Consider the following 71,940-nt stretch of genomic DNA (forward strand, 5'->3'; position numbering starts at 1 on the left):
TTTATGAACTCACTAATTGCACGCCCTTACTTCCTTTGGCTATTTAGTAGCCTTCTAAAACCAAAAACATTTTGAGGCAGCCTTCCTCATCCAAGTTAATGGAAGTAACTAGTCATTCGGCTTAGAAATCTGAAGTCACCTGTAGATCTCTCAGACCTCCTCTCTAATCCAGCAGCATGCAGTGTCTCCACCTCTCTGTATCTAAGGTGATGGAACAGTGGTTGACAGCCAAGGTCTCATTATTGCACCGTCTTTCAAACCATCGATGGCTCCCTGATCCCAGCATTAAGAGCCAGAGTCCTCTCAAGCACTAGGAGCACTAGGTGCCATCACAGGTTGCTTTTCTAAAGGGTAGATGAGGAGGGTGTGTCTAGTTCTCTGGGTCTCCTCAACTTTCTTAGCAGTCTCTTCAGCTGGATGCTTGCTCACTGCTTAGTAGGGCAGTGTACTTTATGCTGTAACGATGTTCCTTCCCTTGGTTCATTCTTGAGAGAAGTGTAGCTCTTACCGGTATACTTCTCATTCTCCACAGTCTGTTCACATCCTCATTGTAAATGTTTCTCAACCCTTGCAAACATGAAGTTTTCTGAAAAGATTCTCTGGACTCTACTTCAGTGCAATGTGGGATGGACCCCTAAATTTCTCCGTCCATGAGCATCTAACTGGGCTAAGCATTCCTTGGTCTCTGATTCTCTTGTTGCCTGCCTCGCTAGACATGAATAGAGACATAGCCTCCACTCCTTACCTCCTACATGAATAGTAAGTACATCATATCCCAAGGAAGATGAAAACTCCAGAGAAAATCCCTTGCAGTAGGATAGACATAGTTAGTAGCCTGGGGGCATCTGGTCTGGTCCTCACTTCAGGGCATGGAAGTCTTTATCCATGGTTCTTGAGTCTGAGCTTTGATGTAACTCTAACAAACCCAATCTTTATTTTGAGGCTCAGTTCCTCAGTAGTCAAATTTTCTTTCCTTTAGATCATATAACCTGGGGTTGGTGGAGGGAGTGGCGTTTAGATTTGTAACACCTTCTATGAGGTACATCTTAAACTGAGTCATAAAATCTGCCTCGCTTGCATCCATTAAATAATTAATGTAAGTAACCGTGTAGCTTCAGGACTTTGGGGTTCTCAGTTATAAGCTTGCTTGTTTATTTATTTATTAATTCTAGGTGGTTCATTAGGTATAGCTCAGCTGCTCTTGAATTCTGGATCCTCTTGGCTCAGCCTCCTAAGTGCTAAGGCATGTGCTTCCACACTTAGATTGCAAACATAAATAAAGTAGGAGGTAGGTTTAAAAGCAGTTCAGTGTTTGTCTTAGTCAGGGTTTCTATTCCTGCACAAACATCATGACCAAGAAGCAAGTTGGGGAGAAAGGGTTTATTCAGCTTACACTTCCATATCATTATTCATCACCAAAGGAAGTCAGGACTGGAACTCAAGCAGGTCAGGAAGCAGGAGCTGATGCAGAGACCAAGGAGGGATGTCACTTACTGGTTTGCTTCCCCTGGCTTGCTCGACTTGCTTTCTTATTGAACCCAGGTCTACCAGCCCAGGGATGGCTCCACCCACAATAGGCTGGGTCCTCCCCCTTGATCAGTAGTTGAGAAAATGCCTTACAGCTGGATCTCATGGAGGCATTTCCTCAAATGAGGCTCTTTTCTCTGTGATAACTCCAGCTTGTGTCAAGCTGACACAAAACCAGCCAGTACAGTGTTCTTCTCAGCTCTATAATGAGTTCAAGGCTAGCCTTGGCTACATGAGGCTTTGCGTCAAAGAAACACATTTTTTTTTCAAAGCCAGCAACATGGCTTAGTGGGTAACAGTGCTTGCTGCCACACTGGCCAACCTGAGTTCAGTTCACAAGACCCACATGGTAGAAGGTTGGAACAAGTCTTGCAGGTGTCCTCTACTCTTCACATACACTGGCACACATAGAAAGTGTTTCAAAACAGTAACAAAAAGAAATCAATGCCCTTCCCTGATAGAATTTTAGGACAGTTTTTGTATGATAAACCTGGATGTTTAAAAGGTAATGGCAAAATCCATAAAGAGTCAACATAAGATCTTCCTGGAATATATTGAAAATATACATAGCAAGCTGCTAATAGACATATATGACAGACTGTTAATGAAACAGAGCTGTTAAGGGGTTAAACATCATAGTGAGAAAGTCATCAAAGGACACAAACATAGTTAACAAAAGTCAAAAGTAAAATTGCCAGCACACAGGAAAATGTTTAACCTAATATCAAATATGCAAATGAAATCAAGAGCATTACATAATCTTATCCTACCTGGATTTTTTTTTTTAAACTAACCATATGGTTAGCTGACAGTGGTGTGGAAAACGGTTCGCCCTGTGTGTTCTAATGTCGGCTCTACTGTTAGCACCAGTAGATGTCACTGATGTCTGCAGATGCTTACACAACTTTGTACTGATAGTCATAGCTTTTAGCCTGTTTTTAAGGGAAAGTTATACCTTGCTGTGGTTGCTTAGTAGAAAAAGAAAGAATATTTTCATATATATAATTACATATGTTTATGTGTTAGAAAACGCTGAACTGCTAGTCTTAATTATTTCTAATATTAGTGAACTTAAGGCTTATCTTTATATCTTTGTAGATTTAATTTTTGTAGTAGTCTAGTTTTTTCAATAGGAAAATGTACATACCACCCAATACTCAAACTACAAAAGGTTATAAAGTGAAAGGGAGCTGAGATAGGCAACCTACAGCCTGGGCCATAGACCCTGTCATCGCCATTAATAAAAATATGAAAGAAAAGTATAGAAGTAGAACAACCAAAACAAAATACATCATTATTTTATATTGAATGCATCTAAACAAATAAAATCTATGTACAAAAAGGCAAAGGGTATGGACAGACAAGAACAAAACCCTAAACAGCAATAAGTAAAGGATCAAAGGTTTAAAGTCATCCTAATTTTTAGTACTAAATTTGAGCTATCTAAATTTGAGTCATTTAAATTTGAGCCTCTCTATGCCTGTGAAATTGAACAAATTTAAAACCATAGAAGACAATTTTGTAGGCTGTTACTGACTTTAAGTCATAGCTATTTCAAACCTAGTTAGATACATACTAAGATTTTCTATGATGCTATTGCAACAAGTAAACTGAAGTCAGACATAACAGTTGCCAACAGAATATACATGCTTGTGACAGATTTATAACAGATATGGAGGACGAGACAAGAGCGCACTGAGAAGGAAATAGTTTTAAATTATGTCTTGATCGAAAGGTTTGTAACGAAGCAGATTTATATTTTCAGTTAAGTTAGGAAACTTTGTTACATATATATTAAATAAAAATTATGAATAATTTGTAAAACTAAAATTTATTCTAAATAGTTTTACTCAGAAATTCTTAGTATATTTATTACCCTAAAGAAGTTTAGGCTAAGAGTAAAGTCTTCATTCAAATTCTTATAACCAAAAAGTGACAACAGGGTTTTAGGTTTTATTTCTAGTAGATTAACTGTAGGTCATCAAAACTTCCTCAGTAATAATGAGAAGCTATTTTTATAGGTAAACACATGCTTAATGCGTACTTTATCTTTTCTTTCAGAATTACCATGAGATTATGACTCGTCATCCTGAGAATTATCAGTGGGAGAATTGGAGTCTAGAAAATATTGCTACCATTTTAGCCCACCGATTTCCCAATAGTTATATTTGGGTAATAAAGTGTTCCCGAATGCATTTGCACAAATTCAGCTGCTATGACAATTTTGTGAAAAGCAACATGTTTGGTGCACCAGAACACACTCCGGACTTCGGAGCTTTTAAGCACTTGTATATGTTATTAGTAAATGCTTTCAACCTAACTCAAAACGGTTTGCTGTCCAAGAACAGGAGTGTTTGGAATAAGGATTGTAAAGCATCTAACTGTGAGTCTAATTCTGCTACTAGTAATGGTGGCCAGGAGGAAAACGAGAGGACCTGTGAGCGTGTTGATGAGCCACCCACGAGTTTTGCTCCACTGTCATTGGATGGTGCGTCGTTTACTTTGATTGGATTCAGTAAAGGCTGTGTTGTTTTGAATCAGTTGCTGTTTGAGTTGAAGGAAGCCAAGAAAGACAAGAACATAGATGCATTCATCAAAAGCATAAGAACAATGTACTGGCTGGATGGTGGGCATTCTGGAGGAAGCAATACGTGGATCACATACCCAGAAGTCTTGAAAGAATTTGCTCAAACAGGGATTACTGTTCATACTCATGTAACACCTTACCAAGTGCATGATCCAATGAGATCCTGGATTGGAAAGGAGCACAAGAAATTTGTTCAGATCCTTGGGGATTTGGGTATGCAAGTGACCAGCCAAATTCATTTTGCAAAGGAAACTCCTTCCATAGAGAATCATTTCAGAGTTCATGAAGTATTCTGAGACCATTAATATGCTTGCTTAATGAGAGAATAAATATTTTGAGTGTTATAAATGCAGATAATGAGATGCAAGATTAATGATGCATTATCAGTTTGTGAGCTAAAAAGATACACATTCCAAAAATATGAGTGTCAAATACAGTAGGACTTTTTTTTTTTTTTTTTTTTTTTTTGCTTATAAATGTGGGCTGTTTTAAATTCTGATCAGATTAGAATTAGTTTGAAATCTAAATGGGTAGTTGTGTTAATTCTATGACCATTAACATGAAGGCAACCATGTTAGTTTTTCAAAAAGGTAACAAAACTGGTGTTGGAAATAGCTGACTTTTCTGAGACCTGTTTCAGTGTTACTTTGGTAGTGAGGACGTGCAGCTGCTGACTAGAGACATTTCACTTTCGCTGTCCAACACTCTCTGGGGACAGCTACACTCTGCATCCGGACTCCTGGGGTTTCCGAACCCTGGACTTATTCTCAGTGTTTCACTCAGTGTCTGTTTCTTTTTAAAGTCAAAATATATTTATTCCCATAGCAAAGATCGTGAAATTGTACACTTGGTCTTTGAAACATATTACGATGAGCACTGTAACTTAATTGTCGGTTTTTAATTATTTGTTAGTGTGCTCTCAAAACAAGACAGATTTCACAGACCTAAATCAGCATTTCTTCAGAAGCATAGTTTTGTCTGCCAAGAGAAAATAGCTTTCTTTGGCCAAATGTAAAATTAAATTGATGAGATAAGAAAGGTTACAAAGGAAGGTTTGAAGACACAAATAATTTAAATGTTGGCCCAGAAACTGAATTTGCTTAACACTGCTACATAATTTGGACACATCTTTCTTTACTAGAAAAATTCATTTTGAGAAAACTAGATCTAACAAATTTCAAATAATATTGGAACATAGCTGTGTAGTTTGAGAAAGTGGTCAGACACTTTTTTTGTCAGTAATGCTGTGTAGGTCATGAAATAACAGGAAATTAAAACCTGCTGTTTTGGGATTGGCAAGAAACTGTAGTAAAAAGTGGCACCTCCCAGGCCCAGAGAACTAGTCTGTTTATCAAACAATATGGAAAGTGTTAAGTCTTTGGTTTCTTCCAAAATTACATCTTAATCTATAAGTATATTCCAAATATTCACTCACGATAAAGGATTCCTTTACACATGGTCTTTCCATGTGTGTTCACAAAGTGAATGTGATTCCATCAACTGCAGTTGAGTATCTGTACATTTTCATAAGTAAAGTAATTTTATATTGTTCTACTTTGAATATCCATTCTTTTGAGATCAACACTTCCCACTGTAGAAACAACTAACCTGTTTTCTAACTTACCATGTATTTCCTTAACATTGAACACTGATTGAATGGCTATCTTCAATTTGTTTAATAATCAAATGTGTCATTTAATGGAAACTGCTGAACTACTAAATGGCCATACAGAGGGGAGAGGCCTTAGTTTTACAGGATTAGCTGAAGCAGAAAGGTAGGTTTTTCTTTAAGAACTCATTGAGTTAGTCACTTCTCCATTCGTATGAATGTTCAGTTGTTACATGTTAAAGTGGGTGTTAGTCAGATGGACCCAAGAACAGTCATCAGCCTCTGGAGACAGTGTTAAGTACAGATGCTTAGGGGTGGAAATGATTGAGCTGACCCTTACACGGGGATTTCTGTTCAATGCTTCAAACCGGTCCTTTTCTTTATCTGTTTAAAATTGTATATGTTAATTTTTATGGTGAACATGCATCCTACTTGAGTGCCTTTGTAAAGAGTCACTGAGAGAAGTGGTTCTAAAATGTGAACATTGTTACCACTACAGCATGAATGTATAGTTATATTAAAATAACAGTCCACAGCAATGTTATTTGAATGTGTCTATCTGTTGACCCATCATTTGAAAGGAAAGGCTCCACCTTGCCATTTTGGGTGTCTTTTTACTTTTTTCCAGTGAACGACTCTCCTGTTCACTTGGTCTACCTCCTGTTAATCATTCCATAACCAACTGCACTATTCCCGTTTCTTCTGTTGGGTTCCTAGAGGAAATTCTTCAAAACCTCCCTTTTCTTTGTTGGTCATCTTAGCTGTCTATACTCCTTTATTCCTAAAAAAGACCTTAGGAATATAGTGTGATATTCTCATTTCACTCATGCAGTGTCCAAGTACCCACATAGTAGAAGGTGAATCTAAGCCACAAGGATTTAACATCAGGTCCCAGTATGTTAGTGGGGAAATAGAACAGCCCGGCACTTCGGAAGGAATGTCAGTATTGTCACCTATTCAGGGGCGTTCAGTGAAGCACAAATGAAGGAGTGGTCTGTCTCCTCTGCAATTCACACACTCAAACTGCGGGCCTACCCATTCTGAGTCATCACCTGAGTGATGGAAACTTGCTCAGAAGTCATTTTAGTGCCTCCTGCTACGTTTAAGACACCCATTGTCAAGCAAGGTTAACAACCCAGAGTGCCAGCCTTTGCTTTGCCTGACCCATCTGTTTCCCAACACCAGAGGAAGGAGTCGCATTGGCACAGTCCCAAATTCTGTCATAACCTGGCTTTCACCTTGAACTGCCTCTCCTACCCCCATAACTCCATAGATTTAACTTTTCACAGGCATGAGATATGCCTTATGCAAATGTTCATATAGCTGCTAAAAGAGAATGAAAATTTTAGCTTTGTTGACTGTCCCTTGGTATTTCATACATTTTGAAACTATGAATAAATAATGTATTCATATGCTTAGAGAAGTATCACAGAAAGCTAATGTTTTGGGACACAGAATGTACAAAGCTACAGATGTCTCCTGTGACTACTCAGCCTCATCTGGCAGTTGCTGTCACTGGGTTGATTGTGTACCTAGCAGAGCTTTCTATGTAAGCATTACACAGAGCATTGTAGAAATGGCAGCAGAGTTTTATGTAATTGGACAAATCCTATGCCAACTCCTAACTGCCTGACACCTTGACTTCATATTTTGTATCATATCTTGCCATGGTCTTCCCATTGACTAATTTGCATCTATGTCTATATAGTAAGCAGCACACTGTTTTGCTGGGAGAACTTTGTTAAGCCCTGAATCAGCTGAAAGATTAGGGTATAATTACTAATAGTCACTACCACTGTAACCTCAGTTTCTGAAGCAGAACTGAATACTGTTCTTGCTTAACCAGAACCATCTGTGTAACCCAGGGTGATTAGATCATTCCTAAAGTTCATTCAGTAAGAAATTGGGTCCAGTAAGTTACGTCAATGTATATTCTATTCATCTGGCCTTAAACTAAGGTTAAGAATTAGCTGCAGTACTGCAGTCCACTACGAGAGGAGTTAAGTGTGAGGAGTACAAACCACACCACCATTCGTGCTTTTGTAGTGTTGTACCACTTATATTTTCTAGATTTGGTTCAGGTTATAGCTTTTCTGCATGACCCTCGGTTTTGGTACTGGGGTCTGAACCCAGTTACCCATGCTAGGTAAGTGTTCTACCACTGTGCTCCCAGCCCTCTAAGTGACTGGATTTATCCAAAGCTAACTAGCTACTGTATGAACTAAGGACTTGCAACTTTTTTCTGAGAGAAAAATCATTAACCTTTGGTTATCTCAATAATTACAATTTGTCTTCCAAAGATGCCTAGGAAAAGTCAACTTTCTAATATACTTTTCCTTTCTTGTCTATTATCATTTCTTTTGAATTAGTTCAAGCCTACACAAGGTATGCGCGAATGATTTACTACTACCTTCAAGCGTGAATAAAATGTATTAAATTGATGACCTTACTTTTGATGGACACATGTTCAGTAAGGTCAGTTTTTCTTCAATGGCACTGAGTAAATTGGGTACAGGGAACACATACACATGGGATAAATCCCAGAACTCATGATCTATCGCACTATCAAACCTACTTATTCTTGGTCCTGATAATTCAAGCACCCTGTAAGTTTTCTTAAATATCTAAACTTAACCATTCTGTTCTCTTAATACACTTCCTGTACCTCAAGGAAGAGCAGCCCACTCCTGTGTGTAATTTCATAGCATGTGATAACAACAGACTCATTGATAGATGGGGGAAGACATTTCAGAGCATTAGGGCTATGGGAATTCTGGAAAGCTGCTTCATGTAAGACAGTGCCTGTGGATTCCAGCCAGACTCCTCCGCTGCATACAAATGAAGACACACAAGGCCCCAGCTGCTACTGGCAATCATCCCATGACCACGAGGGTAGCTAGACCTAGGATGATGCCAATCCTGTAGTTCAAAGACAGTAGGGTGGGGGTGGGGTGAACAAGGTTTTGGTATCACAAAAATCACTGGAAAAAAACAGAGAAGGCCACTCCATCAGTAGACTTTATGTAGTGTGATTCAATTTTTATTTATATCTTAGAGCTAAAGAATGGTCCAGCTAAAGCATTTTCAGTCTATACCAAGTAGAAATCAGATATGCATCTCCTTCTGTAAGTCTCAGACTTATCTTTCCTATCTTAAAACGCATCTTTAGTTATAGTTTTCAAATACTTGAGCTTTTTTTTTTTTTAATTTTACATTTAGTTCATGTTCTTGCTGTAGGCTTTGTCTTGAATACGTAAGACCATTTGGCGTGCATAGAAGTCCCTGTATTCCTCTGGTAATTCAGCCAGTGTTTTCAAAGCTCTGTCCAAGATCTGCACAGCTCTGGATGCTGCTACAGGATCTTTGTTGCCATAGGTATCTGTTGTGTCATAGCATTCTGATGGAAGGTGCTTCCAGAAGATGTTCACCCCCACTCCAAACTCTTCAGAAACTACATTATGGAACCATAAAGCTGCAGAAAGTTAAAAAAAACAACAAATGTCAGTGAACTATCACAAGTTGCATAAAGCCAGCTCCTGCGCCCGCATGCTCCTGCGATCCAGTCACTCATCTGCAGCTAGCTCAGTGTCAGCAGCACAGCCCTGCTCAGTTCCTATCAAATTTAAATGACATAGTAAAGTTGTATTTGCTTTGAGAGTCTCTGATTCGGGACGGGTTTTTGTGTTACATGTTTGCACTTCCTGATTAACACAGCCACATCAGAACATGGAGCATTTTGTTCACAGAACACTTTAATTATTAAGACTATGCCTGGTCCTTTGTGACTCGATACAGTACTCGACCTCAAACACTTCCTCTCCAGTGGCAATCTGGTTCCTAACTTGGGCAGCATGCACTGTTGCTTCAGCTTTTACATTTCTAAGGGACTTAGATCCATCTTCTATTTTTTTCATCCTTTACCATAATTATGAAAAACTATAGCAACTCCTTGGCTGGCAGTGGTGATAAAGAAGAAACTTGATCACATTATTGAGCTACTTTTTCATTTTCACTAGAAAGTTTACTGTTTTCAACTAACATTTTCAAAATGAAGTGCTGGAAGAGTAAAGAACACCTCAGGGTAACAGATGGAATGTTGATCATGCCAGGAAACGTTGGAGTCTTGGGAAAGGAGGGTAAATTGTACAGACATACGTTCTAGGAGTGCTCATGGAAAAATAATACTTTATTTATAAATGTAATCTTAAACAGTTCTGATCTTAATTCTAAGGTCTTTCAGAATCTTTCACATGTTAATAGAACAGAGCAAGCTAACATTCTGATAATTAAATCTAAAGATGGGAATCTTGGTTTTATATTAAAACAAATACAAATATTTAACCTACAAAAACCAAATACAGAATAAGAGAAAACTACATAGCTCTAATCACGTTCTAAAAATATGAAAACCAAACCTTTAACTTACAAAATGGCAACAGCTGTTAGATATGGGCAGCGCTGCTGCAGAGCACAGTCAGTGCCCCTCGGCTGAGAGTCAGCTGTACACAGCGCTGCTCTCTGGGGTTATAACACTTACTGAGAACATGGCTCTATGCTCAAAGAATTCACAACCTAACTGAGGATGTCACCTGATTTTTACTGTTTATGGATGTTTCAAAAGTTAATTCTACCACTGAATAAGGATATCAATAGTTTAGGACTACAAATGTATTAATTACAGCATATAGAATTACACAAGGAAAATTGGCCAATAAACCCCACTACTTTTGGTCTTTATAATCTTCAAGTATTCACTTAAGTATTAATTACAAATATTAACCATATTATCATAGTTACTAACAACATGGAAATTTTATGTGCATTTAAACTAATGTGTACTTATTGAACACAGAAACTACAGAAAAAAATTTCAGATGCTGTTATTATAATATTTAATAAAACCCATAATCTTTTAGAAATGGTCTATATACTTTAGGAATAAAATAAATTTTACAAAACCAGATACAATCTTTTCAGATATGATGATATTCGTGTCTTTAGTAAAGTAACTCACAATACTATTTTAACAAGTTATGGATTACTTTATAGCAGAATGCATTTGTGAAAACATCATGTCTGTGTGACTGACAGATGTGAATGCTACATCATGTCTGTGTGACTAACAGGTGTGACTGCTACATCCCCTCACTAAGGCTACAGGGCTATCACTAAGAGGGCATACCGTGTGTGAGTTTACTGTTCTGTGATACAATGTGCCTGCATATCTAGACACAAATAATAGTAATAAAAACATATTAATGTGGTTTAGAAACCTTACCAGGAATGAACAGGACATCACCAGCTTCAAGGGAACATTCATACCTCCTTGCCTTAGGAAAGAGTGGGTATTTATCCAGGTCTGGGCTGTCGATATCCAGCACCTCTGATTTAGAACCTGAAAGTCCACAACAGAGATCGCATAGGTTCAACCAAGTCCACATATAGAAAGCAATCACAAATATAAACTTGAACTTAATCTGTGCAATGCTATAAGATAATCTGAAAACTGTGTGTGTGTGTGTGTGTGTGTGTATTTGTTTGGCTTTTTTGTTTTTGAGACACCTCACATATCCCAGGCTGACCTTGAAATATATGCAGCTCAGCAAGAACTGGCCTTAAACTTCTGATCCTCTATTTTGTTTTGTTCTGACGTAGGGACTCTCTGTAGCTGAGGCTATCCTGGAATTCACTCTGTAGCCCAGGCTCCTCGGTGCTGGCATTTAGGGAGTGGGCCACTGACCTGGCCTTAAAAACTCCTTTATACTGCCCACCAATCACCACACACCGTGGAAATATAGTACATTTAGGAAGAAGTGTCCCACAGTATGTTCTTCCTATATTATTTAAAAATAACTGAATAAACTCTATGAACATAAATTAAATCATACCTGATAAATATAAATACTGTGCATCCCGAGGACTGAACAGTGTAATTCGCTTCTTTCCTGTCACTTGTATTAAAAAGTTATCCATTACCTAAAGATCATTAAGGAGATGTATAAGCAGCATCCAAAAACCAATTCAATGACATTCTAAATAGTTAACTTCAAACCCTATCTTTCTTTTTTTTTGGGGGGGGGGGGAAAGGGGGTATTGCACAGGATCTCACAGGTCGCCCACACTGACCTTCTGACACTCAGGCCTCAGTTTGTAAGCAGCTGGGATCAGACCTGAGTCACGTAGTTACTTAAACCCTATTCCTTTTGTGAGATCTGACTTACACAAAACTCTTACAGTCATAATTCAAACCAAACAAAACATTTCTATTCCATATACAAGTATCTTTATTGAAGTCATCCCTTCCCATGTTAAGAAACATGGGAAGGACCAGCGAATTAGGAAACTATGAAATGGAAATACAGTGTAAGGATACTTGAGGTTGCCTTTGGTTAATGTTTTTATCTTACTAAGCTGTTGAAGAACACCTTAGGCCAAACAGAAATCACTAACACAGCTACTGTTAAACACTGTACAGACATCACCACAGCATGATCGTGAGAACTGTGACTAGGAGACTATCTGCAAAGGACTCCACAAGCAGGCACACTTCATAGTGTGCTTTCCCTGGGGGATAAACGGTGCCTGCTCTGGTGCAGGCTGTGCAAATGGTAAAAAATGAAGACACACACCGAGTGAGCAGTCATTCAGAGATCATCACTACTGACATAATCATCTTTCAGCACCGACCCTTCACTAGCAAACATTAGCTCTGTAATTATAACCTCTGTTCCTCTGACTTCTTTTTAAGAAAAGCATTATATTCTATTGTAATTAAATGTCAAAGGAAATACTTAAAACTTAAAGCATAATCTACAAAGCTAAAAATGTATGAAGCACATCATTTTCTCACCAATCATTCCAATACAACTTTAAAAATATGCTAAGCTTTCATGTCTGTCTCATCTAATTATAGTTACTATGTTGAAATCCCTGGAAGTTTTAGGATGTACAACAAGATCCATATACATGGTGTCACAGCTTGGCCTGTTGTCACACACCTAGATTCATTCCAGTTGGGAGGCAGAGAAAGAAAGGTCTAGGGTCAAGTTTAGTCAGCAGTTCAAAACAAGAGTCCCACTTCAAAACACCAAAACCCTCTGGAAAATACTGCTTACTGCATTAGCTTCTTGTTTCTCTGGCTGCCAACACCAAACTGTACAGAACACCATTTAAAATTTGCTTATTACGTTTACATGTATATTTTAAAGACTGCACATCCTGCTCATATACAAATCAGCAAACATCCGATATTCTCAAAGGATATATCCTAAGATCTCCAGATACGCAAACTCTTATTCTTGCAAATCCTTTCCCATAAGCTCTCCCTTTCCCCTAAGAATCTGACTTGAAGAGCCAGTCAATTGCTTCATAAGACACCTTCTATCCTGCTGCTTTGCTTTTTTACATTTCCCCTACTCGCCCCTGTGATCTCTTTTCACAGGCCAAAACCATAGCTCCCTTTTATCTATGACTTATGTTTTCGATGATGTAACCTTTGGACTGAGAGTGGGGTCCCCAATGGAGGAGTTAGAAAAAGGACTAAAGGATCCGAAGGGGTTTTCAACAACATTATCAACCAACAAGAACCATGAGAGCTCCCAGAGACTAAACCACCTACCAAAGAGTACACCAGGAGAGACCCATGGCTCCAGCTGCATATGTAGCAGAGGATGGCCTTATCAGACATCAAGGAGAGGAGAGGCCCTCGGCTCTGTGAAGGCTCAATACCCCAGTGTAGGGGAATGTCAGGGCAGGGAGGTGGGAGTGAGTAGGTGGGTGGGTGAACACTCTCATAGAGGCAGGGGGAGGTGGGATGGGAGAGGAGTATTCCAGAGGGGAATCCGGAAAAAGGAATAAATTTGAAATGTAAATTAAAGAAGCTGTTTTGCTCTCAGCTGACTCCACATCACTACTGCCCCTTATTCTCACAGCTCCACTTTTCAGCCAAAGACACTGCACAGATCTACAAACCAGCCGCTAAAGCTCAAACCATGAACATGAGACCCGGAAGAGCAATAGACTTCTGAACCTTTACATTTCTTATTTTGTAACGTACATCATAGTGAGTCCAGAGCTGCAATCCAGGTGAACTGATTCGAAAAACACTGGAAAAGAACTGCTCCTCTCTGAAGAACATTGGAAACGTAATATCTTCTCCTAAAGATGGAAACTGCTGTCTGATGTCTGCAACATCCTGAATCGACAGACACAGAAAAGTACTTAAGTATCTGCAAAGACGTTCATACGTAATAAACACAGCACAGGCATATGATCTCTGTGAGGCACCCACACGTCGAGTCTAGGGACGAAGGAAGAGGCAGTGTTCATTCTTGCTTTAAAGCCCGACGATGGGAAAAGCCCAGCAGCAACACCCAACCTTCCCATTGAAGTTCTTCCTACTTTCAGCAAGACTCATGGATGTTTTTCTTAATAATCTGGCTCTGAATACACATAAAGGCTCATTTACTAAATGTGCAGCACTGTTAGGTAAGAGTGTCACTAACTGTAAGATACTTAGCAGGAAGGATTGTTACTGTGTGTAATAGGATGACTCGAAGATTCTCGAGTCTGAGTTACTAAGTAATCAACTTTTAAAGATTTCTTATTCAGGGGCACAGATCAGACAACAACGCAATGGGCTATGTGTAAACAGTGACAATGTGAAAATGCTCACTGGCGTCTTGAGTGACTGCTTCAAATCCATACTTCTTACCTTCCTTGGGTCTTCTCCAAGTGACCGTAAGTAGTATTTCTCGTCCTTAAACACCCCAAAGAAAAATACCATCAGCATTTATTTAAAAAAATAAGAAGAAATATAAGAAGGGAGTAAATCTTAAAATATGATTTAGTTAAATCATATAAAAAGTTCAATTACCTTACTTTTTCTACTGATGCTCCCTAATGGCCTCATAAAGAAATGTCTTTATGTGTTGCTCAAAACTGGATCAACAAAACAGTAAATAAGCACTCGGAGCAAGGCACACATGAGCTCACAGGGTTTAACATTTGCTAAGTGAGTACAACAATTACCTGGATACAATGTAGAATGAGGCCTTCAGCAGGTTAAAAACAGGAGACTGACTGCACTGTGTCAGACTATGTCTATCCCCAATAACCTGCATTCTCACAGCAAGACCTAAGAGTCAGCCCATGCATGACTCAGAAATGCTTCACTTTATAAGAACAAAATTACCCAAGTAGTTTCAAAGGTTGTCACTCCTCTGCTGACTACCTGAGTAGCTCAATAAGAGAACTGATTATAAAACAGTCACTGGGGGGCTAGAGTCTGACTCTGTCCCCAGCATCCACTGCACCCTGGATTCTATTACTAGCACCATCAACAACAAAACCCCTGCTGTGTACATTTCCTAGGCGAACAGAGAACTGAGATCAAGCAGTTCAAGTACAGGTATAATCCAGTGGAGAAATTCTGTCTGCCAGAGACCAATACAGACTGCTGTAACATAAACTTCAAGGTATAGCTCACTAAATTTTATAAATCTACAATCATAAATTAACAATTTGACTGTTTTCATATTTTTAGTGCCACAATAAAATCATCCTTTAAATAAGCTTCAAAGAATGTTCCTCGAAATTTGAATTGTCATTTAGCAAAAGCAGACTGCTTATTTCTCCAGCAAGGGCTCTTGCTTATTTGAAAAGAATACATTTAGCTTGGGGCTGTCAGCTGCCAATTTCTTCATGTTCAACTCAGAATCTGACCCAACATCACACCATTCATACAGGGTAGACCCAAGCAGTAATCAAAGAAGATGATAAGAGGTCTCGATGGAGTCCTTGCTCAGGGTTTCACAGGGCATGGTGGAATGCCAACTGTGTACGTTGTGTCTGATGGCTTCCCACACCCCAAGTGCTCTCAGCTTCCTCTCCCTTCCTCCCACAGGCACGACTCCCTGATGTTCTGAGTCCATCGCAGTGTCGACTTTCCTTATGACTCAACGAGAACCCACGTCAATCTGTTTATGTGCACTCCGTAATTTTTACCGTAACCTTTTTGTTTGTCTCTGATTCTTTTATGATACATTTCATGGCTATTTAAACCTATGCCATTCATTAACCTTGATGGGAAAACAAATCCTTAAAAGCCACGAATTTCACGTGCAGAGAGTGGCTCCAGTACTGAGGAACAACTAGTGAAGGCTGGTTTTAACAGACATTCTAATCACGGTCAGGCTGGAAGTCCACCCTCTGTGTTTCTTCTCAAGATGGCTGTTTACCTTGTTTTCTGAGACAGCTCACCATGCTGTGCTATGCTGGTGGGTCAGTGATTTAGTCTCCAGCACTAAATTATGAGTATATGCCAGAATGCCCAGGATTTTACATACGTGCTGGGAATCAAACTTACATCCTCATACTCACTGTACAAATACTTTACCAACCATGGCATCACTCCAACTCTAACGTAAGTCAGAACTGTTCTTATGTGTGCAATAATTAATGTCCTAATTAATATATTTAAACATATAATTACTCAGAACTACTCTATAATGTAAAATCCTGCTTTAGTCTTAAACAAATGTTACACAAATAAAAGAAACTACTGGTAACAATAAACTGGAAATTTTAATGTAAGATATGAATAAAAGTTTTCTATTAACATTTGAATTTTTTCAGAGGAAGTAGGGTTGATTAATAGTTGATGGGTAGTTTCTGTGTCAGGTACAGAATCTGCTAAGTATAGACTATTTTATCCACTTAGTCCTTACAAAATTTTATGAAGTAAATAGTTTTACTCTTCATGTAGAATACCTCTAAGCTTGAGGCTAGCCTGGTCTACAGAGTGAGTTCCAGGATATTCAGGGAATATCCATAAAGAATGGCTATCAGGGATCTGAGCTCTGAGACACCATCATTTCTGATCTTGTGGAAAACAACTACTGGTCCTTTACATAGAAGTCCACTGAGGGACGCCTGGATGGATAAAGTCCTTGTGTGTAAACACAAGGCTGCATTCCACACCCAGCACAACATAGCACAGCTGGATGTGGCAGCATGGACTTAGAATTCCTGGGGACAAAGGCAGGAGACTCCCTGGAACCTACCCATTGGCTAGCCTGCCAGGTTCCAAAAGGCCTTTCCTATAAAAAATAAGGTAGAGAGTGATGAGGACGACACCTGCCAACCTCTGGCTTCCACACACATGCACACACTTGTAAAACCCATTTCTATATAGCTTTGATGATTTCTGGAAAAAAAATAATACCTCTGAAATGAAGAATTCTTTATGTGTTTCTTCGGCTGCTCTCTGGACCAACTTGTTAAAAGGTAAAGTTCTGAAATAAACATAATAGACTCGTTAGATGTAAAAATAGCACACCAACTAGTAATTCATTCACTATCCATTCAGGCTTGGTATAGTTGAGAGTTACATGCTTTGAAAAACATGATTTTTATATAATCCACATGGATGGAATACTGAATATTCAAACTCATTTAGCAGTATATAAATTTGACCTGTTACCTAAATTTTTAGATTTTAAATATACAGCACAGATGGACCTGCAAAGGTCTTCTGTCTTTCTGTTCAAGTTGCTGAGAGATGCTTCTACAGCGTCAGGTTACTTTGAAACTACACCACCGAGGGCTGGAGAGAGGGCTCCGTGTTAAAGAGCACTCTTTCAGTTAGTTCCCAACTCCCACATGCCTGGCTCACAACCATCAGTAACTCCCATTTCAGAGGATCTGATGCCCTTCTCTGGCCTCCTTGGGCACCAGACACACATTCAGTGCACTTACTACAGCGTATATACATGCAAGCAACTCAACCGTGTAGAACCTAAGTTTAAAATCAAAATACCCAGACTTTGGGGCTCTGACTGGCCCCTGTCTTCAAGTGTCATGGGCAAACAAATCTTGAAAATGGGACAAGCTACTAGTCTCCCAGGAGGAACTGGATTACTAGGGAAGACGCTCGCAGTCCTCACTCCTGCCTCTTGGCACCAGCTCAGCACAGACGGCAAAGACGCTGCCCTCACTCTGCCGCTCCACCTGCCATGCTAGGGCTTCTAGAGAAAAGAGTTAGACATCTAAGAAACAATGCCTGTTCCCAGTACACCTTACTCTTCACATTAGAGAGTTCTTTTAGTTCCAGTCGTCCTAGCACCTTCCAGAACTAAAAGCACTTCCTAGATGTAGTTTTGCAGCAGAGGGCTTCCTAGCTAGCACCAGATTCTGGCTTCCAACCCTATTACCAATTAATTAATTAACTTTTTAAAAACTGCAAAACCATCTCCCAATCATGAAGATAGCACTACTATATCAATAGCAAGACCAAGAAGTCCTCAAAAGTTTGTCCTCCAAACCCCAGCTGGAACTCTCAGTCTCATTACCAAGTTTATGCAGTGGGAACAGGAGAAGGAAGAGCTATTGTAGTGCTTGTATCCGCCTGGCCCAGGGAGTGGCACTATTAGGAGATGAGGCCTTGTTGGAGGAACTGTCACTGTGGAGTAGGCTTAGAGACCCTCCTCCTAGCTACACGGGAGCCAGTTTTCTGTTTGCCTTCTGAACAAGATGTAGAACCTTTATCTCCTCCAGCGCCACCCCTGCCTTGATGATAATGAGCTGGATGTATAAGCCAGCCCCAATTAAATGTTCTTTATAGAACTTGTCCTGGTCATAGTATCTCTTTACAGTAATAGAAACCCTAAGACAGCTATAAACTATATCATCTCTGAGATGACAACTTGGGCTAGCTTACCTTTTCCTAGTATTGCTGTCTTCCTAGAAATATACTAGAAAAAGATGACGGTTTGATGTCAGCTATGATACCAGACAATGCTGTTTACAAGAATGTGGTTTTCTTGCATACAGTATATGAAAATGCTCCTAAAGGAAGCCTATGAGCTAATGTGGCCTATTTCAAGCCACTGGCTTTGGGGAACCTGGGGCAGGTTTCAGTGCCACATCCACAGTCTTGTTCTATTAGCACTAAGTCATCACTGCTTGGCCAAAGCTGACTTGGATCTACAGGATTCACTGATGGTGTTCTGCTAATATGCTACTTCCAGCCTCTTGTTCTTCTGAAAACCTAAGTGACTTTTCTGTCCCATTGTGGAGTGTGGGTCCTAGAAGTGTGAATATTAATCCACATTGAAGCTACTACTGGGAGTGGTGTAGATAGAAAGAAAGGGCTCTGGTATTTCCTGAGGCCAATGCAGGGCCATCTCTACTACAAAGCAAACTTCCTTGGCGCTCTCCGATTCAATGCTTCCTACTGAAAGCCTCACTATATACACACACACTTACTGCTCTCCAAAGCCTCTTTTAAGGTCAGGGGAGGTTAATCTGGCCCATAGCTACCTGTTAACTAGGGTAATTGCTTACCCATAGTAAGCACTCCCTTACTAGGGAGAACAAAGGAATGCTTGTAGCTTTTCTACAAAAGCTAGACTGACAAGTTACCCAGAATCCAGAGAAGTAGAACCTTTGTCTGTTCTCAGCTTATCCCTACAGCTGCTGAGAAGTTCCCCAGCCTTAGGCTCTCCGTGTTCCATAATGCTCTAAGCAGAAGACCTATTACAATGTTTTTCCCCCCCTTAGGACCAGCACACATATCAGTAAGTGACATTATCAAACAAGGGTTCCCATGGTCTCTATGACATACAAATTTGAATATATACCCTGGGTTTTATCATTTTAAACTAACTGATCTTAGACAAATCATTTAAATTTAAATTAAAAAATTAAATTAAAAAATTATTACATATATTTATTTGTACGTAAGGAAAAGAATGTGGAAGGTGCATTCACACCATGGCGTGTATGTGTGTGTAGAAGTCACAGGACAACGTGGAGGAGGTAGTTCTTCTACCATGTGTCCAGGACATCAAACTTGGGTCATTAAAGCTGCAACATGCACTTTATCCTCTGAGCCCCAAATTACTTCTTTTAAACATTCATTTTTCTCATCTATAAAGTCATCATAAGCAATACATGTATTTACCATCTTATATTTTAAATGGGAAAAAACAACACATCTACTTTTTTCCTTGCACAAAAATAATTGTTCATGTTTTTAGTATAGTGAAAGACTTTGAGGAAGGTGGAATAGAAACTCTTATGTATGTGTTTGAAAAGCAAGTTTTGAGAAGTTTAAAACATAAGAAAACATCAAACCCATTCAGGATGAAGTCCTACGCCCACTGTTGCAGCACTAGACCATGGAGATCAGTAAGATCGACCGCAGGCTCAAGGATACTCATCACATCGCTTTCTCCCACTGTTCTGACTCAATTAAAAGAACTAAGTCCTTCCCCTTGGAAACACTTATGGCAATGAAATTCACCTGTGGCCTGTGACGTGTCCCAGAGCTGCAATGGTGACGACTCACTCAGAAACTGCAAAGTGCTGTGGCAGCCGCCACACAGGCTCGGAAAGTACTGGTGAGAGGTGAACAGCCAGGCAGAAACCAGTTAACTATCTCTAACCTAACATCCTCTGTGAATAACAGGGTCTTTTCAACAGATTTGATTTACTGGGAACTGCCCATGCTCTGAATGTGAAAACTGGTTTTTAACCTAATATTTTTATGCCTGGGAATAAATGGCACATGAAACCTACAAGGTGGCCTTAAGGCTCTCAAGCTTAGACATTCGGCACCTCACTTACCCGTCATAGACGACAGAGTATCAAACAAGCATATGAAAGATGTTACTGGCATCTTTATACGGTCACTTCATCAGGAGAAGACTCAGCATGGGTTTTAAATGTTACTAAACCAAAGAAGGTGCACACTAAATACAGGCTGCCCTCTGCTTTCTGAGAGGCAGAAAGCAATAACAGGCTTCAAGGAAGCTTCCTGTGTAGGGTGATGGCAGCAGAAATGGGTCAGTAAAGACTGAGCGAACACAGCACACAGCTTCAGAGGCAACCTAACTTCAAGAATAGAAATTCTCTGCTGCATGACTCCACAGAACACAGGGTACACCCTATACTTAAATAAATGAATAAATAAATAAATAAACCTGTGGAAAATGCCTCTGTACAATTATGCAAACTCAGAATTCTTGTCGTTTAAGCCACTCGTTAGAAAGGAGTAAGCTGTTCCATGGTTACATAAACTAGACTAAAGATGAAATGCAGTATGGCCTTTATGTAACGATGTAAAACTATTTTTAAAGATTTGAGAGGTTATTTGTGTCCGCAGAGTAACCTCAGAAGAAAATACCTATAGACAAAGTTCTTACTAATGAAGTCCATCTGTGCAACCGCAGCAACGTGGATCTTCACTTCTTTCGTCCCTCCAACTTGACTCAGGTAATCCACTGTCCATTTGCTTGTACAAGATCCTAAGTCCAGTCCTTCCAACACAAGAGGCTTTCTCTGTAATGAAGGTGAAAAACGCAGCAACTGTGAAGTGTGCTTTCATCTCGGCCTAAGATGTCCAACTTAAGCATCTACTAGTTTGTGCTATTACTAAAGTATGTAGATAACCTACATCAGACTTAAGAACAGGAGAACAAAACAACCTCATCAACAGATAAATTCAAATACTAAAGTATTTTCACATTATTTATGGCAAAAAATAGTTAAAATTTATCTTATTTTTGTAACTTTTAATCTTGGTATCATTTTAACTTTCTAAGAAATGCAAGAACCTGAGTATTACCATGGCCTCTCGACCTGACTCATCAGCTTTCCAATGTGCACTCCATCTGTGTAAGCACTTGCTCACAGACTCAGTGTACAGACGTTATTAAACCTCAGTTTTCTGGACCATTTCAAAGTTGTTACCGTCATGTCCTCTCATCGCCAAAACATAAGGATATCTTCTGAAAACAAAATTATTCTCTTACAGGGCAATTATCAAAGTTGTATTTCACACTGACATATTATGTAGCCTACCATGTGCAGCTGAATTTCACTAATGATCCCAATAATTTCCTTTAGAGTTCTTTTCCTGACCCAGAATTTAGGCTGAGATGCCACATCAGATTCAGTGAGTACAGCTCTTCCATCTGGAATGGCTCATCAGCTTTCTTTGTCTTCCATGACCTTAATATATTTGAGCACACAGGCCAATTCTTTTGTTGAGTGCACTTGGATTTGGATTTATCGAGTTTCTTCATGATTAGATTTTGGGTTATGCAATTTGAGTAAGGAATGTTCCACAGAAGGAATGGTGTAGAACTCCCAGGGCATATCCGGTGGCACATGATGTTCTATCCTAACATCTACTCAATCTCTCTGCCTTCAGCCTTTCTGATATAATTTTAATGCTCAAATTATTGCAGATTTCATCAGAAGGCTGAGATTTTTTTGACTTTTAAAATTAAACATTTCCTTACTTTAGAGCAAAATAAGATGACCCAGTTATCTTTTTACTTTCCCTATCCAGCCTTGCAATCCATTCTTTAAGAAAACTGGTTTCCTTTCCCTGGGAACTTCCCTTTAGACATTTTAATGTATGTGTATAATTTATTTTTATTATATTCATCTATGCTACAGGAGCTGTTTTGGTGCTATATTATAACTTCTGCCTTCTCAATACTCAAAGCAAAAGACATGTAAGGGAATATGCAAAATGTAGATATTCGATTTATCTCTAACCAAGTATGTACTCTATATACATATACACAGATGGAATGCATTACGAATAATACATATGCCAAGGTTAAATCTAGCCTTTATTGTTTGTAGCTTTGCAATTCTTTGTTCAACAATAAAAAAAATGTTTCCCACCATTAAATATTTAAATTCTAGAATTTCCAGAAAACACTCTCAGAACTGCTAGATCACTGGGGTATAAAACACAAGTCTTCTAACTAGAATAGTTTTCAGTCCTTTTCACCTTTAGACTGAGGATACATAATTACAGTATTGTTTTAAAAGTAGCTAAGGTTGCTTTTCCACTCTCCACAACTCCAATAGGTTTGTTTGTTTTTGTTTTGTTGTTGGTTTTTTTTTTAAACTTTAGGGTTGTTTTAAATCATTTCTCACTTCTGTAGAATTCTGTTTGAGACAGTCTCACTATGAAGCCCTGACTAGTGGAGAACTATGTAGACCAAGTTGGCCACAAAAATCACAGAAATCCAACTGCCTCTTCCCAACCCCTCTTTGCTTTTCTTATATTACTTTAGATTGTAAAGCATTAATCTGATTTTCCCCAAAGCCAGATATCCCATCACATTCTTTCAGCTTATGCTCACTCATCCTTTGGAGACAGCCAAATAATTTCTTAAGTACTATTCCTATATTTCTTTTATTCAAAGTGCTCAAACACACGTTTGCTTTTTTCTTCTTAAAAACCAAAAAAAATTTTTTCTTTTTACAAGTTTAAAACATATACTTTGAAATTTATTGCTCAGTTCCCACATTATTTTTATAGCTTCTATATCAAAGAATGAAAAAGATTTTATCTAATTAATTCCCACGTATAGTTTACTTTGATGACCACTAGTATAACAGACTCCTGTAGTTACTGTCATATATTTAGAGAAATATCTGCAAATATGAAAAATCTTAAATATGAAATTTCTATAAACCCAGCTGGGGACACAACACACACACACACACACACACGTGCACACATGCACACGTGCACACATGCACACGTGCACGCACGGAGGAGAGAGGTTTGTTAACAAGGGCTGTCACAGGAGAGGGCAGGAATGAGAGTGAGTAATGGGAGTGAAAATGAGCAAAATTCACTATTTCATGTAAACGGTCAATGAACTAAGAACCATTCTGTTGTAAAGTAAACGTGTAGTTTGTGAGCTGTACCAAGAGTTAAATCACTTGGTATAAACCGGTTGGCTGCTATTTCAATACACCCTCACCAAGGGTGAATTATCCAACTGCTGAACCTTGGGCCACATATGAGATTTATTAGTGCCTCAGTATAGGAGTGAGTGATGTGACTAATAATGAAACACTGCTGTTTTCTATTGATTTGTTTTGTTCTATTTTCAATAGACTTGCTACAACTAAGGTGAGACAGAAAAATGGAAAACCAAGGACATGGGATAGAAAAGTCCTCACCCTGCCGTCTGAAGTCTCTCACCAGTTGAGAGGTGAGAATTCAGCACAACTAGTCAGAAGTGTTGGCATATGCCTTTAATCTCAGCACTCAGGAGGCAGAGGAGGTGGATCTCTGTGAGTTTGAGACCAGCTTGATCTACAGATTGAGTACCAGGACAAGTAGAGCTACACAGAGAAACTGTCTCAAATAATAATAATAATAATAATAATAATAATAATAATAATAATAATAATAATTCTAGCACAATTTAAAAATTTATTGGGAGGCTGCCTACATGGAGATATTTCTTTTTATAAATAAGAATACTTTAATAGCAGTAAATCACGTCTAAGGCCAAAGCATGTATGACCGGGTATGGCTTATTCTCGTTCCTGTAAGCCAGTTATTTTCCAGGATTCTCATGAACAAGACCTAAAGCTCCACTAGCATTAAATACTCGTCTTTTCATATTTTAAGTTTCTGTTTTATTTTTTTTGTTGTTTGTTTTTGAGACAAGATTTCTCCTGTAGCCCTGGCTGTCCTGGGGCTTATTCTACAGACCAAGTTGGCCTGGAACTCAGATCTGCCTGCCTCTGCCTCCAGAATGTTGGCATTAAAAGAATGTGCCACGACCACCCTGAAAAAAGACAGGTCTTAACCTCCTTTTGCAATGTTAGTGGACCATGATTTTACCTGATCAAACTACAATATCAGCCCAAAGCATTTCTCTATTGAAGCATAAACTTAAAACCTCTTAATAAACTTAAATTCCATTTTATACTGACTCGATTAGAAATTCTAAGGTCGTCAGGAATAACACTTAAGGCTGCTCATGCAGCTCAGTGTAGCTATATCTACAGATGCCACCCTCCTACCACTAACATGCTTAGAGGTGTTTGCCCCTTCAAATATTCTCCAGAAACCTTACTTTATTATTCTGAAGCTTAGACTTTCTTGAAAAGTCCTGGGGGCAAACTGGTTTTCTCTTTTTAAATCTACTTTCTGCTACATTTCTCTTTTAAAAAGCTAAAGGGCTCGTTAGGCCTTAATTATGATCCAGGTTTAAATCAAAGAATGACCTGTACCAGAGGAAACGTACGGGAAGGTTCCTATTGGTTTCCCTGTTGCAATCCTCCTTTAGACTGAAATACTGAGCTTCAAAAATCTAGTATCTCGAAAAAGTCAGGGGCTGTTAGGACCAAGAGAAGGGCGAGGGGTCCTAAATTAACTTTAGGAAATTCCACAGAAAAGCAAGCGAAGCCAGAAAGGCCACACGTGTCTTAATAAGACTCCCGCCTGGTCTGACCTCTCAATAAGCTTTGGTAAAATGCTTCATGTCACCCAGCTTTCTCGAGTCATCCTGCTACCCAGAAATGTGGGGCCGTTTTCTCCAGGGCCTTTAATTCCCGAGCCGGACAGGTCCCTTTCGCTCTCTCCCTGGCAGCAAGCCGCCGTCTCTTCCCCCCGAAAATCTCTGGGTTGCAGGAGAACAGATGGGCCGCCAGAAGGTTCCAGGGTGTCTCCCCTGTCTTCCCGCGGCCAGCCTCCTCACCTGCGGGTAAAGATGCTCCATGAACTGCTCCCGCGAGACGCCCCGAAGCCGGGGTACCGGAAGACGCTGGTCGACCATGGTGGCTCAGGCTAGTTTTCCCAGGCTTGGGAATTTGGACGAGTTCGTCCTCTCGAGATTTCCCCCCCGTAAACACGAACCCCGGATGAAAAGGTCCGCGAAGGTGACTGGTCCCAGAAGGCGGCTGATTCGAAGCGCGAGTCTGGGAGCCAGACTGAGGACCTCGGCCTGGGCGGAGTGCTTCACAGCCGAGATGGGAGGACTCACCAGAGGTGGCAGCAGCTAGGTGGCCTTGGATCCACTTCTCCCAACAGCGGAGAGCTGGTTTCCCTCCGGCCTGCTTTCGGTATTGCACAGGCATGCAGAGGTGAAAGGTCACAAACATGGCGCTGGCCGCCCGTCTCCTACCTCTGCCCCTGCTTCCCCGGCCGCTGCTCGGCCGGGCTACCCGACTCAGGATTCTCGGTACCACCGAGGCAAGGATGACGGTGACTGAATTTTGCTGCCTGTGCCGCCGTCGCCTGGGCTCAAGCGCGGCTCCGATCCCTCGCTGCTCTTGGGCCTGGGCAAGCCCGGCGTTGGGTTCCTGGGGCCCCCGAAGGCCCCTTCTCGGCCGGGCAGAGCATCCTCCAGCCTTCGCTTCTTTATCCGCCAGTCTCAGCCGCAGCTACAGCACCGAGGAGCAGCCCCAGCAACGCCAGAGAACGAGAATGATCATTCTGGGATTTTCCAATCCCATCAACTGGGTCCGGACTCGAATCTATGCCTTCCTTATCTGGGCCTATTTCGACAAAGAATTCAGTATCGCTGAGTTCTCTGAAGGGGCGAAGCAGGTTTGTTCGCTTCCCTAACTGATCTCTCCGCCTCGTGCATTCAGCGCGTACGTGCTCCAGTGATTAGCCATGAAGTTTCTTCATTGTGACTAATGTTATCCAACGATGGTAGTGACCCAGACACTGAATCTTTCAGTTACTTCTTGACTTTAATATGCTTCTAAGTGTGTTTGCATGGTCGTCAAGGAGGAGGGGTTCGTTTAAGAAACTAGGGTGAAGGCTTAAGTTCAAAGCCTGTTTTGTTCCTGCCACTAGTTAATCCTTTTTCTGGGTATGATTTTTCCAGAATTAGAAAATTAGAGAAGACAGTGCCTGGCACACTGAGTTGGCATTTCATAAGTATTTGTTAAATAAATTGAACGGATGAAGTTATGGTAAGGAAAAGATAGCATTGCCAAAGTAATAAGATACCATTTCAGGTACAAAGGCAGAAAGAACTTCCTACCAACTGTTTGCCAGAGCTGTATTGCCTTCCTCATTCTCTCCCCATATATTCCACCAATGATAACAGTTTGTTGAGGCTGCTGGTCTGCTAAGTGTCCACGTCTAGCACACTGGTGATTCCTAGCTCTGACTTTGCCCATCGTGACCTTTCTGAAAGGCAGGTGATGTTGACTTCCAATGCTCACTTTGAATCCCGAGATCATTTACAGAGTTTGGGTGTACATGAGTTTCTTTCTAGGATGAAAGGCTATTTCAATTTTCCCTTAAGTTTTCTTAGTTTGTCAGTCCCTGGCTTTTCAGGACTGTTGATTAATACAAAGATGGAAGTCATAGTTTTCCCCCCAGTTCATACTGCCATAGACTATCAGTATAATAATTTAACAGTATTGACTATATGCTGGTATCTATCATTTTACTCCTGACTTATTCAGATTTTCCCCAGTTCCTAGCCATTCGTACCCAACTCGTGTAGTTGTGAGTTTTCAACTCCATGAAATCAGGGTCAGTATCAACTCCTGTTTCCTTGCATCACTCTTGGCTATTATATGTGTTTGCACAAAAATAAACATGAGCAAGCTGGAGTGATAATGCCTACCTCAGTATCACGATGAAAGGGTGGATTTGCTAGTCTGTGTTCTCTGTGTCAGAGGTAAATTGGTGTGATCCTACTACTTCCTCTGCAGTGCCCACGAGGGTCTTCATCATATACATGACTACACTAGTTCAGGAATGGGGATCATAGCATCAGATTGGAAGGGCTTCTTTCCAGTCCTTGTTGAGACACAACGAACCCAAGTTCTAAAAAGGTTAAACTTCGTGTGCTAATAACCACACCATCCAGCAGGAGTCTTGGTGCTGAAGAGATGGCTCAGTGATGAAACACCATCTTTCAGAGACCCTAAGTTTGATTTCCAGCACCTACAAGGACCCTCATAACTAGCTCTAATTTGAGAGGATCTTACCAGGGTCGCCAAATCATGATTCATTATGACATTTTAGGGCAATTTGCCCAGGTATGATCTTGACCACATAAACTATAGATGAGGTTCCCGCATAATGGTTATAGTTCCTATTGTTCAGATGATCACTCATGCAGCATGTGAGAATTTACCAAAAATATAAGACCCTGAGTGTCTGTAGTGTTCAGGGAGACCTTGAATCCATTTGGATATGTTCATGTTCTCAAAAGTCATCTGTATTGAAATGTAGTTGTTTGCTAGGGCTATTATAGAGGGCGCCTCAGACTGAACAGCTTAAACTGAAGTATTCAAGTATCTAGATATGAAAAGCTTTGCTTTCTCCTAAGGCCACTGCATTTGTTTCTGTCTGGCATCTCTACACATTTTCTCCTGTCATAGAAGTACCGATGATACACTAACCACCTCATTTTTTAAAATCACTAATTTAAAGGTATTGTCTCCAAATGGCATCACATCCCAAGATCTTATAGTTTAGGCTTCAACATGAGCATGGCAGAGAGACAGTTCAACTAGTAAGAGTTTGCAGAGTTCTCTGCCTCAAGTGCTCTGTTTTCTCCAGCCAGTATCCAGGTTTCAGCTACTTTAGGGAGCCATCTGTGGGCCTTCAGGATTAGAGTAGATGGTTCTCTGCATTCTTCTTGTTGGCTCACTTGTCTTCTCTCGGCCAGCTTAAAGCTCCTGAAATAAAGGTGGCATCTGAGTGCTTTTCTCTCATTGCTGAATGTGGAGAAGTGTGCGTTCTCTTCCCTCTTTCAAATAAGACCTCATACCTCAGGTCTAGATTCCCTGTCTTAGATGATAGTTCAGTCCTCTTCTAAACCTAGTATATATCCTAGAGAGGTTCTGTCTGTAATCCAGCCCTCCAGACTTCAAGTACAGTCTAAACTCTAAAGTGTCTTACTTTCTAATTGCTGTCTGTAAATGATTAAGAGGTATATCATAGTTGTTTGTCTCATCATTTAAAAATAAAATACAAGGAAATTTTTTGTTGAGGTATCTAGTGTATATGCCACATACTGTCATTTCCCAAGACCTAGAATGGAGTCATAATTTGTAGTCAGCTCATTTGCATCTGAGAAAAGTCAATCAACTTAAAAGCAGTCATGTCCGACATTATTGTAATGGTTTTTGATGCCACATTTACCATAAAGCAGTTTTGCTACACTACCATTTAACTATGAATGTTGTATGCTATTTTGTGTGATATTTTGAAATAACTGTCATCTTTACGCTCCTGTTTTTTTTCAAGGCTTTTGCTTATGTATCCAAGTTGCTGTCACAGTGTAAATTTGATCTATTGGAAGAACTTGTAGCCAAAGAGGTAAAGTGTTCTTTTAATTTAAAAAGTCTATGATTGCAATAGAATGACACGTGCATGGTTTCACTTCTGCTTCAAACAGTGCATGTGCCAGCAAAGAGTGTCTGTCCTCAATGGCACTTTGGGTCATAAAAGTTGCAGTGACTCTTGCCACTTAATGGCATAGATATGCAAATGTTGTGCTTTCTAGTTGTTCTTATGTGTAATTTTCTATTAGGAGTTACCTAGTAGGATAACTAGGTGTCTTTCAGTTTTATTTCCGAGAATGAGTAGATAAAAAAAGACTTATTTAAAAGTAAGTCTTGAAAAATTCCATAATATACATCACTTTTTAAAATACTTTAAAAACTGAACAAGTAAACTGCTTCTTTTCCCAACTCAGGTGCTACAGGTCTTAAAAGAAAAGGTTACTTCATTGTCTGATAACCATAAGAATGCACTTGCTGCAGAGATAGATGATATTGTCTACACATCAACAGGAGACATCTCCATTTACTATGATGAGAAAGGTAACGGTGGCTGAGGCAACTTTACATGACCAGTACTTGTTCAAATAAACCAAAGCTGTTAGTACCACAGGACAGAGGACTGCAAAGGTCTGTAGCCTTTCAAAGCCTGCATCACTTAGCTAATTTGCAAAACCAACTCAGTACACATAATAAATAAAAAATATGAGTATGAAAAGGAAGAAAAATTACCATGTTTTATTTGCTGATTAAAGACCTAACTGAAAGAGTTGATGCCTAGTAGTAGATTCTAGCTAGATCTCTACCTGGTTACTATTCGCTATACAGCAGGGAAGTCCAGGGTCAGGCCTTTAATCCCAACAGAAGCAGGAGGATCTTTGAGTTCAGGACCATCTAGGATTACATAGAGAGACCTTATCTCGAAAAAAGAAGAAAAAGATTCTTGCATATGTTGATGAAAATGGGTTGTTTAGGACAGACTCCTCCTATGTCTTAAATAAAAATATTAATGTTTCAGATTTCCTAAAGTGTCAGAGACATGAGCTTTTTATATTTTTTGCTGTATGTTAAATGGAAGGAACAAAATATAAGAGAGAGCCAAGCAGGTGTCAGAGAAAGACACATAGAATACAGATTCTAAAACTCCAGGTGGAATTAGGTAGTAATGGTAAAGTTGGAAGGAACTTTGGTGGTTGTTCTTTTCCTTTTACAGTACATAAATCTTGCAGTAGCACACCTGAAAGTTATGCCATCTATAGATTTTTGTGCACATTACAAGGCAGGCACATAGGAGAAATAGCTTCTGCTTATATCCTTAAGGCAGTGACAGTAGAGGGCCTGTAATAGATAATTTCACATACAAGTTAATTTGAAATATTTGGAAAGGTGCCTTGGATGATAATTTCTTTTTTGCTAACATTTCAAATTTCATCTTAGCACCATGGTTATTAACTGAGTTACACATGCATTATGAGATTTAAGGTACAGCAGAGTAAGTTAGGGGAGAAGAACAAAGGCCTTCCTTTGGGACAGTTAAAGTCGGGGCAAAAATGTGGCTGTGGCTTCTCTTTTCACCGGGTGTCTTAATCAGGGTTTCTATTCCTGCACAAATATCATGACCAAGAAGCAAGTTGGGGAGGAAAGGGTTTTTATTCAACTTACACTTCCATATCGCTGTTCATCACCAGAGGAAGTCAGGACTGGAACTCAAGCAGGTCAGGAAGCAGGAGCTGATGCAGAGGCCATGAAGGGATGTTACTTACTGGCTTTTTTCCCCTGGCTTGCTCAGCCTGCTTTCTTATAGAATCCAGGACTACCAGCCCGGGGATGGCACCATGGGCTGGGCCCCGCTCCCCTTGATCACTAGTTGAGAAAATGCCTTACAGCTGGATCTCATGGAGGCATTTCCTCAACTGAGGCTCTTTTCTCTGTGATAACTCCAACTGGCGTCAAGTTGACACAAAACCAGCCAGTACACCAGTTATTTGCCTTAAGGTTGTTTTAATTTTAGGAAATGGTATAAGCCCAGAATAACTGTGAGGAACACTAAGTAAAGAATATGTTCAGCACAGTAGTAGATGGGCTACTGAGTTGCAAAGTGGGCAGAAGGCCTAAGAGAGTTTTCAGTGAAGAAAACGTTACTTGATATGTTGTAAGTTGCACTGCAGTGTGCAGAATGCAGCAACTTACTGCCTGTTTCTAATTTCATTTTGGACGTATGGCTGATAGATTGTTCTGATTTTGTGTGTGTGTGTCTGTGATTTCTCTCTCTAAGGAAGGAAGTTCGTTAACATCCTGATGTGCTTTTGGTATCTGACTAGTGCCAACATCCCCAGTGAGTCTTTAAGTGGAGCCAATGTATTCCAGGTGAAGCTGGGGGATCAGAGTGTGGAAACTAAGCATCTGCTCAGTGCAAGTTATGAGTAAGTGTGGCTGTGTATTTTGTTTCCTTTATCCAGCAAATAGAAGGTGGTGTCAAAGAGGGGAAGCTTGTAGCAGAAAATACTAAACATGTGGCGGAAGTTCCAGGCAGCATGCCAGGCTACCCCTGCTACTCTGTCCCTGGCAGTGGGTGACAGCGGCAGCCCTTTTGGCTAGTCTCTGCTCCCCGCAGTCTCTCCGCTGTGGACCCTGCTCACATGCCCAGTAACCCGGTAAAATCAAAACTCCTGAGGCTTATAATTTATCAATCAGATTTTAAATCAGTAAAAACACTCCACAAAACATTCACAATAAACTTGGAGCCAACCAATATTGATATTAGCTGCCCACCTAGATAGGACAGATTGTCCTGTAATCATCCATTCTTGTAAGATATCCTTGGCTACCTGTGGCTAATTAAAGCCACACGGGTCCAGTTCATCCTCCTCATTCTCCAACCTGGAAGTCCCACCTACTCCTTGCCCAGTGATTGGTCTCCTGAAATCTCTTTGACTGCCAATCACAGACCTTGCCTTACCTTGTGCTTGTCCTCACCTGCATATAGACCTCAGCCACAGAAGCTACAGAGGGCTTTAGGAAGAACAGAATTGAAATCTGACAAGCTATTTATGAAGAAAAAAGTCATAAAGAGACACTGAGTAAGAAATAGGATTGTTAAAATTTAAAGTGGTAGTACTTCTGCTAGGTGCAGTGATGACTCAGACTTCTCATCCTAACCCTCAGGAGGGAAAAACTGTCAGACCTCTGTGATTCCAAAGCTAGTCTGGTCTACACAGTGAGTTCTAGGCCAGCCAGAATAAAACAAAAAGAAAAAGAAAAAACCCACAGTCAGCAGCTTTAAACAGCTGTTGCTTTTGCCTGTTGTTCACTGCTTTGTGAGTTATGGAAGTTTTAGCTCCGTGCCTTCCTCTGTCTCCTGGCATCAGTGAGGGTCTCAGGAACAGGAGGATTCATCCCCACAGTGGCTTCATCTGTCATATGTGGCATCTATGTCTCTATAACTTTTGCAGCTTGGCTCGTAGCCTTAGTTTAACTTGTGACACATCCTGGTTCTGGATGCCAAGAACTTAGAAACTGATGGGCGTGTAAAGAGAACTAAAGCAATGTTATTTTAACAAAGTGCTACCGTTTGCTGTCAGAATACTCACAGGATTTATACAATTTAAAGGGCATCTAGAGATACCTTAGTCTCTACTTTGAAGAACAATCAATAGCACTAAACAGCAATAAAGGTCACATTGCAGCGATGTGTACAAGATGAAACATAAGGTGCCTCCATCTTTGGAATTTCCAACCTACCATAGTTGTCAAAAGTCTTATTCATTCACAAGACATTTATCTATAACCTTTCATATGCTAAACACTCCAGTCATGTAGAATTGAAGGGGCAGTGCATGCTCTTAAGATTTTTAAAAAGAGATTGTTTTTGTAACTTTTGGAAAGGTGAGCAGCTAAATAAAGCAAGTCAGTAGAGACACTCTTTAAGAGAACACTATTGTTATTTTGACAGCCTTATACAAATTTGCTTCAAAGTAACCAAATAAATGCTGAATATGTCTCCAAGGAAAAAGGGTCTTCTGTTTAACTGAGTTAGAGTTTCTGAGTTAATTGTTTTCACTTGTCTAAAGGTCTCTTATTTGTGTGCTGGGATTTTCTGTTATTTTGTTTTGAGACAGGCTCTCCCTGTATTCCTGACTAGTCCAGACCTTACTTTGTAAACCAGGCTCATCTACAACTAACAAAGGTCCACCGCCTCTGTCTCCTGGGTGCTGGGATTAAAGTAGTATGCCACCATGCCTGGCCTGAGAAATGTTTTGTTGTTGTTTTGTTTTTATCCTTCTATTATAATTATCCAAAATTTTCTCTAAATACTAAATACTTACTCAATTGAAATATATTAATTCCTTCTTTTACAATATCTGTTTATAATTAATATTTATATCATCAGTACTAAATTTTGTCTCTTAATATTTCTGATTGAGACTGGTCGTTGAGGATATGGTTCAGAAGATTCAAGTTCAGCTCCCAAGCTCTAACCAGCTTCCGGGAGAATTTGTCTCTGAACACCCATATGCATATTAGCCCACACACACACAACGCACGCACACAGTACACGCATAAGCACACGAATAAACACACACACACACACACACACTTACGCACACTTACGCACACTTAAAAATAAAATCTTTAAAAACTTGTACTCTAAAGAGTGATTTAATATATATGAACTGAGCCAAATCCTATTATTTTTCATTAAGTTGGTAACTATGTGATTTGTTAAACGGACTTTCCTGAATGCTTTTTTATATATTTAAAGAGCTGTTTGTATTGCCAGAGTCCAGTTATTTCTGCTCATATTACTCATGAGCTTTAAGTAAGTATTTAATAACAAGATCCACATTTCTTTCAGTGGCTATTTGGTGTTGAATATAGATCAGACCATTAAAAGTGCTGGAGTTAACAGTGTACTTTAATATTTGTTCTTTAATATTTGTTGTATTGTGCTGATTAAATTAAAAGAGTAAACAATTTAATTTTGACTTAGCATTAGCCACTGAATTAGCTTCTTGTTAAAACTGTTTTGAATTCATGCTTGCCAGCTGTTGTTATCTGAGAATATCAGAGTTGGTGGAAGATCACGGTATTTATGTTTTTCCTAGATTTCAGAGGGAATTTACACAAGGAGTAAAGCCTGACTGGACGATTGCACGGATCGAACACTCAAAGTTACTAGAATAACCTTTCTTGGGAAAAAAAAATCATGGCGTGAACTCTTTAACAATTGCTGTGAAAAACTAAGGAAGACACGTTTCTGGATGATTTGATTTTAACTTAATTAAGTCTGTGGATTACTTTTGTATCATTTGCAAATACTCAGTATATTGACCTAATACAATAAAGCATTTTCCACAGATTGCTAGTGTTCTTTAAAGGAGGTCAAAGTGAATCACAGAACCACAGCACCACATTGGTGTCATGTTTAATATTCTAATGCTACATATGCATATATGTGAAACACTAAACTACAGCACCACATTGGTGTCCTGCTGAGTGTCATTCAAATGTCATATATGTACATGTTTCACAGACTAGTGTTGTAGCTATGAATTATTGAAACTACTATATATCTCTAATAGTCCAAGTTTCTCTAAGACATTTTACAAGCTGCTGAGCCTAGGATGCTTTGATTGCTATCCAGATAAGGCTGATAGAACCATAGCAGCGTGACCTCTGTAGAACATCCATGTTTGTTTACTGTTCATAGCAACCTAGAAATGGAGCCAGCCTAGCTATTCATCAGCAAGCACTGGAATACATGGAGAAAATGTGGAGCATATACACAGTGGAAATGTATTCAGCCGTAATGAAGAGTGAAATCATGAAAAAAATGAATGAACTGGAGATGATTCTGTTAAGTGAAATGAGCCAGACACAGCGATTGCATGGTTTGTATTGCAGAGTCTAGACTTCAATCTGTGTGCATTAGAGGAGGCCATGGGAGTAGAATGGGTTCTAAACAAGGGGTAGAGGGGATGTTGGGAGAAGGATAATAGAGCATGTGTGATGTGGAATGGAAAGTTCAGGAGAACACTGGGGAGGGCACAGGGTATCGGGAGACAGATGAGTGACTGTAGTGTGCTGTATACACGTGAAGTTCCTGGTATGTTAAGTACTTGGTATGTTAAGACACTGGTTGTAAAAGGAGAACTTGGAGCATAGGAAAGCACATGAGTCGGGAATGGAACTGCATGAGGTTAGTCTCCATACATGCTTGGATTTGAACTCCTACAAGTTGAGTCAGGGAGACAAAAACAGTAGGGAAAAAATGGCTAAAGGTTTGATTGATGAAAACTGTAAACTAGAGCTAGGACATTCAACAAGGGAGATCTTTTTACTTTTGAGATTACAATGTAATTGTACCATTACTTACTGCCTCTTCTCCCTTTGAACTCTCCCACATACCCCTCCTTACTTTTTTTCAAATGCAGGCCTGTTTTTCATTGATAGCTGTTACATGTAGCCTGTAAATGTTTTATGTATGTTTTCAGGACTGACCATTAGACAAACCAGTTGGTGTGCTCTTCCCTGGGGAAGACTAGTTCCACATTTCCTACTTGCCTGACATTATTATATAGAAGATAGTTCATTTTTAAAAGATCTCGTATGGAGTATCACAATAAAATTAACTGGAAGCTAGACAGTATTGTAAGAACATCTGGAATGCAGGAGCTGTGGGTTGACGAATACATATCCCTGTTGCAGATTTGCTCTGCCTGGCTGTTTCTCTACCACGCAGTCCGAAAATCTCCCTGCCAGGAATTTGGCTCACATTCTCCACAGCCTGGAAAAATCATGACTCAACAATCAATTTATCAAACATTTATATGTTAAATTCTCAATCCACAATACATCCACACAATAAGCTTACAACCATTTGACAAAGATGTAAATCGCCTACCTAGATAAAACAACTTGGCCCATAGAAACTCTTAAAAAACACCTATTCCCAATTAAGACCAACTGGGTCTAGAACTGGGTCTAGGCTTCGGCTCCATCTCGAGTCTCCCTCCCGCCTTAAAAAAACTTTGTCCCTGCCCCAGTCTCTACTGTCCAATCATGTAGCACCGTGACATCAACCTGTGTATCCATACACAGAAACCAAGAAAAGATGAATATATACTTTTCTCAAATTTCAAGTGGGAGATGCTAGGTCTTTAAACATTGGCATAGAGCACTACCTGTTTAAAAAAAAAAATAAATGTGACAGAAAGCTTTCAGAGAGAAACTATGAACAGATTTGTTAGTAATTTGTTTCAGAATCACGAAAGACCTTTGGACAAAATGAGGTTTAGAAATTAAACCAAGAGGTGGCTCAGCAGTTAAGAACATTGTCTGCATTTTCAAAGGATGTAGGTTCAATTTTCCTGTACTGCATAGTGCCTCACAATGGTTTGTAACTCCAGTGTTTTGGGATTAAATGGCTTGTTACATCCTCCACATATACTATAAACAAATGGTAAACAAGTAAATATGGAAGCAAAACACTTGTACTTATAAATAAAAAACTAAAATTATTAAAAAAAAATTAAACCATATATGGACAAGTGATTTTTCTTTCTTTCTTTCTTTTTTTTTTTTTAACCAAAGAGTCAGTAATTCAATAAGGAAAAAAATCTTCAACAAATGAAACAGTTGATGCTCATATAGGATAGGAGCTTTAAAGATGAACAATAGACTTTAAAGCTAAAAGTAGTGATGCTAGAAAGAAGCAGGAGAGATTTTTTGCTAGGCAGAATTTTTTTGGGAGGGGTAAAGGGTGTGCAGTAAGCATAACCAGGAAAGTTTTTGTTTTTGTTTTAAGATTTATTTATTTAATGTATATGAGTACACTGCAGCTGTTTTCAGACACACCAGAAGAGGGCATCAGATCCCATTACAGATGGTTGTGAGCCATCATGTAGTTGCTGAGAATTGAACTCAGGACCTCTGGAAGAGCAGCCAGTGCTCTAACCACTGAGCCATCTCTCCAGCCCCACCAGGAAAGTTTTAATCAAGGTGAAACTGCTCTTTGAAAGACAGCAATAAGAACCAAAGGTTTGCAGGTTGTGAGGAAATACCTGTATCTTGCAAAGGCATAATCAGAATGCATAAGTCATCCTTATAGCTAAACAACAACATGCTAAACAGTGTGGCAGACACCAGGTAGACAATTTGAAGTAAATTACATTATAACACTAATATATATAGCTGTACCCCAGTCATCTGGAATTGTATTTTGGTGACATAAACTTACTTACCAGGACAGCTTGTGACAACTGCTGCTTTTAGTCTTTATGCTGATTGCAATAACTACACCGGGTGTGTCCCTTGGCTTTTTTGGGCTATCCACCCCATTTTGGGGCGTTAGTTCTGCAGGTACAAGTGGATGTATCTGATGATGGCCTTCTTGGAGCTGTGGGAGCACCTGGAGAATATGTCTGATTTTTCACGAGCCACCAGGCAGTCACAGTCCTACCCAGATGACCTCATTCAAAGACCTGCCTCCAAGTACTATTGATTAAATTACATTTTCTTTATAAACTGTGGTGACAATGCATAAAGCCTATTAGAGCATTCAGACTTCGTGCAAACCAACAAATCTGATGCCAACTGTTGAAGACTTGGAATAACGAATTCTTGTATATGGCTCATAGGAAGGCAGAAATGGTGCTGGCATTTGGAGTAGAGTTTGACAGCTTATTAAATACAGGCTTATGATAGGATCTCTGGTAGTTGAATGGCAAACCTCCTGTATATATAGGTCCACATACTAAGCACTCGATCCACAGTCAGTGACATTTGGAAAGGTATGAACCCTAGAGGAAGTACAGTACCTGGGCCAGCTTTGAGAGTTTCTAACATCATTTCACTTCTTGCTTGCTCTCCTTCATGTTTGAAAATGATCTCTTGGCTTCCTGCTCTGGCTGCCTTCTGTCGTGCCCTCCCCCAACACATACCGTTATGGACTGCCTCTGAAACTGTAAGCCAGAATAAACCCTTGTAGAAGTCTCTTTGGGCCGTGGTGTTTAATTACAACAAAAAGTAATGCAGGGTCACTCAGTCCCATGCTCAAACCTTTACCCAAGGAAAGCGAAATCAAATTATCTTCTGTGTAACAACCTGTACATGGATTAGGCAGGGGTTTTTGTTGTTTTGTTTTCCCCCTCTGCCTTCAAACTGGACAGGCCTGCCGAACACAACAGATGGAGAGAGACAAGCACAAGGACTGCTTACTCAACTGTGCAACTGTATTTCTGAAGAACTTTAGTAAAGATAGTCTACAACTCAGTATGTGCCTGTGGCTATGAAATCCGAACTGGGGTGGATGGCTGGAGGAAGTGGAGTTTTGTTTGCTGAGGTATCCACAAGAAGTTTGGGGATGTGATAAAGGTGGTTTTTGAAAGCCATTAGTTTCTTCCAAACACAAGAATATTATTTTTTTTTATAACTTGGGGAGTCATTAGGTATTCAACTAATTTCATCATAAAAAATGGTCAGGATTAAGAAGCATTTGTGATGGTTAGTATTGATAATGAACTTGATGGGACCTAGAACCACACAGGTGACAAGACTCTGTGAATACCTGTGAGGAAGTTTCTAATTAGATTAAGGACGGTGGGAAGACACTAGTCCCTGGCCTGGGGTCCTATATTGAACAGAGATAGAGAGATGGGTATTCTGCTTCCATACTGTGGGTATAATGTAACTAGAAGCCTGAAGCTACTGCCATCATAATTACCCCACCATGATGAAGATACCATGGAGTGTAAACCCAAATAAAACTCTTCTCCCTTCAGCTGTTTTTTCCGGATACTTTATCTTAGCCACGGGTATTATTGTGAGAACTTTCAGCAGTTGGTCACTTTACAAATAGTTTAAAAAAGAATAAATAACAATAACAATAAAAAGCAAGCCAAGAGCAATGAATATGGTGCTCAGCTCACTTTTCCCTTTTATTCAGTCTGGGACCCAACCCAGGGAGTGGTTCTGCCCACTTTTAGGATGGTTATTAACTCCTTAATGACTTATCAACATGATCCCTCAGAGACTTGTCTCCAAGGAGTCCAGATCCCATGAAACACTAACCACCACCCATAATAGACCTACAATTTAGAAGTTTAAGATAGCATCATTCATTCTATTCAACTGTTAGGAGTCTGAGCCTATGTGACTTGGCAACGTTTTTGTTTGTTTGTCTGTTTTCGGGCTTTGCTTAACCTTGCATCACCAGGGTTATTTGAGATTCTATTTCATCCTTCTATAGTTTTTGTTAAGCTTTTAGGTTCTGTCTGGAGTAGCCCTAACCCTACGGAATTTGGTCTTTGTGATTACTTGAATGAGGATGGCTCCCATTAGGCTCATGTGTTTGAATGCTTGGTCCCAGTTGGTAGAACTGTTTGGGGAAACTTAGATCTGTCCTTGGGGGAGGTGTGTCACTGGGGGACAGGCCATAAGATTTCAAAAGCTAATGGCCTTCCCTATTAGCGCTCTACCCCGGTTCTGGGTTGGATGTGAGCACTCACTGCTCCAGCATCATGCCTGCTGCCAAGTCCCCTGCCATGACGTCACGGACGGTGATCCTCTGGACCCATGGCCCCCAGACTAAATGATTTCTTTTATAAGTTGCCTTAGTCGTCATGTTTTATCACAGAAACAGAAAAGTAACTAGGATAGCCTTGTTATTTAAAAAAAATGACATTTATGGGCTCTCTACTGGATGCCCCAGCAGTTCCAATAAGGCAGTCTATGCTAACTAGAGGAGACTGTGATTTAATTCCCAAAACAATAGGTTTTCTCACAGTTGATCACTGCTTGACTTCAATAGAATCTTGTTAAATACCTCAATTCTGAATACTTAGGCCTGTATTTTCCAAGAAAGGATGGTATCCTGTATAGCACAAGAAAATTAATAATCCCACATTATCTAATATTTAAAGTCATTTAAAATTGCACTATCTTTAAAATGACTTTTAATGTCCATCTTGCCCTCCCTTTTAACAAATTTAGAATATTCATTTTTTTTCCTGTGACTTCACAATTATGAGGAATCTGGGCTTGCGAATTTAGCATTGTGTACCCCAATCCCATTCTTCTTTCCTTCCTCTCGCACCATCCTCCACTCCACCATTACAACCTCCCCCTGAACAGGGAAAACAAAGTCTTGTTGTGAAAGCTGCAGTGTGTCACAGTGTGTCCCACTGTGCACCCTCTTGCCCAAACAGCTTTACTTGCAAATGTTCATTACAGTGAGTCATTGGCTGGTCCAAGGTCTCTGGCTACACCATCGATACTGGATTGTCACTGGGACTCCTCTAGGAAATCCTGTTGTCCTGTGTCATGGAGCTTTGATAGGACTGGCCGATTGATGCATTTCCAATAGTTCGCCAATGGAGTAGATGTTGGGGTCAATTCAAAGCTCTGGGTCTGGGCCTGAGAGGTACCTGAGCTGCTCAGCCCTCCAGCCCTCCTGCTCAAACACCCTTGGGGCCAACTCAGTAACAACTCCAGCAACCAGGGCAGCTCCACCCTACTGCCCTGGACAGGTGCTGTGACAGCTCTCCCATATATTACAGCCAGTGAGGAACAGGGACAGTTCATTCACTATCATGATCCCAGATCTGCCTCTCTTTGTTGTGCCCCATCCTCCTATTTCCCTCTCTTCCAGTTACTCACTGGTTCCTCTTAGTGGAGCCCGGGGTCTCTGAGTGCCTGGGGTCATCTCAGGAGAGCAGTGCCCTGCTCGTGCATGATGGCCCCAGGCAGGGGTCATCTCAGGCATGGTCTGCCCCACCCCCATGCCTTCAAGGCACCCATCTGTCGGTCATCTAAGACAAGCTCCAGTGGTGATCTGGTGGTCATCTCACACTGGAATTTTTCCAGGGCTACTAATCATTCAGATGTTCATGGGTCAGAATATGGAGCATAGACATAGCCTCTTCTCTGTCACCTACTGATGCATATGTGACACACCAGCCACACCTGCACTGCCTCTACGGGAAGGAAGAATGTCTTATAAGATATTTATGCATTTTATACTAGATCAAGATAAGCTATGCAGTTTCTCATCATTCCATTGTTTAGGGTAGTAATAATGGGAATCCTTAATTAGGAAAGCCAATTTTCTCTGCAATTAGCCATCAGTCTTTAGATAATAGTCCGATATCTTATAGATACTCTACTCACAAACAACGATTCACAAAGCTGTGGTAGGGCTATAATGCCCACATCCTATCCCAAGACATCCATATCTGATCCCTGGTACTCATGACTGTGATGCTCCTATTGAAAAAAAATAATGGCATGTTCACATTCTTCATGGTGTGTGATTACATCACTGGTCTTGTGTTATCCTGGTTCACATCTGTGGTTATTAGTATGACCAGTGGTGTTTTCAAAAGAGGAGGGAGGGTCCTCACGGAAGGAGGTGTGATAACTCAGGCACAAGTTAGAAAGACATGGGTCTTTGAGAGTCAAGGGATATGAACATCAATGCAAAGCTGGAGGAGCATGTTTCCTGGAGGTTCCTGAAGGAAGCAGAGTGATAACCTGGCTTCGACTTCTGGCCACCAGAACTGCAAAAAGATAGGGTTATGTAGTGGTAAAGAATCACACTGGGAAACTGTTATCTCGGCAGCCAAAAATCAATACACAATTTCAGTGTTCAGTTATCATTTGCAAAATAATTATTCACTAATTCTATACACTTTCCTACTCTCTTTTTAAAAAAAGAAGCAGGGGCCTGCCTCTTGATACTTAATCAACACTATAGACTTTTGGTTGTTTTGAGTAGCGTAATATTAATTATAGTTATTATTCACAATGATGCTTACATATTCCCCAGTTTTCCAAGTGGGAGGCCCCAGGCCCTAGTTTGTACACGCATTAAAGGTTGCTCTGACCTGACTTTGTTTTTTAGTTGTATGGCGTTTTCTGGCTTTAAAAACACATACTGGGATGTTCTTTTCCTTCTCTCACAGCCGTGAAACAGGCATTTTCTCTAATGAGCCCTGGATTCTGTTCAGTGCGAAAAAATTTCAAAACCAAGATATACGCATCTTGATGCTTCCAGTCCTTCAAGTCTGTAAGAGAATTCTCGCATAAAGAGTACAATCTGGGCTGCCTGGCAATGCTTCTGTTGCCTTTATTTAAAGTGACCGTCCTCTCCCGTCATTCTCTGTCCTCTAAGCCTGATTTTATCATACCATTGTCCATCTAACTGGTAAAGGCCATCTCCCTAGGTGACCATCAGAGCCATTCACTGTGATAGTGTCATTCATTCGAACCAACCACATGGTGGAGCTGGCTGTACGTGGAATCCAAATGTCAGCCTTGGCACTAAGCTTGGTAGGCTCTGGAGTCACCGAGGAACGGAGGATTGCTCCACTCACTGACATACTTTTGCAGCAAAGCTAGGTAATAAGTCATTCCATGGAAAAGAGGTTTGATGAAAGTTAACTTCACGTTACAAAGTTGACATGAGGCAGAATAGAAGAGGCTTTCCCCACATCTCTGTGCTTGCTGAAACGGACGATGACATTTCAGCCAATTCTGTCTGCTCGCTCCTCCTCCCTGAAGACTGAAGTCTGTCAGTTCACATACGACAATAACAACTCTAAACCAATGGGTAAACAGAAGTGAGTGCTTATTATGGGGTCTGGGGTGTATGTCTGGGACCCGGGAGCAGGAGTAGGTTTCTGCCACTGGGAGAACAGGCTATCGGCACTTACCACATGGCATCACAGTAAACAAAACACACAACTCCGAAATGTCTCACATGAGCACTTATGTGTTGAACTGGACCAGTGATAAAGTTCACTGACTAGAGCATGGCCTCATCAGTCATGAGGATCCAGGAAGAGCAAGTCATCATGTTGCCGCACCAGAAGCAGCAGGAGGCTCAGCAACAAGAGAACGCGTCTCCAGATCTGTGAGGTAATGCTAGCTGATAACTTGTGGGCACTACAGGACTCCAAAGCTTTGAAGAAAATGCCAAAGACAACTCGAATCCCAGTCGAGTCTGTTCAGATCTGCTCAGGTAAACAAAACACCTTTAAATTAAGGGGTGCCATATGATGCCAAAAGTGTTCTATAACACATTACACAATGTTACTCTGACTACATCCATTGGTCACTTAACCTCACAATATGGGCAGACTGTAAAAATAATTGGTGTTAGTTATGACTGCATGAAACTGAAGCTCTCAAACCTGACAACCACAACTGGGATAGGAGGCTCGTTTCCTGGAGTCCCAGCATTTGGAAGGCTGAGGCAAGAGGATTGCTTATGACCTCAAGGTCAGACTGGACCACAGAAGGAAGGGGAGGCCAGTCAGGGCTATACAGCAAGATCTGATCTCAAAACATCACCTCCACCACAAGCACACACAAAATGGTGACTTAAGTAACAGATGTCAGTCTCCCGCACAAGGGCATGTCCAGAGTGAAGATACACTGGTCTGGTGTATAAAATCCACACAGTCCCCAGGGACCCTGTCTTCCCCAAGTCATTGTTGCCTTTCTTAGGAATAGGATCCCTGTCCTCATTGTACAAAATCGCAGACAGAACTCCATAGTCCAGGGGGTAGAACAGAGGCGAGGAACTAAAGGATAAAGGGCATATTACAAACTGTTTCATTAGATGCTCTCTTGAAACCACCCCCCAGAAATATAATAATTTTCCTGGCTAGGGACTAGCCATAGATCAGATAAATCTGTTGGCTATGAGAAATGAAGTGTTTTTAAAAAAATACTGTATACACCACCACCCAAAAGGAGAAAAAGAAACTGAAGCAAGAGAGAAGATTGGGCATCTGACATCATTAGTAGTTTGGGCTAATTGAACTGTGAGCCAGTGTAGCTCCCTAATCTGCTAAGGGCACCCCTTTGCCAGAGAAGCCTGACTGTAGTTTATTCCAACTCCAAACAAGGTGACCTCGTTCTTTGGTGTCTTGTACACTCTTGTGTCATTTACTTGCTTAGCAAACTGGGACTCTCACTTTCTTTGTGAGCCCCATCTTTCTACAAAGCCAATAGGAATTAGCAGCTGACATTGGTTAGAAACCTCCATAATTATGAGCCAAAGTTTGCCTTTCCTTTTATTTTAGATACGTGTGACAGTGTGGCAGGCTGTCTTTACTGCAGAGCAGCCATGGGCAAGGCTGTGTTGGTGTGAAGTCCACCTGGCCTGCTGGTACTTCAACCCCCGGCCTGCCCTTGTTGAGTTTCCCATGTGCACTGCAGTACCGCATCTGCCTGTGATGATGCTAAGAAGCGTTCACAGGGTAAAATGGCCCTGCTGTGTGCCGCCCCCACTTTTGACATCCTACAACATCAGGATAGCCCCCTTCCAGACAACAAGAACAATGTGATTTCCTCTCAAAGCAGAAGGAATCAAGTCCAACAACTAACCTTGTCAACCACTTCATTGCTAAGATAGAGATTTTTGATTATTGCCTTTTAAAGCAGAACAATAACCAACCAAAATGAAAACAACAAAAAAGTTTTAAAAAATTTAAATTTTACCAAGTTTACATATTTGAGTTCAGGTACTTGGAAGCGGATTTTGTCGTTTGGACTATGTCAAGCAGAAGTGCTTTCTGGTGGAGGCTGTTGCAGAAGGCCTTGTTGGAATTGTCTTTGACTTCTCATCTCCCTCAGTCTGGGCCTCCGTCATAATTAGGTCCCTATTGGGCTCCTAGGCTGGAGCTATGTTCCCTTGTTGTGCCCTTTGTCCAGGCCATCAAGGATAGTCACTTTGTCATTGCACCTCTTTTGAGAATACCTTCCTGGCCACCTAAGAGAAAGTAATCCTAACCCTTCTCTCAGCTATAGCATGTCCCAGAACGTTCCACATATCAGTCCACATTACCTATCCATGTCTGCCCTGCACCCATTAGCGTTGCTCTAGCACCTCACTGTATATGTTCTACTTGACTGGGTTCCATTCAAGACAGGGTTAGCTAAATGCCAGACTACTGACATTTAAGAATACATAGTTCTTTTTCTTTTAGATTTGTTCATTTATTATAAAGCGTTCTGCCTGCATGTATGCCTGCAGGCCAGAAGAGGGCACTAGGTTCCATTATAGATGGTTGTGAACCACCATGTGGTCGCTGAGAATTGAACCCAGGACCTCTGGAAGAGCAGTCACTAACCTCTGAGCCATCTCTCCAGCCCCCAATACATAATTCTTTACTGGTGGCTTCTGGGAGTGCAGTGTAGAATATTTAATAGTGTTCTAGCCTTTGACCATTAGACACCTCTATAGTGACAACCGAAGTGTCCAAATAGTGCTAAATATTAAGTGCTCAGTTGAGCATTTAGCTGCTGTTGTGACAGTTAATGTGAGAAACACTTTTTTTTTTAAGTCAAAGGTTGTCAGTCCCAACAAAGGCCCATATTTCCTCAACCTCACCCCTTCCTCTTTACATCAATTAACCAACCGTGTCTGACGGTGAGATGAAAAGAACGTTATATGCCCAGGACACTCCAAGATCAAGTTGTCAGCACAAAGGAGGGACAAAGGGCAGGGATAAAGGGCATAAACAGGAGATAGAAGAAGGTAAAGGGGACGAGGGACAAGGGAGGCATAAGGGGTACAAAAGACTGCCTCTATATAGAGAAGAGACAGACATGGTCCACTGGCAAGTGGAAGTTTATGAAGATAAAGGGGAAAACCCCAAGTAAGGAGGATGTGTTTAATTTTAATTGGGTGTGTTAAGTAGGTGACCCAAATGGGGTCTTTGATTGCTGAAGTTCAATACTTTGATAGCTAGACCTTGGTAGTCATCAGGAGAGGTAAGTGGCCAAGGGAACGGGCCTTGGTGGCCAGCTTTAAGAATGTAATTTAATTTTTCTTTTAGCAAGGCAGAGGGAATGGGGGAGGATGATGAGGGCTACCAAAGCCATGCCCTTCATGCTAGAGCTGGCCAGAGTCCCTTCAGTGAAACCCGGGGTCCACCAATGTGACAAGACACAGTTACCACCTACATCGGGGATAAAAGTCAGAAGCCATTCTGGCTGGATATGTTTGTCAGCTATTTTTGGATTCTGGGACGCCATTAAGGAAGAAAGGAAGAAAGAAAAGAAAAATTACTTTGCTGAATTACCCTTCACGTGGTCCTTCATGTAACATAGAAATTACGCTTTTCTCAACACTACGGAGCAAAATTGTCTTATCCTGGTTTTAATTGTCATTTACCTAGTCCCCATAGTGCTCTAACGCTCACGATCTCCACCTTAAAGAGGGGTCATCATTATCTTCATTTTACAGATAGGGAAATGGGGGCGTGGGATGATTTACAAACTTGTCTGGGTTTGTGCCATGGGTAAAGTCTAGGAATCCAACTGTAGCACAGGCTGCAGAGCTCTGTGTGAGCAGGAATGGGCCCTGCTGTGAGAATCCTCGAGCAGAGACGGGGAAACAAGCGGGCTTGCAACCCATGCATGCATTCCAACAACCCATGCGTGCATTTCAACAACCCATGCATGCATTCCAACAACCCATGCGTGCGTTTCAACAACCCATGTGTGCGTTCCAGGTAACGGTGCCCACTTTCCCTTCTAAGCCTTAGTTACTGCTCTCAGTTCTCATCCTAACAGTAACACGAAGGATTCTCTTGGGAATTAAACACAACAGCACATGTCAAAGTACTTAGCTGGTTTCTGGCACACGGCTAGTTCTGAATTCCTTTTCCTTCCTCTCCATATGACTCCATGCCCTTAGCACTGAAAGTAGATCCTCCTAAACACCTTGGTCAGACAAGCCCACTGGGAAATCTAACCTTTAAGCAATCTGTACTTTCACTGTTCCTGGTCAGAATTAAGGGGAGCAGGCTCCTTAGAAACAGCCTGCCGTGCATCTTGCCCCATCTTGCTAATGACCAACAGCATTTGCCCGCTAAGCCAAGCCGAAGGGGGCTTTTAAATCTGCGCTGATTGGATGCCGAGGGGTGCCGTGGGGCTGGGTTGACAAATAGCCTCCCTTTTCTTGATGTGAGTCAGTAAATTAACACCCTGCCTGCCCCATTGTTTTCTAACGCAGCCAATTAAGCGAACCTCCTGAATCTTTTGGTCAGCAGGTGGCAGCCTTTGCTAACGTAATGGTTGTTACATCTCTACCCGGGGCAGAACTCCACCAATAATCGGGTGCCAGTGAAGTTTACAAGGTAGAGCGTTTAAATTGGGGCGGGGCACAAATCTCCGTGGATAGAATTCCGAGAACTGAGAACTCGAATGGGGGAAAACACCGTGTGAGGAAACTGGGAGTTTTGATTCAACTGTGAACACAAGATAACTTGCAGCTCCCGTCCCGGAAGTTAGAGACACTGCTCAGACTCTTCACTGCTGTGAAACCGCAGGAACTGCAGAACCTGCTGCTGGCTCTTGTAATTTAGCACATTAATAAAGAACTACACACAGAACCATATCACAAATATGTTGGTTTTGTTTTTGACATTTTAATGCCTACCTTTGGATATAACTGGCTTGCTTTGAATCGTTATATACTTTTATTTTAAGTGTATTTACTTTAATGCATTATTGTTTTAAATGAGGGGGAGTCTATATAGTTCAATACTCTGTCAACAAGTTCATAATTTAAAACCAGTACCAAGAGCCTCCAGTGACAAGGATACCAGAACAGTCTCTGGAGAAAAGAAAGTCAAAGGATTTTTTTTTTTTTTTTAACTCAGTAGTTGTGACTTTACTCTTCTTCATCCATCTTTTCCAATGGTGTGTGTCATCTCTGTATGAAACTGCCACAATGCCTGGCAGAGCAGAGCTTACCCTCAGGGAGAGATTTTGGAGTATTCAGATCATATCACCAACAAGAGTTTTAGCGCCGAGGGCGCTCGCCATTCCCACCCGGGGAAAGAAGAGCCACCCAGCTCTTCCAGCTGCCTTCACATCTTTTTCCACTTGATTTATTCCCAGGATTCAGGGATCCCCTAAAGTCACTGACAGTTACTTCCTCTTCGGCAAGAAGCCCTGCGTGCCCGGGCAGTGTCGCTTCTGGAGTCTCCTCTTTCTCCTCCCTTAAGAAATATTCTGAAATATGTTTAATAGGAGGGGAAGATGCATTCTAAAACACTTTTCCCCCATCTCTTGTTTCCTTCCTCCCAAGTAAGGGAAACCACACTAATTGGGTAGACCCAGCCTGGGGCCAGGTACATGGTCCATTTTCCAGATAGTTTTTTCTGAGTGTTGTCATGGAGACTACGGGGACCAAACAAGTCCGCTGGAGGAATGTTACCTAACACTTTCTGATTATTTTTTTAAGATTTATTTATTTATTATATGTAAGTACACCGGAGCTGTGTTCAGACACACCAGAAGAGGGCATTAGGTCTCATTACAGATGGTTGTGAGCCACCATGTGGTTGCTGGGATTTGAACTCAGGACCCCTGGAAGAACAGCCAGTGTTCTTAACCACTGAGCCATCTCTCCAGCCCTCACTTTCTGATTCTTGATTTCTGAACTGTCTTCCCAGGTGGATTTTCCAACTGTTTCTACTCCCCATTGCTTTCTAGTCTTGCCTTTCCACCCTAATTAAACTTTTTTTTTCTTTTCTTTTGTCTACTGTGATAAAGTATCAAAACCAAGGCAACTTAAGAGAACAAATTCGTTTTGGCTCAAGATTTCAGGGAGATAAGAGTTCCTTTTGGCAAAGTGGAGTCATGGCAAAGGGCAGCAGGCATGGCCAGAGGAATAGGAAGCTGAGAGGTCAAATACCAAACTGCAGCCATAAGCACCAAGAGAGGGAAACCAGAAACTGCAGGAGGCTCTTACTTTCAGAGCTCACCCCCAGTGACATTCTTTCCGAAGCAAGACCACACCTCCTATGCCTCCCCAAGTGGGGACTGAGTATCCAGGTACCTGTGATTATCACTGGGGACATTTTCTTTTGAACCATTACTGTGCCCCCATTCCCTAAGAAGACACCAACAGCATCTACAGTGGCAAAGTGACAAAAGAGCAGGAAGATGTTCTCTTATTCCTTGAAGGCTGACAGTGAGTGAGTACTTCATGGGGCATCTGAACTGTCCCTGTCATGCATCCTTTCAACCAATCAGTAGTGCGCACCAAATCTGCATCCACCAGGAAACTGAGACCCTGATCTGTTTCAGGGCTTTACTAATGTATCCAGAAGAGCACTCTGGATATGGGTGAGTCCTGAGTCCAATGACTGGTCCTTTAGAGAAGAGGAGAGGGCCCGGGAGAAGATGAAAACTGGGGCAGTCAGTGGTCATCACTGTTGTGATCCGAGGAGACCTGTGGCCATCAGAAGCTGGAAGAGGGAAGGGAAGACGCAGAGAAAACATGGTTTTTGGAATCCTAGGCCCTGGAAAGATGAACATATGTTGGTTTCTGGAATCGTAGGCTCTGGAAAGATGAAGGCAAAAAAAGATCCAGCTGTTTTGAGACACTAGTTTGTGGTTCTTTGTTACAGCACACCTGGGAAACGAACAGCGAAACCAACACAAAGTGTCCATGCAGCCAGAGATGACTGTCACTGGCCCCTTGTCCAATGCAGAAGCCTGGGCAGAGAGGCAGAGGACTTGCAGAGAGTGGCACAGCCTGTGGAGTGCTGGCACTTGAACTCCGATCTCAGGAACCCTAATGCCTTCCAGTGCCTGGGCATTAGATACAGTTATCTGTCGGCTGTGCCTACTGGTTAAATACAGTGTCACTATGCTGTCAAGGGGAATAAGGACTTTCCAATGGGTCTTCTGCTTCCCCAATGGAGGAAAGATCGAAAGGGAGCTAGCTTCCCCAGCTCCTGGTAGCCTCAGGGCTCTACACCTGCCCCCCCACCCTGTGCCTTTCTGGGGTGCTTGGCTTCCTCTCTTCTTCTCTGTCATTCCCATCCAGGCTGTTGCAAGACTACAGCTGTTCAGATGAGCTGTGGAAAGCCTGCTCGGAGGCAAACATCTCATCTTCAGAGAAAGCCTCCTGTTTCCCAGAACACATGATGAGCCTTTTCATCATCCATAGCAGCTCCACAAAGTGGCGACACAGTCGTCTGCTTGGGAAGAACAGCGAGTGATGCTTTGTCCAGGTGCATAGTTCTTTTTACTCATAGGGACATTTCTAATAAAATGAAGCATCTTCCATATATAAAATTCCTCAATTCCCTGTGGTTCAGGCCAGTTCTTCTCATACCACAGCCCCCCCCCCCCGGCGTTTGGGGTTCCAGAGGTGGCCCACGACGGTGAACTTCAAACGATGTCCACATGCTGTACGGCTGGCCTGTGACTTGCTTCAGTGTCAGGCTTCAATGATGTCAGCTCACACGGCTGAGGGGCTTGCAGCCTGTCAGTGCCCCAGTCCTCAGACTGTCAAAAGTTACCCAATACGAACTGACAGCGGGCTTTTCATTTGGGGGGAATAAAACAAAGAATTTTTACAGAATCAGCACTCGCTGTAGCAATGCTAATCTTTCACTGTAGGTAACACTCAGCCAGTTCTGCTGCTCCTGTCGCAGCAGGTGGGTGGCCTCAGGCACGGACTGAGCCTCTGCTCTGACAATATTGGCTCATCTCAAAGGCTTCTTCTAGACCAAACATGTCAGTCAAATAGGAAATATAATAAAACAATGAAAGAAAGAAGAATAAAAAAAGCATGTTATCTTCTTCCAAACGTAATAAGAGGGTTATAATAGGATGTGTATATGGCCAGAGAGCTGCCTGTCACAAACACGGAGCAGCAGTTTTCCTAAAGGACAGAAACTGGGAACAAAGAGCCATGGATCCCCTTCATTCCAGCCCCTGTCTAATGTTTAAAAGAAAAAAATATGCTAAGACTAAAAGCCTATGCTGACTTGGCATTTCATAGAACATCAGGTCATGTTGTTTTCTATTCATTTTGTGCAGTCAGGGCACAGGGCCATATAACAAGAGTCCTTATTTCTAGTGTGTGAGCCAGGACATTTGCACTCTCTCCTAGAATCTCAGCATCACGCAGAAGAGACTACCCAGCAACACCAGTTGGTCTAACTTCTCTTCTTGACAGGGAGGAAGAAGCAGAGGGCTGAACATGTCTAGTCTTACTAGTCCCTCTTTCCCTACCCGTAGACAGGGGCGACAGTCCCCACCTTACTTTCTTCGGTATTTTAAGAATGTAGAATGGTACCCAGTGTATGAGCCCCGTGCCACAACGTGAGCAGCAAGGCTTGTTGATACCATTAGATGACGGAGCTCACTCCTACCCAGCCTTTACTATTCTGTGACTTTTCCTAGTGAGTTTCTTAGTGGGTTTGTTCCTCACAGATTTCTGAAAGAGTTAAATCACACAAAAAGCCTTCGGTTCCTGGTACATGCTGAGTGCTTGCTTATGGTTATTTAAAAGAGATTTTATGCTTTCTATGTGGGTGGCCAGTTAGTAAAGTAACAGGGAATGAACATATCTGACTCTTCACCACGAGAAGGGCTTACTAAGCCAGGTCCTGGATACACAGAAGCTGTGGGTTTCCCTTCACCTTCTTTGATGCTCTTTCTGACTGCTATGACTGTGTAGATTGTTCCCCCTCTTCTTGTAGGGTTTTAGAACTTACTTAATTTATGTCTGTGGTGATGATGATCAGATCCAGGGCCTCATAATGCAGGGCAAGTACTTTACCTAAGCTGTTTCTCTAGCCCATTTTAAAACTTTAAATTTGCAGAGTTTGGGGAAGGTACACGTGCAAGTGCTCACACATGAAGGCTAGGGAACAACATGGTGTCTGTCCTCAGGTACCACCTGTCTGTCTGTCTGTCCATGTGTCTGTCCATAAAGTCTCTCACTGGCCTGGAAGCAGTGAAGTAGTCTAGGCTACCTGGCTAGCAAGCCCCAGGACCTGCCCCAGTGCTGAGATACAAGTAGGCCACCACACCCAGCTTTTGAAAAATAAAAAATAAATAAAAAATAATAATAATTTTTAAAAAGGTCCCGGGGAATGAACTCAGGCTTTGGTGTTTGGTGTTTACAAGGCAAGCGTTTTACTGAGTTATCTCCATAGTCCTTAGGTTTTTATTTTGGGATACAGTCCCACTAAGTTGCCTAAGGTAGTTTCAAACTCATTATGTAGTCCAGGCAGGCCTTAAACTTGAGATTCTCCTGCCTCAGTTTCCCTGGTGGCTGAGATTACTGGATGTGTTGCTGGCTTGAATGGTCTCCGTTCTCGCCAGCACTGGCAGAGTTTACAGCACAGGTTAATTGCATGGTTTGCCAACACACCATATTTATGTCCCTGGGCTGAGAGCAGTACAGGCATTTGTCCCCATTGAGGGGAGCCATGGGAGACGGTGGCAGGGGTACAGCAGAGGTGCCAGAGCCCAGACTTCCCTGAGACCAGAACTCACTGGAACTCTGTGGACTGTCTCCTAAGCAACTACAGTCTACCCATCCCAATCCGTGTCCCTTGCCTGAGGCAGTCACTGCATTCCGCAGCCATTCTTAACATTTCAGTTCCACTTTTGTCATTTTTTCCTAAATTTTTATTGTCTAGTTAATGTTTTTTTTATATACTAAATTCCCATGGAAGAAATCATTAGATTGGTTTGTTGTGGGTTTTATTTTGTAAACTTGGATCCTGGCTGGTACACACACACACACACAAATATGTATATTTACATATAATATAAAATATTATAACATATAATAGAAGGGGGGCAAGTGAAAGTCTTGAGTAGTAGCTTCCACCTCTCCACTTGGCATAAGGTGTTTGTACGCATTACGTCATTCTTTACTGTGCCTGCCCCTCCATTCCCTCAGGCTCTCCAGAAACTCCATGCTACCACCAGGTATCCGCCCCTTCTGGAACTTAACAACAACAACATTTATGAACATGTATCTGGGGGTATTGGAAAAGTGACTCGGTGGTTATGAACACTTGCTACTCTTGCAGAGGACTGGGGTTTGGAACCCAGCATCCACATGGCAGCTCACAACCATCCCTAAACTCAGGTTTCCACAGAATCTTATGACCTCTTCTGACTTTGGCAGACAGCAGGCATATAACTAGTACACAGGCAAAACACTCATACACAAAGACATGTGTGTGTGTGATGTATGTTACCATACATTAGCCCTTTACCAGCTTTTGTCTTTTAAAGAAAACTTTCAGTGTTTTCAAGTCTTAATTAGAACAGAGCCTAGTTCTTTAGCCCCAATCTCTTCCCGTTTCACCCCTCAAGATACTATCCGTTGAACCTCCTCTCTCTAATCTCTTTGGCTTTTAGTATAATATTTGCTATATTAATTCTAGATACATAATAAAAGATAATTAATGTCATTACAACATAGCCTATGGCCCGACTTGCTCTGAAAGTCAGCACCTAGGAAAATGAGGTGGATGGAGTCCATTAAAGGACGCCTGTGTGCACTTCACTAACACCCAACTCATTCTTGAGTCCCTTACCAAAATTCGAATAATCAAGGAAAACATACAACACATTGCCCCTGCTTTGAAATTGCTTACATTCTAGTTGAGGACCCTTCCTGACCATTAAACAATGTCAAGTAAGAAGCAATATATGCTGGAAGCCTTCTCACCACATGGAGGACAGTAAGGACTTTGCAGATGGAACTTGACTAAACATGGGAGTGGGGTTTGGATTTGAAATAGAAAACAAAGAGAGCATTAAAAAGCCTAAGTGGTGTGTCCAGGTGCTCGATCAGTGAAATAAGCCACTTTCTGCATCCTAGAACATGGTTACACAACTTCTCCTCTGATGTGGACCCAAGAATGCAGCTACCTATCCATAAACAGTGTCTGTCGCCAGTCTGGGGAGTGACCGTCCTTGAATGCATGGCCAAGATGCTATAAAATGGACGATCTGTTGTTTCTCCTTTGCACCTAGTTGGCCATGACTGATTGTCCTACTTTTCCATCCAGCATTACTCCAGCCCCCGCCCCCTTCCTACCTCAGGAGTTCCAAACTCTCCCTCAACAAACCGGACGTCTTCGTACCGTTTCATTTTAGTTTACAGAGTATGTGGGCGCCCCCCCCCCATCTTACATTCAAAAGCCAAGCTACCGTCCTGCGTTATCATTTGCAATCCCCTCAGAATTTTTCTTAAAAGTCTCAATGAGATTCCCTCATAAATTCCTCTTTTGCTGACCAAGTGAAGCACAGTTGCTGATTTTGCAGGATAGGCGCTAATTATGTAAAGTACGTCTTCTCGGAGTCTTTGTATCACTTTGCTGCTCCCTGCCCCGCCCTCTCCACGGTTCTGGTTTTTATTGGAGCCGCGCGCGGCATTTCAAGGGATCCTGGAGCCTCGGGTACTTCCTGTCCCGCCCCGGAATATTGACAGCAACGCCAATCTCAAGACCGGTGTGTGGATTCTTTTTCCTCACTGTAGTTAAAATAGCTTGCCTTGTAAATGCCAGGAAAAAAAAAATGTTTTTGCCGATTAAGGGCTTTATGAAGAACAGTGTCAAACGCTTCCCAGAAAGGTGTTTAAATTGTTTGCCTCAGCTGCTCCGTCCAGTAACATTTTTCTTTGCAGTTTAACCTCACAGGCTTGCGGGATGGTTTCCCCGCACTTGAAAAAAAAAAGTGCTGATTTCTTTGTAATTAAACATAACTTCCTTAGAGATTCTTATGTTCAAGCTGTGGTTCAGAGCTTCAAAATGCTTTTCCCCTGCTGCTGAAATCATGAAGTCCGTGGTCTCCCAGCTCTCTTGTCAAAGCCTCTCTCTTTACAGAGTGGGAGCCTTCACAGCGCCGGTCCTATTCAGCTGCTGCCGCTGATAATTTCAAAGACATATTCACAGAGCCCTGCTCTGCATCAGGCAGCTGATGTGTGATTACGGAGTGTTTGTAGCGCTGTCTCTCCTTTCAAGTTTCCACTTCCATGTGGGATTGTCTGCTTGAGCAAGGCTTTGTGCTTTCCAGCGTGTTTCCTGTTTTCCTTCTAGAGAGAGCTCCGCACTGTAATCGTTTTTTCCATTCCAAGTTGCCTAGGCTGATTTGCTTAACTGTTCTGATGCCTCCCCGGTGTGCAAATTTGCACCCCTGCAATACAATTTTATTGCTTGCTTCATAGGGCAAGGGGACATCTCACTTCTGCCTCGTTCCTATCATTTTTTTTTTTCTCTCTGCTCCGTTTATCTGAGCACTTGTCACATCCTTCCAAGACCTGAGATCGGTCGCTTCAGTTTGGGTTTTCTAGTGCTTGGATGGATGTCAAGATGATTTATAAAGTGCCCATGTCCAGTGCCACGGGCCGGCGATACCATCGGGTGAGCAGCTTCTCAACGGCTTACCCAGCCTTGCTTACTGGTTAGGTCCACGGCACGACGCAAGTTCCCAGCAAGTCTGGTTTACAAGGCAGTCCACTTGTCCATGGCGGGCATCATTTCAGCCATCATTGCATGGCTTGCCTTTGGTACTTTTTTTATTCACATAACCATAGTTACCTATAATTAAATTCTGTCAGTGGTGCATAAATCATTTTATCTAGTCATATTTAATTTTCCTTGCTCTTTTTCATATTCACTTTCCTTGTGAGCTCCAGGCTTCATCCTGTAAATTCTTTTGTCTGTTTCTGAAACCAAAGTTAGATTGATTACATATTGGGCCTTTAGGCACTTTAGTACTTTTTTACTATTCCTCATAGCAAATAAATGCACTCCAATACCACGATAACTTTTTTACGTGTGATTCTTAAGAGTTGTCCGACCACGAAAGCCACCAGAAAATGCTGAGTGTTCTTTTAGACTGATGGCTCTTTACCAGAATTCCTTGGGCCTCTAGGACATCTTGGGCAATTTCTGGAGACATTTTTGGTGGAGTTTCTTTTATAACATTTATTTATTTTTGTGTGTATGTGCTCAAATGCATTTGTTCACCATTTGTATAGAGGAGCCCCCAGAGGTCAGAAGCAAGTGTCCGGTCCCCGAAAGCTGGAGCTACAGATGTTTGTAAGTCCCGATGTGGGTGCTAAGAAGCAATTTCAGGTTCTCTGCAAGAGCAGCAAGTACTTAACCACTGAGCCACCTTCCACTGCCAACAATCCATTGTTTACAAGCGGAAGTTCGCTCTTCCTGGCATCTGGTGGGTAGAAGCCAGAGTTGCAACTAAATCTACGTTGTACGTGGCAGATCTCTGAACAAAATGCTATCTGCCTTCGAAATCTGACAGTGTTTGAGTGTAGGAAGGATTTTAAGCCTGGAGCTCAGTTTCTAGAAGGGTCTGCAGTAGCCATTTCTGAGCCGTTGAAGAGCAGGCATAGCTATCCAGAGGCAGAGAAAAAGAGCTATGTTGTCTTTTAAAGACACAAAAGCAGGCTTTATTCAAAGTGACTTGGGGTCTCCATTATGTGTATGTTCCTCATCAGTTTCTGCTCCCTTCCTGCTTAATTACTGTTTCCTCTGTCTCAAGCACTGGTCACAGACAGCCCCCACCTCCAACATGGAGCTCTGGAGCTACCACTGTCTGAGAAACTTAAGCAGACAATGAGGTAATTTACCAAGCACTAGAAGATCGTTCTGGCTAGTATAGAAAACAGGGCCAGCAGTAGGATTAAGGTGGATTAAGCCTTGCAGCAACTGGGCTCAGCCGGTGGCAGCGTGTAGATGGAGAAGCTGGCCGGACAGAGAAACCTACCTATTCCCTGCCTATGTGTTGAATTTGGGGGGAGTTAAGAAAAAGAAGGCATATTTACTAACGCTTGTTTTGAAAAGCAAAGCAAAACCAAACCAACCAACCAACCAAACCAACCTGCTTCCCTTGGGGGAGCTGCCAGGCCTTTGGGTCGCACACTGAGCACAGACATCAGTGCAGAGGTGCTGCAATTTCACTTCAAGATCCCTGGAGCCAGTTGCAAACGAAGGCAGAGGAGAGAATGGGCAAGAGTCATCCATCGGGTCATAGACTCTGACCAAATGTAAGGAAAGATAGAGAGAAAAACACTCTAGGAGTTGGGGTAAAAGCCACTCAGAGAGATAGGACACAGCTCTCCACAGCGGGGTTGGGCCAGGCCCAATGGACGGGCCCAGCCGCCTTCCAAGACAAAGAATCCATCTGTTTCCTGCATTTTGCACAATTAGCCTCCAATGGAAAGTTCTCGGGAGAGAGAGAGGGAGAGGGAGAGGTAGAGAGAAAGAGAGGGAGAGAGAGAGGGAGAGGGAGAGGGAGAGGGAGAGAGAAAGGGAGAGGGAGAGGGAGAGGGAGAGAGAAAGGGAGAGGGAGAGGGAGAGGGAGAGGGAGAGGGAGAGAGAAAGAGAGGGAGAGAGAGAGAGAGAGAGAGAGAGAGAGAGAGAGAGAGAGAGAGAGAGAGAGAGAGAGAGAGAGAGAGAGAATCCTGGGTTGAATTGGGGCTCATCTGCTGGCTTTGCTGTGGAGAGAAGGAACACCACAGAAAGAGTCTCTTAGTGACCTCCTGTCACATTTGGTGGCGAAGTCCCAGTTCTAGTGCCTCTGCAGGACTTGGCTCCTGTAGTTTACTTAGTAACCCATGGGGACAATGACAAAGACAGTCCTTGATTGAAGCCCCATCTCCGTCTCCTGAACTTGAGCAAGCTGGATGACAATGGACCAGACCTCTCCCGAAAGAATCAATTCTGTATTTAGACTCAAATGTTTTTGTTTTGTTTTGTTGTTTTTTTGTTTAGTTTTGTTTTGGTCTGGCCTGATTGGTTTAGATCAGCTCAGATCAGATCGTCTCGAAGCCTGGAAACCACAGTTTCCTCTGAGCTCAGGGGAATCATCTGCCATACTCCATGGGTAATCCGAGCATGATCTTTCCACATTCTTCCATCTAGAGGAAATGGTTCCAATCTCTCTCTCCAGAGGAGTGCCGTGCTGTTATTATCTTCTTTATAGTGTCTGGGACATAGGAAGCTTTCTCTGTGTTCAGGCTCATCCCTGTCAATCAACCAAGGCAGCCCACCTCCATCAGTGTGACATCCAAAGAGAAATGGTTTTCCTCTTTGACTCTGATCATACCCGGAACACATAAAACTGACTTTAAAGTTTTTCTCTAGTTGCCTGTACCAGGGTTTCTACATGGTCAGCCCAAGTTGAGCTACATTTAAGATTAAAGAATGTGGTCAAGGGAGTTGGCAGACCCAACAAAGAAGTGTTTTGCTCAGACTAATAGGGGCTCCAACAGAGTCTGGCTCATCCATAGAATTCTTTGGAAAAACCACGAAAGTCATTGGTGTGAGAGCAATAACATCCTTCCTCTGATTGGTCCACAGGATGTGTTGGTAGAGCTCCAGGATGTTCTGTAAAACCACTCAGCAGGACAGCTTTATTTTCAGCTCTAGGAAGGCAGAGGCAGACACAGGCCTCTGTGAGTTTCAGGACAGCCGAGGCTTCACAGTGAAACTTGCCTCAAAAGAAAAAAAAAAAAAAAAAGAAAAAGAAACAAGCAAAAACCTAACCAACAAACAAAACCACATCAGATCAAATCAGCTCTGTGTCTAAGGTTCTGAAATTCTCCGGGATACATTGCTTTCTGTTTATTTGAAATGTAAATGTTTCTTGGTCTCTCCCATCACACCTCTGGTCTGAAAGGACCAGAAGAGATCCGGGAAACTGTTCTGTGATAGGGAAGAGAAGAAGAGCTTTGGAAAAGAGAGGGGCTGGGCAGTATCTCCTTTGAGACGTCACAGCGGCAGCCTGCTGGCAAGGACTGAAGGGCTTGAACGAACAGAAATGCTTAATATTGAGAAAAATGTGTTGATCTCCTAGTATTGTGTGAACACCCTGCCCTCTGGCTGCCTCCTTTCCATCCCCGGCATCGGTCCAACACATCAAGAAAACCCAGTTTTATCCTCAAATGCCTGGTCAGCTGTTTGGTGCCAGCAGAAGGGGGAAATTCTTGTCTCCATATGTTGGAGCAGAAATCCGAGAACAGCTGCATGAGTCAAGATGTGAAGGAGACCAAGAATGTACAGGGCAGGCAAATTAAAACCAGAGCACTTCTGAGAAATTAAGATGCCAAGAATTCACAAGCATCCCAAGGAGGTCATTGTATTTTTGCTCCACCATTTGAAAAGCTCATAGAGTAAGCAACTGTGACATCTGAGTTGTTAGCATTCACATGCCTGTAAGATAGAACCAGACATCTCAGAAACTCCATATCCTTATCCAATGAAGTTTATTCCAATCATTCATCAAATAAATGAAGAACAAGTGCTTTGTGCCATGACCAATGGTGTATGATGGTGTGCTGCTTTGTTTATGCTTGGCCCATGGGAAGTAGCTCTTATAGAAGGTGTGGCCATGTTGGAATAGATGAAGCATTGTTGGAGGAAGTGTGTCACTGTGGGGGTGGGCTTTGAGGTCCTATGCTCAGGTTCCACTCACTGTGGAGGTCAGACCCTTCTCCTGGCTGCCTTCAGATCAAGATGTACAACACCCAGATCCTTCTAGAGCACCATGTCTACCTGGATGCTGCCATGCTTCCTGTCATGATGATAATAGATACTGTAACCCAGCCTTTATTAAATGGTGTCCCTTATAAAAGTTGCCTTGGTCACAGTGTCTCTTCACAGCAATCAAACTGTAACTAAGACAGATGGCAAACCAGACAACAAGGACCCTAAGTGTACAGAGTTGACAGTATGGGGTAAGTGGGAGAAAAGGGGTAAGAGATGATAAACTTTTAATCACGCAAATGAGAAGTAATGATAGTTTCTATTTGATGTTGATCATGGAGTACTCTTATTAGAAAACACCACAGTGGGCTGTTCAAGGTAGTGAGTGAAGTCACTAAAACAGGTAAGATTTTATCGAAATCTGAAGTCTCAGAAAGAACTTTCCACACAGTGAGCACAGGGAAGATTGTCCCAGGAAGAAGCAGCGGCCCCAAGAGAAAAAGAGATAGAAAAATCCCAGAAACTCACAGAATTCCCATGACTAAAACTTAACTGAGAAGTTAGAAAGGGTCATGAGAGGGGATTTTGGGTTGGATAATGGTAGTCAAGGTTTTAAGATTTGGGGAGTCAGAATTAAAATTTTGATATACTTTTAAAAAATGGTTTGTAATTAAAATGAAATTATATTTCTTCCCTCCATCCAGACCCTCCCACCGACCTACACATGCACACACACACACACACACACACACACACACACACACACACATTGAACAAGCAACAAGGTTACTCTCCCAATAGTCCTTGGTTTTGTGTAGTCTTTGTCTAGAAGTGAGAGAGACCCTGTGAAAATTTTCCCCTCCACATTCACTGCCAGTACTGTCTTGTCTATGCAGATTTCTAAGAGAGAATGTTTCATAGCACACTTCCTGGTGTTCTGGTTCTTGGCAATCTTTCTACCCCACTCTTCTGAGCTACAGATGGAGGAGCTGTAATGTAGATGTGTCCGTTACGGCTGGGCACCTCATAGTCGATGGCTCTCTCTATGGTATCCATGTGTAGCTCTGGAGGGGGGGTCTCCATTGGCTCTAAATATAAGCTTATTTGATGAGGAATGGTAGCTTTACATACCTGGGGGCTTAAGGATAAGATTTAGAATGTAGGAAGGAACAATGCTGGTCCAACAAATGGTGACAGTGGACTCTTTTCTAATGTTTATGCCCTCACCAGCCCTAGGAAGCTGGGGGGTAGGTTTCCAGGGCCAAGCATGATTTTTTCACCTGTGGACTGGGCCTTAAGTCTAATTACAGCTGTTGGTTGTTACCGACCTGTGAGTGCCACTTAGTGCACCATTATGCCGTGCTGGTCATTGTGCTTCATAGGTGTCACAGCTGGGTAGAAGTGGGTAGAAATTTTCCCTCCCACCACTCCCTGAAGAGAAGACTGAAGGGTTTTTTAAAAAGTAGGAATGACGTCATTCTGTACTATAAAGGACAGAGTGACAAAGAACAGAAGTGGAAGGAACAAGATGGTAAGAAAGAATACCTCCAGTCCAAGTAACAAGTAACCAGGAGACAATCCTAGAAACAAAGGGTGATGGGCCCTGCAGGGTGTAGTTGTTGTGTAATAAGGAATTGGGGTTTTGGGCAAATTGAATGGGACATGAGACAAATTAAAACTTTATTCATTTGGCAACTGAGTGTTGAGTGTCTACTGTGTGTAAGTCACTGGCCTAGTTATTTGGGACATTTCACAATAGATAGGGACAGCGTCTCTCACATTGCGCTTACATTTACCACTGATCACTGGATTTAGCAAATAACTTGGTAGTTTTGTGAGTTATGCTGAGGGAGAATGAAGAAAAATATGGGTCGAAATGAATCAGAGGATCAATTTTAAACATTTCACAACACTCATGAGCCATCCATCCATGAGGTCTAGTAGTTAGTTGGGTGTAGATCCTGGAGAATGTTTAAGGATTAAGGAGTAAGAAGCATAGAAATGTCATTTAATGATATCTATACCCACGAGAATGGATTTATAGTACTTTGGCCCTCATAGTGTTATGATTTACATATAAAATGTCCTCCAAAAAGAATCCTATGTTGAAGGTAGAGCCCCAGGCTGGTAGGACCTCAGACAATAGGCTTCATCAACTGATTGATCTATTGATAGGTTCCTAGTTAAATAGAGTAATAGGAGATGGGTCTAACTGAAGAAAATGAGTCACTGGGACATAGCCTTTTGTTTTTCTGCTTCCTGACCACTGTAGATAAGCAGCTTTGTCCTCCCAGGCCTTCCTGATGCCATGACATTTTCCTTCCTCTAGAAGGAACAAGATGGTCATAAACTGAAACCATGCGTCAAAATAAATCTTGACTTCCTTGTTTGGGATTTTTCAAAACTCTCAGGTATTTTGTCTCAGTAACAGAAAACATAAATAATATATAAGGCATGTAAAAGAAGAAAATTAAACCTCTGGGCTGAACAGTGAACAGCTTAACTACTGCTTGGCTGGAAGTAGAGATGGAGAGAGGGTAATGCGTGAGGAAAGACCAGAGACTCGGTGGTCTTTCAGGCCCATAGCCCTGAAAGGCAGGGTGAAGTCAACAGGGGGGAACAGGAACTATTTCCTGGCCTGTTGCTGTGGGGACTGTTGGGATTGTAACACAGACAGTTTAAATAGAAAGAAAAGCATGGGCCTCATGGAGAGCTGGATTTGTAATGGCTGAGCAGAGACAAGGAAGTAGAGACAGTGAGAACAACAGGTTTTCTGAGGTGTTTTGAGACATGTGGTAGAAGTTGGGGAAGGCTGTCAGGTCAGGAGAAAGTTCATGTTTTCTGTCTGTCTGCTAAATTTAAGATGATGAGTATGCCCTTCTCATGTTGAAATGATCCAAGAGAGGAAGCCTCAAGGCTGACAGAGAAGTGCTGAGCCACAGCTGAGGCAGAAGCTCAGGCAGCTCAGCCTTCAGAAAGCACCTTTCCACTGTGTGGAATAGGAGGAAGCTAGGCAGAGGTAAGCTGCCATATTTGTCTCCATATTAGTCTGACTGAGGAAGCAAGGCAGCCTTGGGACCAAGTTTCTTTGCTTTTGCTTTGCAAAGACTCCAAGTTGACTAAAATCAATACATCCAGGTTGCTCTAGTCCATGTTGATGTTACCAGCAAAGAAGCCAGTGAAAGGGAGTAAAGGTTTTGAGCTGCAAAGTAAGATAACCGGGAAGGACAGGTTGGGTCTCCATCTAGCTCTCTATCCTTCTCTGACTCAAACAGAGATTGGTCTTTTTTCTATTCAGCCATTTAGATTTCAGTGGAGAGTCCCAGAGAGATTGTCAGACTCTGGGTGTTTCCATACTGTGTGTTGACTGACACCCTGAACTGACATCTGGGCTAAGATGGCATTTACCCAAAGAAGTAGGTTTGGGGTGATAGGAAGCCTTTTAAATCCTTCTTCCACAGGTGTCTTTGTTAGAGTTTTACTGCTGTAATCAGGCACCATGACCTAGGCAACTCTTATAAGGACAGCATTTTAATTGGGTCTAGCTTACGGGTTCTGAGGCTCAGTCCATTATCATCAAGGCAGAGCATGGCAGAGCCTAGGCAAGCATAGTGTAAGAGGAGCTGAGAGTTCTACAGCGTCATCTGAAGGCCAACAGGAGAAGACTGGCTCTCAGATGGCTAGGATGAAAGACATAGCAAGTCTTAAAGCCCATGTCCACAGGGACACACTTCCTCCAATAAGGCCCCACACCTCCTAATAGTATCATCTCCTGGGACACTACAACAGGTCTCTATGTGGCAGGAAGAAGCTGATTAGAGCCAGGTAGTTGTTAAGAAAGGACATTCTGAGACTCGGAGAAAAGAACTGGGTGGAGTTCTGTTCAGCTCAAAACTCAGGGATAGCAGCAGAAAAGAACCAGGAATCATATCAGAGTCACTGGAGAAAGCTAGTTTCAGTGGTGAGGCCAATACAGGATTCTGTGCTCTAGCAAAGAAGATGGAATGAAATCAGTCCTAGATCTGGAAAGGAGCTGCCTTGACCTAGGCTTTTTCTGCATAGTGATCTCCTTAACAATCCACGATATTGTGAGGTAGGCTTTCTTTGTCCCTTCTCTCTCTATATATAAATTCAGTGTATAAGTTTGGTTACTCTAGGCATCCCTGACTAGAACAACTCGCCAACGAACAATAGACACCTTGCTCGTTATTTCTGCCCCCTTCAGTACCTTCCTGTCTCAGTGCCTTCTTGCACCCCAGCTTTGTCACATTGTGTTGACAGGATACACAAGCACCCTTCCAGCCAGCTGGGCTGGGTTAAAGGCCTCTCAGGACTCACCACACTTCATGCGACTTAGCCTTGCAAAGCACATCCGCCCGTGTTTACGTGTTGAATAGTTTATGATCTGCTCTACATCTGATCAGGCAGAGCCAATGACCAAAACTGCTGATCCGTGGAAACTTCACAGCCATTCCGGGCATAATAATGGCTCCAGCTTATTCAAAGAGAGAAATCGCCTTTGATGAGTTGTGCAAGGACAAATTAAGACGTGACTTTCACCCGGTATCTACAGTGGCCTGCTCCTGCAGACTTTGCCTGAGAAGAAAGGGGACCAGATGCAGGGATGCTTCAGCCACCCCTCCGAAATTGAAGGAAAGGGCCAGGACTAAGCTGGGCATTGCCAAGGGAGGTTCACTCTACCATTCATTTCTTCAAATCTGCAGCACAGGCAGAGACTCGTTCCTCAGATTTCCAGTATTTCTTTAAGTCATAGAAAAATCTTTCATTCTTACGGGCAACACTAGCTAATTGTAGCATTTCGATATTTCATACCTCTTCTACTTAGATATTGTCATGTTCAGGACAGTGAGCTGGGCATCAAATTGGCAAGAGAAACTTCTGAGAAAAATTAGTCTTAACTTTTCCTTCTGTCTGGAATGTGGAATGTGGTTGAAGCTTGGGCAACTGTATTGAATAAGGTATTAAACTATCTTTCAAAATATATAGATGGTACCATTCAGACAGGAGGAGACTGGGCCAGTAAAGTTTGTGGCATCCGATTGTAGTTGAAGCTGCTATTACATAAGCAGTTTACTATTTTGGGGGGCACTTACAAATGTCACTAATATGCTTTATATATAACTTTGTCTAGGTACCTTCAAATGTCCCTAATGACCCTTGGCAAGCCAACTGTTTCATTAAACAGCCTTACCAACAGACAACACAGTAACAACCTTCGCACGATTAAAGACAGTGACTGGGGGCACTGGGAGTGCTGCTGTCATCAGTAACATTGTTCCATCTATCAGCTTGTATGAAGAACATCATTTAGTCCCGTGTCCTTTGCCCAGTACTACCCATGTTTCTGCCATGTACAGCTCCTTGATCAAACTGTGCTCCTATTTCCAAGGGCCTTATTGGTTTCTCTAGCTTCTTGCCCTCTACATGTCTGAAAGTCAGCTCCCCCTGCCTTCTCCCTCCGGAGCCCTTGTGTCTGGCACTGAGCATTTTGTTAGAGAACTTCAGCCACACCCCCACTGCCCCTAGGTAAGAAGTCCAGAAGGCAGAAGATGTTTCCACCCTCTGAACTTATAGTTTATTTGTTTTGGGTACCTAAGGTTCTAGAGATACCTGCCCCGATGATCCCCATATAACTACCAACACCTAGTTACTCTGAGGATAGGCCAGGCAAGGGCCAGCTGTTTCTACCAAGTATGGATAGAATTTGCATGTGAGGAGCAAGCTGTCTGTCTATGCTTGCTAATTGCCTATCCTTAGAAGGCTGATTTTGTGGGGACATTGCCTATCCTCACAAAGGCTGGGGCTAATTTTGCTATCTACACAATCTGACATAAAACCCAGAAGAATCCAATAAATTACCATCGCAACTTGAGCCTCAAGGACACAGCGAAGGTGTATTTGTCAAAGTGAAAGACCTGGCCATGTTTTATTTAACATTATCTTGGCTGAATATATACCTTTAAACATTTAGACCCATGTTATGTGAGCTTCTGTTTAAGCTTCCATCTAGAATGCTCCCTATGTGGCTGGGGCATAGGGGCGTGTTCTCTCCCTCTCCCCTACCCTCTCCCTTCCCCCACCCCATGTGTATGTGTGTGTGTGTGTGTGTGTGTGTGTGTGTGTGTGTGTGTGTAAAAGTCCAGCTGAGCCAGGCATGAAGGATGACTAGCTAGATGTTCCAAGTATCTCTTCTAGATACTTAAATGAAGTCAGAGGATAACTTGGCCAGAAGATTCAAGGCAATGTCAGTTCTAAATGGATGTACTGTGGACATTGCTGTTGTTTCTAACCAGTGTCTGTTCTTACTTGTAGCATGGTTGAGTGATTGGATGGAGCGCAGGCCATGCTCATTGAAAACTATCTTTCAATGGCTCCTCCATCTGCCAACACACGCTTTGTGGCCGTGCCTTGCTTCGAAGCTGGAAGGAGAGCAGACATCTGAGAGCCATGTCTTCAGGGTCCTGTCAGGGTGAACGAATTGGCAACTCGAAGGGGATGCAGTCACTGGAGCCCTGCTTCTCATTTGGGACCATACTCCAGGACCCGAGACGTCTCTGCCCAGGTGGTGGTGATCTACTTCCAGGGCTGGCATTTGGAGTGCGCCTCACCCCTACCCACTCTCCAGCACAACCAGTGACAAAGGAAGGCAGACACATGGACAGAGAGAGCATGGGTTTGACACAGGAGCTATCCGACCTTGTGAGCGCCTCATAGTTTGGGATAGAAACGAGAATACGAAGAACTTTCAATGACAACGTGAAGGTATAGCATATGACTCAAGGCGATGATGTGTTATCTTTCTCAATATTTTCCCATACTGAGGAGTGAATGGGGACATGTGTTTTCATTTGCCTTCTTTCCCTGGACATCACAATCATGTATTACTGGGTTAAAAGGAGCACGGCAGACCTTTCCGTGCATCGTGCAAATGTAGAAGTACTGTTTTCAGCCCTGCCGTGCCGAGCATGCGCAGTACACACCGAAGAGTCCTTCCACAGCCTGCTCGGAGGCTGGGTGGTAGAGGAGTGTTTTAGCAGAGCACCAGGACACGAGGACTTTGTGCCAGAGCCATTTGTATTTTTTCTCCGTGGTAAACACCACACTTGCCACTGCAACCAACCATAACACTATAGTGAAGGGACAGATTATCATTAAGCACACAGAAGCAAAGCCTCGGGAGAGGCAACACCTGCATTTGCTGAGCTCTAGAAAGCTCTACCCTACCGTGGTTCCCCCCCACATTTACCCTTTGGGGAGAGGCAGGACAGGTTTCATCATCCCATCAGCAGACAGGAAAAGCCAGGCTTAGTGAGACAAAAGAACTCCAAGATCCCCCAGCAAATAGACGGAAGGGTCTAGGTGGGAACCGCAGCCGCCTAATTCCTGTTCAGTGCCCCTATCACTCCACATAAACCCAATCTAGCTCAAGAGCAGAGACGTGGGTATAAAGCTCCAGCCTCCCTCTTCTGAAAGCATTGGAGACCTGTACCTGGTCAAAGGTTGGCATGTCTGTTTATGTGGCTTGTTTAGCTCTGGTTGGCTAATGATACTTAATCACATGTACCTTGCAGTTGGCCAGGATAATGGAGAGAAATGCAGAGAGGTCAACTAAAAACATGTAATTTGCTAACATCCCAAAGCTTTTTACAGTGCACAAATGATCCATTACCAAAGATTTCAGAAGCCAACGGTAAAAATTAAAGTTAAAGGAGCTGCTTAAAACTGTGGGTAGGCGTACTGGATCAAGGACAGCTTTTCTACCCCCCCCCATTGTTTCAGGATCTGATAAGCAAAATTAGAGAGCTACTGTGTGAAAGTTAGTTGGGGAAAATTTGTCACTAGTCAGAGGGGCACCTTTGCTGTCTTCAGAGAGTGAGAAGAAGAAGCCTTCCTTATGTAGCCCTCGCAGGGCGATTCTCTTTCAGTGGGCTGTCCAGTTACTGTGGAGGTCCATCTATGCTGTGTGACAAATCAGTCTCTCTCTATATCTATTGAAACGCTGACAATCTGGAGGGCAGAGCTTAAGTGGTTAACAGCACTTGGGGCTTTTCCAGAGGACTGGGTTGGATTCCCAGCACACACAGAGAGCACTACCATCTGTATCTCTAGTTCCAGGAGATGGGAACTGTGTTCTGGCCTCCAAGAGCACCTCCACTCACTGGTGTATGGACATATAGGGGGCCAAACACTTACGAACATTACAAAAAACAAAACAAAAACAAAAAAACAAAAAAACAAAAAAAAAAAAAAAAAAAAAAAAAAAAAAAAAAAAAAACCAAAACCCAGTAACAATCTATCATGAATCCTGTTTCCTAGGGGAGATATAAACAAGCGTCTACTCATCTCAGATAAGCACCAAGGACAGAGCAAAGCTTTGGGTCTATCCGAGTCTATCAGGACAAGCCAGTGAATACACTGAACTTTCTTACAGGAGCAATGAGGAGTCCCTCACAAGATTGTGGGTGGCCCCCAGACAGCATCTCACTGAAAATTCCTACTGTGTACACTGTACTTCTCAGAGCTCACCTTCCTCCTCGAAAAGCCTCTCCTGACTATGAGGTCACACTCAATGTGCAGGATTTTGTTGTCTAATTGAGGTCCAACTACATGTTAGGTTTCTCCCTTATCACTCTTCACAGAAGAGCTCCCTGGGTGCTGAATGTCTATGAACAAGAAGGATAGAGGTTCTCTGTACTCTCTCTCTCTCTCTACACCCCCCCCCACACACATATACACACACACACACACACACATACACACACAAACACACACATACACATACATGCACACACACATACACACACACACATATACACACATACACACATACACACACAAACACACACACATACACACACATGCACACACACATACACACACACACACACACACACACACACACACACACACACACACACACATATGCTAAGCCTCAGTGTGATGCTAGGAAAAGGGAGAAGGAGCAAGCACTCTCCTTTATCAGGGGGAAGGGTGGGAAGACATAGTAGTCACCTGTTGACAGCAGTTTTTTTTTTCTTTTTTCAGTAAAGCAGAGAAAGTTTATTGAACCCTGTAACTGATCAATCAAGGATGCAGGTCAGATGTGGGAGCGGAATCTGCGACCCTGTTTCCCAGGGTCAGCTTATACAGTCAACCCCCACACAAACTCATAGCAACTGTAAAAGCATGTACACAGTTGCAGGAGGGCTGCCAGGTGGTTGCTGTGCTTGGTTTGGGTCCAGGTTGATTGCAGATAACTATACAAGGCAGTTCTAACGGACCTTTGTTGTGTTTGCCTCTAAAGGGGGTGAGGCTCTGCTGTATTTCCAAGAACACCAAAGCAAAGAACTTAACAAGATATATGGCTAATGGTTAACTGAGGCATGAGGTAAGATTGCTGGCTGTAGGTACAAAATAAAATGGCTGCAGTCATGTCAGAAAAGCAGAGTCTATCTGTGTCTTAATGTTCCCCCCTCGAGTTATTCCAGAAAGTCAAATTGTTGACTCTAAGGCTCTTTCTGAAGCTAAGAGGGTTCACATCAGTTTTCTCAACCCAGCCAGGCACACACTGCCTGACTTGCCGTCTTAGAGACAGCAAACATCCCTGAGAAAGACTTGCCTTTGTTGCCTGGTCCTTCACTGTTCTTCTTTTGTATTTCTTACTTTTCTTGCTGATGTCACAAAACATTTTACACAAAAACATCTGCAGAAAGGGATGGTTTATGTCAGCTTTATAGCTTGAAAGGAGGATGTGTATCCTGGTGGAGAAGCCATAGCATTTGTGAAGCAGGGCTTACACGGACCCACAGTCAGGAAGCAGTGTTCAACAATGGCATTCAGGCAACTTTCTTCTGTTTTTCAGTCTAAGACCCAAGCCCGTAGGATGATTCTACCCAAAATTAGGGTATTCTTCTCACTTCAATTAACTTCATCTAGAAACTCCTTCACAGACATGTCTAAAAGTACATTTCCATGACTTCAAATCTCATAAGGTTGACAATCTGATTAACCATCAGACTATTACTTCCCAAAAATATTAAACCCCCTGCAGTCTTTTGACACAAGATACATTAGATAGGGGGTTACTACTTCGTTATATACAAATCATAAATAGTAGAAAGGTTTTGCAGAAACGGCATTCTTTGAAAGGACAGTCAAGACATGCATCGCACATTAACTCCTGGCGAATGTTAGTGGTTACTTTGGAAGATGAACCAACTCCAAATGGGTGAGCATGTTCCAGTTTTAGATTTTGGTTAAAACTGGTAGTTTGTAAAGTTTTCAGCGCTGACCTATGGCATTGCTAACCAATTGCTGTGCTCTTCCCCGAGGAAGAATTTGTCTCCCACTATCAGTTTCTTAGTTGCCTGTAGTTCTTTGTGTAAGATTGTGGCCTCCATCCACATTAGCAAATCTATTGACATTGTCCTTGTCCAGGTGGCAACACCTCATTGATATAGTTTCTGACATTCCTAGAAGGCACCCAATAAATTCTCTGCTATTCTGGTTCTTACAGTCCTTCTAACTCAGTGACCCCTGAGCTTCAGATACAAGAGCTTTGTTGTAGATCTTCCCATTAGGACTGGATCTACAACTCTGCTTTGATTGGCTGTGGTCTTCAGTAACGATCTCTGTCTTTTACAAAGAGAAGTTTCCCTGACGAGGGGTGAAGAGTATGCATCTTTGAATATAAGCACAGAGGCAGGCAGATCCCTGTGAGATCCCAGGTTCCAAGCCAACCTGGTCTATTGGTGAGTTCCAGGGCAGCTGGGGTTACACAGAGAAATCGTGACTCAAATCAGATAAGATAAAATAAAGTAAGATCACATAAAAATGAAACAAACAAAAAGGGACAAATATTTAGATATTTAGAGTGTAGTTAGAGATTATGCTGGTTAGGTTCTTATCCAAGATGCACGATTTCACTACCACTAGGTAGAGAACTAGATTTCCAGGACTAGGCATGATTCCGCGCACCCACCCTTTTTAAAAGAACTCTTGGTTAAAGCTAATAGATGAGCACCACTACTTCACCTTTGTGGTCCTTCTGCCATGCAGGTTGTTGTGGTTGATGTGGTGGTTCATAGGCATTCTAGTTGGATATGGCTGTTGGTTATTTCTCTCTTTTGGGAGTTTCTATGGCACCTTTTGGTACCTGGTCTTCAGGGAGGAAACATTCAGGTTAGTCCCAGCTCAAAGGCCTCTGACCCTGTATTTGAAATGCACAGTGTCTTTAGCAATAAAGACTTACCTTCTACATCTGGGATGGGGCAACCAACACAAAAAGGGGGGTTCTCGTGCCAGATGTTGGAGTTTGTATGTTTGTGTTATTAATTAATTGGTTAATTAATTAACTCACTTTACATCCCACTCACTGCCACCCTCCCAGTCACTCCCTCCCACGGTACTTCCCCTCCCCCTCCCATTCTCCTCTGAGTGGGTGAGGGTCCCCAAGGTATCCCCACACCATGGCACTGCAAGTCTTTGCAAGGCTAGGCACTCCCTCTGATGTTGTTTTTGTTGGATAGTCTTGAAAAGAACATTGTCGATCCATATGGGAAATTTTCATCTAAACTATATGTATGCACAGAATTGCATGTGCCACAGGTATTTTTAGGTAACTAGCTAATCGAATGATTCCTTATGACCTTTTCAAATCTTCTTACTGATAATTCCTCCTCCATCCTTCTGTATTTTCCCTCCCTCCACCATAAGTCCCTGTGTCATTTTCCTTCCTTGTCCTAGATACTGATGACAGAGCAGCAATGTATATGGCCAGGCCAGTATCTGAGGCATAAGATGTTGAGTCCTTTGGGAAGATGTTAAAGAGTGGTATAGCTAGGTCATATGGTAGACTTATTTTTAGGTTTTTGAGACTGCTTAACACTAATTTCCACAGTAAATAGACAAGTTTGCAACCCTACCAACAGGGAACAAGGGCTCTCTCTTTCCCACACCCACTCCAGCGTCTGTTGTAGATTGTTTTGTTGATCTTTACCATTTTGACTGGTGAAAAATCTCAGAGTAATTTTTATTTGTATTTCCATAATTGATAGGAAAAAAAAAGAGATAATCTTTTGAGATGATTTTAGCTATGTTTTTCTTCTTTTGAGAATTCTCTATTCAGGTCCCAGGTCTTTTTGTTTTTCTGAATGGGTCATTTTTTTAAACTTGTTTTTGGGTTCTTTATATATTTTAGATACTAATCTCCTGTCAAATGCACACCTGACAAGATTCCTTCCCAGTCTGTGGGCTTCCTTTTCACCCAGTTGTAAAGTGGAAACTTAAGGGTTATTTGGAGAGTCGGTTGGAATGTTGTTTTGCTGGGGCAAACACATGAAGGAACGTTTCATTAAAGTAGACACAGGTGTGAAAGGCTAAGATAGACTCACGAAGGAACATTTTTCTGAAGTAGACACAAAAGAGAGGGTGTTCTGCTACAGCAAGCATATGAAAGGACACAGAATAAAGGATTCTTCGCTAACAACACACATGTATTAATTCACCTTATGTTGCATAGTTGAGCTGCCTTTGTTGGGACTCCATAGAGAAACGTACCAAAAAAACTTCTGGTGGTGTCCTGCAGTTTCTTGCTTCTGTGGACTCATCTGATTGGATGCAAGTGCTAAGGTAAGACACATGCTGAGGCAAGACCTGTTCTGAGGCAAGGCATGTGGAGGACATGTGATGTTCGGAGCCATTAATAGGACTATATGCAGTGATTAAGACAGAGCTTGGATTGCTGGTACAGCTAGCTGTGCAACGCTTGTGAGTCTCACATTCACATCTTTCCCTGAGAAAGGCAC

At 42.0% G+C, this 71,940-nt stretch overlaps 3 protein-coding genes across 4 annotated transcripts in view; 2 read left to right on the top strand and 1 right to left on the bottom strand.

Moving 5' to 3' along the window:
- Positions 1 to 4,528, top strand: part of LOC308433055 (mitochondrial protein C2orf69 homolog) — a gene marked incomplete at its 5' end in the record, with an annotated part of 6,195 nt that extends 1,667 nt beyond the window's left edge. The window contains one exon of the mRNA XM_080932915.1: positions 3,589 to 4,528. Within this exon, the coding sequence (XP_080789041.1) occupies positions 3,589 to 4,410 (822 nt within the window). The 3' untranslated portion in view covers positions 4,411 to 4,528. The remainder of the gene's footprint in view (positions 1 to 3,588) is intronic.
- A 4,227-nt stretch (positions 4,529 to 8,755) lies between these two features.
- TYW5 (tRNA-yW synthesizing protein 5) lies at positions 8,756 to 25,452 on the bottom strand. Of its 2 annotated transcripts, none has more exons than XM_080933349.1 (8): positions 25,256 to 25,452; positions 20,930 to 21,065; positions 16,948 to 17,017; positions 14,437 to 14,481; positions 13,780 to 13,951; positions 11,612 to 11,699; positions 11,002 to 11,118; positions 8,756 to 9,195 (listed from the first exon to the last, which is right to left on the bottom strand). In XM_080933349.1, exons 1-8 carry the CDS (start codon positions 25,331 to 25,333, stop codon positions 8,939 to 8,941), a joined length of 963 nt encoding a protein of 320 aa, XP_080789475.1. In that variant the 5' UTR covers positions 25,334 to 25,452; the 3' UTR covers positions 8,756 to 8,938. The 2 variants fall into 2 exon arrangements, with proteins under 2 accessions (XP_080789475.1, XP_080789474.1); XM_080933348.1 differs by having other exon boundaries at positions 13,780 to 13,917; positions 20,911 to 21,065.
- Positions 25,453 to 25,655: 203 nt separating this feature from the next.
- On the top strand, positions 25,656 to 34,171 carry MAIP1 (matrix AAA peptidase interacting protein 1). The gene is made up of 5 exons (XM_080932967.1): positions 25,656 to 26,106; positions 28,780 to 28,851; positions 29,231 to 29,357; positions 31,090 to 31,237; positions 33,920 to 34,171. The coding sequence occupies exons 1-5, from the start codon at positions 25,657 to 25,659 to the stop codon at positions 33,996 to 33,998; spliced, it is 876 nt and encodes a 291-aa protein (XP_080789093.1). The 5' UTR covers position 25,656; the 3' UTR covers positions 33,999 to 34,171.
- Positions 34,172 to 71,940: the final 37,769 nt, after the last annotated feature.

This window comes from Micromys minutus (assembly GCF_963924665.1).
Source record: "Micromys minutus genome assembly, chromosome: 19".
NCBI classification, from domain to species: domain Eukaryota; kingdom Metazoa; phylum Chordata; class Mammalia; order Rodentia; family Muridae; genus Micromys; species Micromys minutus.

Bases quoted from the DNA above. Each gene is read 5' to 3' on its own strand.
- TYW5 (XM_080933349.1), bottom strand. From the start codon at position 25,333: ATGGTCGACCAGCGTCTTCCGGTACCCCGGCTTCGGGGCGTCTCGCGG. The intron at 17,018-20,929 runs GTAAGAACTTTG...TGTTTATTTCAG, and splicing joins TGCACAGATGGACTTCATTA to AACTTTACCTTTTAACAAGT. The intron at 11,119-11,611 runs GTATGATTTAAT...GTGGACTTTCAG, and splicing joins ACAGTATTTATATTTATCAG to GTTCTAAATCAGAGGTGCTG.
- MAIP1 (XM_080932967.1), top strand. From the start codon at position 25,657: ATGGCGCTGGCCGCCCGTCTCCTACCTCTGCCCCTGCTTCCCCGGCCG. The intron at 28,852-29,230 runs GTAAAGTGTTCT...TTCCCAACTCAG, and splicing joins AAGAACTTGTAGCCAAAGAG to GTGCTACAGGTCTTAAAAGA. The intron at 31,238-33,919 runs GTAAGTGTGGCT...TGTTTTTCCTAG, and splicing joins CTGCTCAGTGCAAGTTATGA to ATTTCAGAGGGAATTTACAC.